This window comes from Chrysoperla carnea, chromosome 3 (assembly GCF_905475395.1).
Source record: "Chrysoperla carnea chromosome 3, inChrCarn1.1, whole genome shotgun sequence".
Lineage (NCBI taxonomy): Eukaryota > Metazoa > Arthropoda > Insecta > Neuroptera > Chrysopidae > Chrysoperla > Chrysoperla carnea.
Window position 1 is genome coordinate 22,826,721 of NC_058339.1, and position 72,089 is coordinate 22,898,809.

General features: G+C 29.0%; 1 protein-coding gene and 1 long non-coding RNA gene across 2 annotated transcripts; both read left to right on the forward strand.

Annotated features, from left to right (window-relative positions):
* Positions 1–19,421: 19,421 nt before the first annotated feature.
* On the forward strand, positions 19,422–20,537 carry LOC123296418. The gene is made up of 3 exons (XR_006535171.1): positions 19,422–19,546; positions 20,133–20,305; positions 20,456–20,537. It is a non-coding gene; the product is annotated as an uncharacterized LOC123296418 (long non-coding RNA).
* Positions 20,538–25,407: 4,870 nt separating this feature from the next.
* Positions 25,408–28,214, forward strand: LOC123295152. Its single transcript, XM_044876383.1, has one exon. It carries the CDS (start codon positions 25,463–25,465, stop codon positions 27,914–27,916), a length of 2,454 nt encoding a protein of 817 aa, XP_044732318.1. The 5' UTR covers positions 25,408–25,462; the 3' UTR covers positions 27,917–28,214.
* The last annotated feature ends 43,875 nt before the right edge of the window (positions 28,215–72,089 follow it).

Below are 72,089 nucleotides of genomic sequence, written 5' to 3' on the forward strand. Positions count from 1 at the left end.
AAACCATTTAACAAATTGTTTGCGTGTATGTGTAGTCAAATTTTTATCCCAAGAATGATATTTTTCTACCCAAAATGGTAGGAAGGAATATGATGCCTTTAAATAGACGGTAAATCGAAACGTCGCAAAAAATAGGTTTGGAAGAGGCATGCTATATTTTAAAATATGTATTAGCAGGACATAAATCAAAAAGTTCTTCTGTAATTCTAATATACGGGGTGTACAAGATATTTTTCTGAAAAAAGTTCTTAATTTTAGAAATCAAATATGTGTTTGATTCTTTAACGAATTTAATTTTATAGCTACTTTTAGTTTTTACTGTATGATTTAATTGTAATATTAGTTTAAAAAAGACATACTTCTGATTTAGTAGTCAACCCAATATTGAGGTTTCAACTGAACCTGAAAACTAAGTTCGAATTCAATACCCGTATAAGATATGTGTCTTTGAAACGAACATTTTTCGTTTCAAGACTTTTCTCGGTTACAATAATTTTAGAATTAATACAATATCTAGTTAGATTCACTCCTGTTATTGGTCTGACGTAAAGGCCATACACCTACACAAGGCTTTTTTTTTTATTTTCATGAAGAGGAAAGCCAATATCACATTTTTATCCTCCGGTTTTAAGTGAATGTAATTATACATTAGGGGAAATTCGTAAACACGATTTCGTTACATTTTCTACCTACCTAATATCATATAATATACATTACGAGATGGTTTATCCAATCAACCATGATTCAAAATTACTCGTAGAGATGTGTTTATAAGTATGCTATCGATTTTTATGTTTTAAAATGTTAAGTTGGGGGAGCCGGCCTATGTTTTGTCCAATGTGACCTCCTGTAAAACTGCTTTCCCTAAATATTTAGAAAAAAAAGGAATAAAGTCTTGTATCAGTACAATATTATAAAAATATTTTTCAGAAAACATATTCAGTTTTGTTAACGTGAAGTGAAAATTCTTCACCTGGACTGATTCAATAATCATTCCTAATTCGAAATTTATACCAATTTCCAGTGCAATACAAAAAACTATATGCTAATGTACGTTTGGATTGGCTATTAATGGTTCAGTCTCTTACAACGGCTCGAGGGACCGTTTTTAATATTTATTTCCTTGAATGGAAGGTTATGAATCCAAGTCAATACATGCAAATTCCATTTTAATATATGTAAATTTTTGCTTTTACTTTCTTTGTAATACAGATGTCTACAATCAGTATAATGGATATAACCACAAATGATTATATAACATAACTTTAATACCATATACTTATTACATTGGAGACCATACCTAGACCAAATAACTACATCTACTGTCCTTATGACATTATACTTATTAGTCCAAGAAGTTGGTAGTAAAAATATACCATGAATAAAATTAATTTGGCAATCTAGTGTTGCTCGGATTTGTTTATATTCATATTTTGAAATTCCTTTAACCCTCCTCCTATTAAAGTAATAAGTCAATTAAAGTAATAATATACACCCTTGTTTATCCAGTAGAATAATTCGTATTTCATTTTAAGTTATAGGAAAGAAAGAAATTTCATGTAGGCTATCCAACCCATTGTAATATTTTAATATATTGGTACCTCAATAATATCGAAGATGGCATTAATATGATTAATTTTTTGAAAAATGTATAAAAAACATTACTTAATCTTTAAAACGCATTAGTTTGATGATGACATATGGCAGTTCTACACAGTCACACAAATCTGACTAGGTATTTTGATATTAAACCATTGACTCTGCGACTACGTATATAATTATAGGTGGGTACGTTGCTCGTACTGGCTTGTTATACCTAGAGGTACATATTCGTAAAATATACACTAAATTGTGTATTAAGTATTCTATAAAATTTAATATACTTAGAATATTATAAACGTATACTTTCCGACGTCGAAAATGTTTATTGAAAGAATTAAAATTCTGAATAGAACAGAACAGAGAAAACCTTTGTGGATTGATTAATTATGTATCAAAGTAGACTAGAAATGCATTGATATCATTTATATTTAAACAGAGTTCAAATGTTATTTTTAAAAATAGTCTGGATATAAATGTTACTAGTATTAAATATTTTAAATTTTAATTTTACGAAAATTTGTTTAAATAATATTCGTTTTTAACACGCTTTTATGAGCTTCATACGTATGTTAGTATGTAACGGAAATTTTGAACATGATTTTGACCCCCTTTAAAACGTCGGATTAGCTCAAAATTTGGCATACTTATCAAACACCGGTGATAAAACAATAATTTAATAATATACGTTAATAAATATAATAATTTAATGATAAGTTTATTTAATTATCTTGACTAGGATTTCCAGGAATAATGATTTCCATATCTAAAAATATATACATTTATATGCGCTCCTACCATATTTGATAAATAAAACCATTTTTATTAATTTTTGATAAATAAATAATAGTTTTTAAAAACTTTTATAACTTTTGCTTAGCCAATTGCGCTAGCGATGCTTGTTACATACATATATATAAAAAATATGGTTTATATTGTAAAAGAGATCAATAAATTTATTTCAAACTCTCTGTAAGTTAGTTACAACAATCTTCATGCAGTTGACACAATTACATATGGACTAGACATGATAGATATGCAATCATAATAACCAAATCATCTATTTAAAGCAAACGCAAAGAAATTTTCTTTTAATTTAACGATTCACTTTATTTACACGATTATATATTACAACTTAGTACAATTTTATCAATAAAAAGCATGACTTTAAACTAAAAACAATCTCTTTTATATCAGTAATGATTTTGTTTATTTAACTTCAGTGATTTTGTGTCAATGAATTCTTATTTTAAATTCAATCCTATTCTATTGTAAATTCAAATATTAAGCTGTACTTGTTCCAATCATTAGAAAATTGTTAGAAATTATTTTTACTTTATTTCAAAATGAAACTGCCAACTTCGGGATGAGGTTGTCATTATTTTAATTTTTTTCAGTGTACTTTTCGGGCGATTTGCAATTTAGAAAAAAACAAAACAGCGTTATAAAGAATTTTAAAAAAAATAAATATTATTTTTATTCAATTATCCAATTGAAGTATTTAAAAGTAAATTAAATGTTTCATTACCACAAAATAAAAAAAGAACTTGTTTAATAGCCGAGATAGATTCGTTACCAAATAATATAATATAAATTAAAATTATTTTATATAATATAGATCTTGTTGAATAACAACACCTTTCTATATTATTATTACTTGGAGCACTTTGTGTTTCTATACTCAACCACTCAAAGTAAATATCATCAGACATAGGTAAATTTATGTATATGCATACCCATATTAGAATATTTACTTATTAACATAATAATGTGTTACATAATAATAGTTTCATATGAAATAGAATCCATGTTACCTAAAGCAATGACACTATGGAGATTGTGTGTATATATGTATGTATTAGGAAACTGTTGGGACACACAGTTTTAGTTAAAGTTTTAATCTGCTTGGTGTTGACTATTTAGGTCGAATGAAAAGTTTGTTTTCTAGCCCCCAAAATAATATTACTTTATACATATACATTTATATAGAGGGTTACAAAACTTAATTAGAGTTTTTTTTCCCAAGGTTTTACACTATTTTAGGATTAACTTTGTAAAAACTTCAATGTTATGAAAAACTATATAATGAAAGTTAACTTCAACAACTTGACATAAAGAAGAAAACTTTTGGAAGGAATTAAACGAACTTAATAAAAATAAAAATAAATTTTTCGTAGCATCAATATTTTTAAGCGTTACAAACTTGGGACTTAACTTAATATACTATGTATGTTTAATATATACATAGTATAAACATAAATTGCAATTATTTTGATAGTTTGCTCCTGAATAATTTTCACTGCAATGTATTCAATGTAAAAAACTGTGGTTCAAATTTGTCAAAATATGTTTCCATATGTAAATAAATGTTTCTATATGTAAATTTAATATTTTGTTAAACAATTACGAAATGTAAATTAGAATTGAGTGAAATATTTGTTGTATAATTTTTAGATTACTAGACAAAAAGTACGTATATCTCGCACTCTCGAAAAAATTGCTCTAAATTAAAAGTATTTTTCGATTTATTATCTTAGATTACAATAACACGATTGAATACCACTAACTCGTTTTCTTCTATTATTCATTTAATTTGGACAATAAAAAAACGAAATTACGTATTATAAACTTTTAAATCGGACTGTAATTTAGGGAATCATTTTTAAATGCCACATTCGATTACATTAACTTTCTAGGAATTAATGTATATTCCACACAATGTAATAGTTTAAACGGCTTTTTCAAATTTAAACACAAACCATACCAACTTGTCTTTCGTAGTGAGTACTTAATAATACCATCTATCAGATCTCTCATACAAAATTTGTGGTTTTTTTAACATACTGTTTTATCAAACCAATGCTTTTTTTTTAATGATAAGACAGTTAATTTCACAGACTACTGATTCTAGCATAAGATATTTTATCTTGTGCAGCTTGGTTATAACGAATGAATAATATATATTTTTTTTTCAAAACTTTTTCTTCATTGCTTTCATAGTTATTAATGACCAACTGTCTTTTTTTGTTTGATTTTAGTAAGTAGTAAATTTTAAAGTTTTTGTAAATTTGTAACTATATTAACACCTCAGTAGATATACGAATACAATATAAAATCAATTAAAGATAACCACTTGCGAAGTTAATGGTTTGCAAGCTCTATATATGCTGAGTTATATAAAAATGTTAGTTATTAATTAATAAAAAAAATAACTGTCGATATTGTTAATTTACATAAAAAACGCTCATACAATCGTTCCAATAACAAAGCACCCGAAATAAGTAAGCATCGACCAAAACGGGTTAACTAACTATGGCTTGGCAGATTTCTGCTCGTCGTAATTGAAATTGGCTTATCTCTAACCCAAGTAGAGTCTCTGTTAATTTTATGATTAAGCTTGCCGTTTTGCTGAAAATAACGAAAAACCCGTCTTTGTGACTTTTGGCTCCACGTAAAATTATTTCCACGCCTCGGATCGATGAAAACTTTTAGATTTCATTTAGAATGGATAATCCTCCCAAATTTCAGCCGGGTGCAAATTTTTGTACCTTCACTCATATATTTTTTTTTTTTTAATTTAACCGGATTATAACTTGACGCTCTTTAAAACTTTGTTTATATTTACACACATTACTCAAAAAATATTATTCAAAACAATATTTTTTTTATATATATATATTTTTATACTATGTGTTTAACAACTATGGTCATTTACACAGAAAACAATATTAATTTGAACTTTTCCATTATATAACTTTTATTTACATGACCATGAAATAACTAAAGGATTATTTCTTCTATTTTGTGTTCATACAGAAAGATGACAATATTGAAGTTTTGATTTATTATGCATAAATTATTTTTGCATAAAATGTTTTAGTGCTTGTTATACAAAAGTATTAGCATTTTTTATTTTAAGAATTTGATAAATTAAAAAATACATATAAGTACGTTTTCTAGTTTTCCAAAAAATAGCAATTTTTCTGTAATTCGTAGCTTCTTAGGTTACACTTCTTACGTTCCTACTCCATGATCTAAATTTTTCGTCGTATCGTATTTTTGAATTTCATAACCATATTATACTGGTAGATTGTAAACTAACTAGTAAACTTGTAAATTTAGCTTCTATAAAGGGCCCAATACCAACCGTTACCCGTGGTTTCTCAGAACAGCCGAACTAAACGCAAGGCAATGAGTTGATTATTGCAAATAGGTGTTGAGTTGGATTGGTTGAGGCGGTAGTTGGATTGGTTATTGGTAAGCCGTTTTCAATCTGACGGAAATTATAATTCGAAGTGTTAATTCGTAGTGACTGAAAAGTGAGCTAAAATATTTCCTAATCAATTGTATTCCAGTGCAACCAAAGGGAAGAAATACGTGTTCAAACATTATAATACAATTAGCTTTATTCAACTACGTAAACAAGCGTTCATTTTCGTTTAAAGGAGATGTGCAAGCATTGAATAATACTAGGGATTTCAATAAAACTTGATAAATACATTTTTGATTAGCAAAGTTTCCAAAAAATTCCTAGGTCATCGGGCTTTTTATTATTATTTTATCATTCAATGTTTGCTGAAAAAATTATGAATCATATAGGTTATCTTTTTCAATAGGATATTTCTATATCAAAAAATTCAATTTCAAAAATTCAGAGTGTGATAAAAACTATCTAAAATATTTAGACAATCTTGTAGTTTATAATAATACCATAAAAATATAAGGTGGCCGATGATATAAAAACAAAATTTTAATTTAATTAGATTTCATTGAAGATCCATCATTTGATGTACACAGAGAGACGACTATAGTTACAGTATTGAGGATTGAAAAGCGATATCCATTTTATCAAATTTATAAGCAAGCACTTGCACACAATATATTATATATTTTTGTAGTTGTGTGGTACTATTATGCTAAATATAACTCATTACTTTGACTACGAAACATGTTTTTGGTTTATATGTATGTACCGTGTAATAAACCAAAAATTTTTTACAATACTGTAGGTTTACAATCACTTTAAGTAAATGTCGCCCCAAATCATATAGTTCTTCATATGGTTTAAAAAGTAATAACTGAACCTGCTAATTGTTTAGGTTCATAATTTTGTTGTACAAATCTACTCTTCAACAGTTATTTGTACAATAAAAAATATTAGTGTATTATATATTTAAAGCACAAGTCTTTTACACATATATAGTGCACGTATGTGTAGAAGTTTTAAGCTTTTAGAGGATACATTTTATATATTTTAAGAACCAGCTTGCATCCAAAGAGATTCATTCTCTACAACTGTAGTAATTCATTGTCAGATTAATTCAGGGGTACCTACAATATTATGGTACACACACATATAAAACATATACATACAATACAATGACACTGCTTGTACCATAAAATATATTACAGTTTCGAGTTGTTTTCTGCTCTCTTTAGTTAATTAGAAACGACTTATGTGAATAATAATAATACGTTATTTACAGACTAGTGTTAGTAGTAGACGACGACGATGGCAATGTTGTTCGGGGTACTTATATCAAACTGCACTCACATATAGACAGACCGTGAGCCCGTAATGAACAAAATTTCTGAGATCTTTTTTGTGTATCTATTGGAAGATTCGTGAGGAAGTTTGTTATTATAAAAATGTAAGGATTGGAGTACCCAGAATAGAAGTGAATGGACAATAGAAGTATTATTAAATTTTAGTACTTATCCGAGCGCTATCTATGAATGGGAAACAGAACTGTTATTTAATTTTAAAATACGAGCGACACCTGTGAATAGCAGGTTTAACTAAGGTTAATATTTGACAGTGAGAAGGAGAAGGAAAAGGTAACGAGCTTTAAATTTCGTAACATTCCAATGAAATGATGCCGATCGATTCATTCTCTGTATTTGGTTCTTGATTGATGCCACGATTGATGACGTTAAGATGTTTGACACCACGTTATTTTACCGATTCATCTCTCTGTTCTTTCGTTTTTGCTAAATAATTATCCTTTAACTCTGATTCGTATTTGTGTAAATAGAGTTTTTCCTTTATTACATTTCTTTGATTGGCTTTCTTTCAACAAAAGAGTATTTTTGCGTGCTGCTCATGATAAAAAAAAAACCAAAATAAATAAAAAATCATAAAATCGAAATTCCTACAAGTTTGTAATCGTCGAAGAATTTCGAAAACTAAGAAAAAGATTTTCTTTAAACATTACCCCTAAGATACCATTACATCCTCTAAATACAAAAATGGAAACAATAAATTCTCAAAAGTCGATTTTGAGTAATGGTTAAAACCTGAAAAAAGAAATTCGATACTCGAGTAACGGTTAAAACCCGATTTTATTTATTAACAAATTCATAGTTATAATAATAGGGTTTTACCGCCGTTTTTCTGACATACGCCTTATTACAGAGGGCACCCACATCATTATTTGTTAATCTTTATTTATTATTAAATTACATTAATTTTTACAATTACATTTATGATGATGGTGGAATCGGTTACTTCGTTCGTATCCAAGCGACGACAATGTGATCAATTCCACAGACCCCATTAATTATAATTATTCACATTAGCGCTGTCTGGATTCAAACCCGTAATCCAAGTCTAAGTAGTCAAACGGTCAAAGACTAACGCCTAAGACCGCTCGGCCATTTAGGATCTCAAACTCTCTTTATAGTTATCAATTATCCAACAAATAGGAAGGGAAATTTCGACTTATTGTAGGCTCTCGGTTGAATTCTACTCGTAACATAGATCATCCATACCACTACTATGTACATGAATGTTATTTACGAACAAAAAAACCCTAACCATATGTTACAGATGACGACAAAGAATTACACCGTACAGAACCATTTTTTATTAACACATAAATTAAGCTATTAATCTCTTGGTATTCTCTAAAATTAATTATTTCATGTTAAATTTTTGAATTAAAAAATAGCTCGTATTTATAACTTAAGTATTTCGTATTTATTAATAAATAGATCACATAAATCTTTTAATGGGACCATGTAGAAAAATAAAAGCCGAACTAGTGCCAATGATACGACCTCCTACATTTTAATTACCTCATATGATGTAAGTGCAATAATAGGATCATGTTTGAAATAATAATTAATCAATTTAAATTTCAAGGAGAAAAACAAGCAATTTTGAGCTCAACTCAAATGGAAAGGCTTCAGCCAAACATCATCGTAGTACTTTTGATTAGTTATTAAAAAATTATACGTGGAACAGCAATGTTAAGCAAAATTGGTAAATCCTTTGTCTATTGTTGAAATAATTCTGTGAAATGGATGAGGAAATTTAAGGTAATTAAACTTTAACCACACTTAGTGTGGTAATGAGCTATTTTTCTCAGGCAAAATGATTGAGAAAAGTAGTTCTTATCTCACATGCGTAGACAAATACCTTAAAATACAAAAAAAAGTGGTGGTTTCCTCCACTCTTCCCAAAAATATTTTCTTTCCCTTATGAATAGGTACACAGATTTTAAGTTAACTATTTTTATAATACGTAGTTTTTTATACTTGCTAAAATTTCCAGTTACATGTAAAAAAGGATGTAAACTATAGAATCTCTCAGCTATTACATCATCTTGTCTCACATATAAAAAATTTTGAAATGACCTATGTAAATGACATTCATACCTACTAAATTTACATCTGTACTAGAAAAACAACTTGCACAAATGATGATATTACCTATAAAGAACATATTTTAGAATAAATGTGTCGCCGCTTACATTATAAAAAAGGTAAGTTATGGCTAAACCTTTGTGCGACTGGGTGTGGACATTGTTGGTCTGGATTACCAACATACAGAAACAGACAAATGTGGTAAATACTGCCCGACAATGTATGGTAAATAGGTCAATCTCTATCTCTATCTCTATATATTATAAATGCGAAAGTAAGTGTGTTTGTTTCTTTGTTTGTTTATTTGTTTGTTACACTTTCACGTTAAAACTAGCGAATGGTTTGTAATGAAACTGTAGAGCAATATAGCTCATACTTCAGAATAACACATGAGATATAATTTATACAGATATATTAATAAAAAAATTAAAATTAATTTAATTTGACATTACCATAAATTACAGATTTCTGTAAAAGTAGTCAATTGACATTACCATAAATTACAGATTTCTGTAATAATAGTCAATATACAATATTTCACGGCCATCTTTGCTGATATACTAAATGAATAATTACGACTATTATACATTTAAAAAAATAGAAAACCATACATATATTTTATCTGTGTAAAATAATCCTTACCATTATTTCGAGTATTATAGAAATGGGATAAGCGAGAGCAATCTTTATCAATTTTTACTTTTAAACCGATCGAAGCGGGTGGGTATCACTCTAGTATACATATATTTTTCATGACAACAAATAATAACGATCTTGTTTTTATATCGTCATCGATATATCGTGGTTTATTTTAATTTCCATTTATATGTGTACATATTTGTTGTTTTTTTGTTTTTATTCAAACAAAAAATACAACAAAAAACCGTTCTGTTGACTGTGACTGTGACTGTGACAATGTTTTTAGAACAAAATTTTATATTTCAAATACACTTTTGTAAAGATGATTTCATTATTCATAAATATTTTAAATGAATTCAATTTTTCATTGAAATTTTTTGTTTGCAGTACCAAATTAAAATTTTAATTAAACCACTTTATATGCATGATCAAAATTATTTTATTCTTTTATTAATTATATTCGGCTATTTGACAGTTAAGTATGAAAAATATTGTCATAATTAATGATATCTGCATAGATTTAAATATACTGGCGGTAATCTGACAAAAAAAAGAATAATTTAAAATTTTTAAGCAGCTTTCAAAGACGCGATAAAAAACGTTTTGGATTGGTTGTCATTAGGATGAAAAATTTTGAGATAAGAACTACTTTTCTCATTCATTTTGCCTGAGAAAAATAACACATTACCACACTAAGTGTGGTTAAAGTTTAATTACCTGAAGGCAGCTACATCATTTTCAACCAATTAAGTATCCAAATTTCTGTCAAAATTTAAACATATGACACATGAAAACAAACGATTGAGTTATTTAGTGAATTACCATGTATAAACAGTGTTGATATAACACGAATGTGGTGTCACACACATACAACTGATACTCCTACACAGTGCATACTACATAATGCTCTAACCTAATTTGCGCCCTCTCGGGTAAACAGTGAAATTTGCGAAAAAAATTTCAAAAGGGAATTAATTCTTTTATTTTAGAGCAATTCTTTGTTGAAAATTTTCAAAACAGATAAGAAGAATGTCAGTTATGTGATGAAATAAAAATATATTTATTTCTATTCACTTCATAACTATAAAAGGTATCATATGAAGAAAAAAAATGGCAGAAAGGTTTTATCATGGCTTCCTTCTGTAAGTAAAAATCTTAGTGTCTTTATTATAAATCAAAGACGTTATTGTGTTCTTTGTCTTTTCCAAACAATTGAGTTTGTGAAGAATCTAAAAGATTAATCACATTATAATCTGCCCTTATGAATAGAAAAGACTGAAACGATATAAGCAACAAAAAATTGTTATTACCTCTATGCAACAATTATAATACATTAGAAGAACAAAATTGCTTGGGCTAACTAGAATCTATGCCATTATTGCTAGGGCTGACTTGGTCTTTTTCAACGACATAAAAGGAATGTAGATTTTCTCACCTATGTGAGGTTTTTCAATTCCTTCCTAATCATTATAATAGGGATTCCTAGTACTATTACTTTAAACCTGAGAATTCTAAAATAAATATTTACGGGATAAACAAGAGTTAAATAATAATTCCATTTTTATTATAACCTGTTACGTTCACACTGCCGGAAACCTACTTCGGGATGTAAAATTTTCGAACGGGTGAACTCTTTTTTATATTCTTGTTCTTCTTTCAAGAAGGTTACGAATTTTCAGCCTGCTAGTCGTCACTTGAAAGATACAAAGTATGTGTTTACATAGAGGTTGTGTGGAGTCAGTCAGAATTTTTTTCCTATTTATTCTATAGAACAATTTACTTTTTATTTAATATAAAAAAGTTTTTGTTTTATTATTTTTACGAATTTCTTTTCTCTTTCAAATTGCTAATTTGTAATTTCTAAGTTCTGATTTTTTTGTATTTCATTCTGGCTCTGTTTTAATTTCTGAAAACCTCAATGACTATTAAAAATTTTTTATTTACTTATTGTAAAATTAATCGTTCACACAATGACATAATGAGTTAATTCACACTATGACAAAACTGTTTGTTTTTAATAGTGAAATAATTTAGTAATGAAAAATGGTATGAAAAAAAGCATGAGGTGTTGTGGTATACCTGGTAGGAACAAAACATAAAACCGTGAACAGTTTGAAGTTGATTTTAATGATGATAGGCGCTTATAAATTTGACGGAAGGTATACAATATAGAAAGCCCATCACAATATCCATCGAATCTCAAAAGGGCAAAAATTGTTTCTTTTAAAAGAAAATTGTGATACGATATAATCGAGCCAGCTTCTAGCCTATTATATACATAAAATGTCTATTAGAAACCAAACCAACATAATATCACATAAAAGTGTCTTATAAAAACATTTTTTTAGCGAATGTATACGTAACAAGTGAAAACAAACAATTGAATGAATTAATTGTTGAAACACCATATATAGACAGTGTTGATTGCACTGTAACATTACACATACATACATGTCAGACATATATTACTAATATTCGCATATAATACATACTATACAATTTGCGCCCTCACGGGTAAACAGTATTGTTTACGAAAAAATGTTTCAAACAAAAGTTGTTTAATTTTTTAAAACGAACATCTGTTATATTAAAACACGGTTTACAAGATGGATCCTACGTACCCAAGACCCAATTGACCTATGTTGCTCATTTTTTACGTCCTGAACACGCTATAAAAATTTCAGCTAGATATCTTTTTTCGTTTTCGACTTATCGTGTACACAGATGGACAGACAGACAACCGGAAAAGGACTAATAAGGTGATTTTATGAGCTTCTATATCAAAGTATTATTCGTAGCATCAATATTTTTAAGCGTTACAAACTTGGGACTAAACTAGGTATACCTTGATATATATTTCATATATACATGGTATAATCACCTAACATCCACCAACTTCTTGTTAGAAAGAGGACTTATTTAAGTACGATGAATATATAAATTTCCATTGTATAAGCGATATGTGAGAGAGTACACAAACTACTCAAAACTGTAACCATTACTTATTAATATGCCTATTTTGCATATCTATACCGATATATAATAAAGAATGGATAGAAAAGAAAGTGAAAAGCTTTCTTTATATGGACCCTATTGAGAAATATACCATTTAGTATGTAAAGAAAAAAAATATAGAAAGAGAAGGAAGGTGAACTTTTAAAAAAGCTTACCGTCACGTGCTTAATCAATCATGATGCAGTCCACCGATCTATAGCCGCATACTTTTTATTAAAAATAATAGTATAGTTAAAACATTCTATATTCAAATATTATTGATCTTCACAATTCATATCATTTTTATTATCTTAAAAAGTATAAAACAAGTATGATGGATTTGGTTTACAGCGCTACCAAATCAATAACTTTTTGATTATAAAGTAAAAATATATACCCTGGCAAATGTTTTTCTCCTCTTACGAATAAACGACGCAATGAGTTTCATTTGCGGCGCTGTGGTCAAGTTCGGAAGAATATTATTATTCTAATGCGAACGAAAATGACTAACCCGTATTGGGTCTACCCAATTTCAGTTCTGAGTGAAATAGAAAATGGTTGCAGTTAAATAGTCATATCGATTCAATTTAAATACTTGACCACCTGAAATATTAAAAATTCGATTGTGGTTTTATACAAATATTACGTTATTTTAGTTTTGCAGCATCAAGACCTGAAAGACCAACATTGATTGCACGATGCAATCTGGTCCTAACTACAATGTCCATGGTGTCATTATCTGACATAAAAGCAAAACTAGTTATTAATACTATAACTATTTTACGCACTTTTATCATATTTGCATATTGTATTAAGCCGATATTGAAAAATAAGTAGTCGATAGTCGCTTTTATTATTAGAATTTTACCTTCTTTAGACCCTGTATACATGTTCCGGTATTCTGGTCATATAAATTTGTACAGGCTAACCAGAGTATGTGTGCCAGCCAGTCGTCCAAACTGCACAGGTGTAGCGATCTGTACAGACGACTGGAGAAGAATCGAAAATTCACTACTTTCTACTTTCACCAGCATCTAGAGCTGAAAATGTGTGTGAATCTCTCCGACACGCTTCTGTAGTTTTAAGATATGTTATGGCTGCTTCCGTGAGTAGAGAACGTACGAATGACCCGTTGCAAGAACTCATAACTCTATTTTTCTTTTGTATTAGAGAGTAAGAACAGTTTTTGGAAGAATTATTCATTCTAAAATAATTACGGTAATTTGTAGCCTCTGAACTTACCTGTTTTAGTAATATTGTATGAGTGTATCCATTTCTTTTTGTAAACTAATCTTTACACAAAACTTTTTCGTTTCATTTTACACTTTATGGCCACTAACAGATCGACTAAGTTTTACCAGATAGGTATATCGTAACGTGTATGCGGGGCTTTCGGGCCTGAGTGTCTTCCTATGATAAGGAGCTATAAATAGAATTTTTAAATGTAAGTTAGCCAACATGGTAAGCTCTTCTTATATCGACAATTATTATCTCTAAAATATATCTATATTTACATAAATTTAGAAAATTTTAACACATGGTGTTTTCCATAGTTATCAATTTCGATGTACACATAAACCGATTAGGCTTATATGTACATCTTATGTACTGAACAACACAGTTGAAATATGAGAAGAATATATTAAACCAAAATAAAAAGTAGTAGATATAATATAAATAAACCGTTGATATAAATTTCTTATATGTATGCAGTCTGGTTTCTTAGCTAAAAAATCCATAATTGGGTAGAAAAACCCAAATATGTTACAAACATTTTTTAATAGTAAGGGTCAGGTAGTCGCCCTCTTAGCTCAGTTGGTTAAGGCGTAACCAATTCCGTCCGCGGTATGCTTACGGGTAGCGGGTTTGATTTCCGCCGTCGCAACAAAATTAATTTAATTAATAGTTGTGATAGGCTGGTGTAGTGCATGAAGGAGGTGCACTCAGCCTCTTAAATTGATAAATGAAATTATCAGCGGAAAGATGATAAAGCACCTATATGGTATCACAATGGGCTCTATAGCCTAAGTGTGTCCTTCGTGGACAGCCAATATACCCTAACCTATACCCTAAAGGTGAGGTAAATCTACTGGATTTTGATAATTAATTCGGAAAATTTTGGGAGAACACAATTGTTTTTTTTAAAAGGTTTGTTTCGTTGTAAATCACAGAGAAAAGGAGTTCCGGAACCAAAACACATACACGAAAAACTTTTCCCACCCAATATCAAGTTAAGATTACAAGAAATGTTTTATCCCGTACCTATACGAGACAAAAGTGACGTTCGCCTGATATGGACTGAAAAAATCTTATCGTCCATTCTGATTTGAATATTTTACATCTTTAAAACATGTTTTTTTCCAGATGAAGCAGTATATTTAGCCAAGGAACCGAACTAGTATATTTCGAATAGATTTTTTTTATTTCAATCATCGCATCGCCGCCAAGTGACGTACGGACAGGAGAACTGTCTAAGTTCTAGACTACATAACAAACACTATCATGTAATTCTAGTTTGATTCACTTAGTATAAATATATTATGTGCACAAAGTGTATCTGAACCAAGGGTACACAATAACAACATCATTGCTATATGATTCTTAGTAATCACGTTGTCAACATTTCTAGATTTATCCAATTCTATTAGATAGAAACTACAAAAGAAAATAAACTATATTTGTTTTTTCCTAATTTATTTGTTGTATTTCATCAGTTACAAAGTAATGTTGTTTTTTTTTCTGTCTTGTATAGAATACAGTTGTTGACATTCTTTCGTATCGTAGACATTAATTTAAAAGTTTTCTTGGAATGTTAAGAATATTTCTTATGGAATCTCAAGGTGTTAGATAACTTGCTTGTACAAGTTGTTTTGTAAAAGTTCGATTTAACGTACTTCTTGAGCCTGTTTTATGAGGAAAATCTTAATCCGAAGCCATTCTTGATTAAAATTAAAGAGTATAAGATAGAGGGCAAGGCTCCCATTGATGGCAATGTTAAAAAGAGTAAACAAGTTTCAACGCCTCTAGTGTCCAGTCATGAAAACGTAAAACGCGCGGGATAACCCATTAAATTGTATTGAAGTTTATTAAGTTTATACCATTCAATACCAAAGAAAAATATTAAATTTTATGTATATACAGATTTAAACTGTCATGACAGTATTTTAGTACTTGGACACACATATCAGATAGCATTCGCGAACTTCTCCGCTAACTGATACTCTTTGGTTAAAATTGTACTGAATTAAAGTTTCAAAAAAGTGTCTTATCAACACAAACAGCTAACAAATTTCAAAGTTAGTTCATTGTTTAATTATTGACATAAAAAATGGCGCCTCCTTGTAAATTTTATCAATTAGAATGATTCGTAAATATTATATTTATTTAGAGTAATTTAAGAGTTTTACAAATTATTTAATTTTTCATAATAACTTTATCAGTATAATATTTCTTTTACTCGACTACCTGGGAGTGGTTATGTTTCTCGCGCGTATCATGTATGTATGTATGTATATGTGTATGTATTTATATTTGTTTGAAAATGTCTGTATTTTCCCGTATCTTCCAAAGGGCTCAATCGATTTCATCATTTAAGGTATCATTATATAAGTTTTCTGATATAGGTGTTTGAAAAACACAAAACATTATGGCGAATTTTTGGAGCAAAATAATAATACGTTAATAAATAATTTAACGAAATCTATCGAGTGGGGTATCAAACAATGGGAACTTGATTAGAAATAACTTGATAGAAAGGTGATTACAAAAAATATAAATTATACGTTTAAATTTAATTCGAAATTGTATTAAACCTTTTAATATAGTATAATAAAAAGGTTTGTTTTAGTAACGGGACGCTAAAAAGTCTAAATTAAATAAATAATTATAAAAATAAAAAACTGTGTAAAACAAAATCTCAAAAAAAAAAACAAGGCCAGTAATTTGTATAGCAACAGCCGGGGCCCATTATTGGGAAGATTTGAGGCAGCCTTTGTTAATTGCTCAGCAGTACTAACAAAATGAGTTATCACAAGTACTAGTGGACAATTAATTTTGTAACACAGTACATTTCTCATTTGTTCATAAAGCCGCCAAAAGGATACTATATCTTGGAAAGTATATATGAACAAGAAGGTAGTGGGTATTATTTATGAAAAAGAAGAGAAAAGGTTCGTATAGACATCGAGTGGCCATCAATCTATGTCAGAAGCGACCACATTTATGGTATTTTTAGTCAGTCACGTAAATTATATCCTACTATACATACGTCCATTTATATCATCAGATAAATGAAAAAATGTAGAAGTGAATGTTTTACGCTTCCTTATGTATTTTTAGGATACATATAGAAAATTTTTGATCATATCTTGTTAAAGATTATTCCTTAAGATATTTTGAGAAGTAGCTGTTAACAGTAACGAACATGTCAACAACCCGAGTAGAAAGTAAGTAAGGTTCAACCAGATCATGTATCTGGGCCGGATCAGGATAGAATAAGGCTTGCCATATCCGGTAAGCCTTATCAGGACCAGATCTGGACCAGATGAGGATAGCCTGATGTTAAATATAATCAAGTCTGGTAAGGCATACTGCATCAGGACCAGGTCTGGACCAGATGAGGATAGCCTGATGTAAAGTTTAATCGAGTATCGTAAGGCATACTGCATCAGGACCAGATCTGGACCAGATGAGGAAAGCCTGATGAAAAATTTAATCAAGTATGGTAAGGCATACTGCATCAGGACCAGGTCTGGACCAGATGAGGATAGCCTGATGTAAAGTTTAATCGAGTATCGTAAGGCATACTGCATCAGGACCAGATCTGGACCAGATGAGGAAAGCCTGATGTAAAATTTAATCAAGTATGGTAAGGCATACTGCATCAGGACCAGGTCTGGACCGGATGAGGGTAGCCTGATGTAAAGTTTAATCGAGTATCGTAAGGCATACTGCATCAGGACCAGATCTGGACCAGATGAGGAAAGCCTGATGTAAAATTTAATCAAGTATGGTAAGGCATACTGCATCAGGACCAGGTCTGGACCAGATGTTGATAGCCTGATGTAAAATTTAATCAAGTATGGTAAGGCAAACTGCATCATCACCAGGTCTGGACCAGATGAGGATAGCCTGATGTAAAATTTAATCAAGTATGGTAAGGCATACTGCATCATGACCAGGTCTGGACCAGATGAGGATAGCCTGATCTAAAATTTTATCAAGTATGGTAAGGCATACTGCATCAGGACCAGGTCTGGACCAGATGAGGATAGCCTGATGTATAGTTTAATCGAGTATCGTAAGGCATACTGCATCAGGACCAGATGAGGAAAGCCTGATGTAAAATTTAATCAAGTATGGTAAGGCATACTGCATCAGGACCGAATCAGGACTAGATACAGTTATCATAATATAAAAGATTATCAAGTATATGACATGTTTCACATCATGCCATGTTGATACCATGAGTTAGGTTGTATTTGTATCAGATCAGATTAAAATTCATTTGTCTATAATGGAATAAATGATAATTTAATTCAATTCAAAATATTTTTCATATAAATTTTAATGAATCTAATCGTTCAATATAATTGGTCTGGTGAAATAATAATAATAGTAATAATAATAAATTTAATGTTTGATAAATAAACGTTTTTTTAAGTTACATCGATATCATAAACTTAGGATTACATATCATGTTCATAAATTTGAAAAATACACAAAAAAAATTTTATGCATATATTTAATTATAATGACATAACTTAATAACAAAGTATGCTATGATATTAAATGTCATAGTCAACATAATACAATATTTTTTATGCGAGTATTTCATGTATGAAGTAAAGGAATTACATACAATTTTTCTTTTTGATTTGTACTTAAGTCAATACAAATCATTTTTGTCTCAATGTTAGTTAATGAACAAGTGATAATATTGGAATCTCTTCTAGTCACTTTCCACATATTTAATGATTCTGATGAACATGGATAGTTGTAAATTGGTTTTCTCTTTTTTAGTGTTTGCCCAGTAATTGTAATATTATTATCACCTGAAGAAGTATAAATATTATCAATTTTTAATATAAGCAAAATTGAATCTTGTCCTTTTTGGATAGATTATATTTTGGAAAGGAAAGTCAAATATGTGGTCACTTCATGTGAATATATTATTTTTGTTTAGAACATTTATATATTCAAGCACAAACCTGTTTATTTGCAAGTATTCGTATGTTTACTTTAAATGTATATATTTTTTGGAATTACGTATATACTTGCAAAGCATGTTGCAAGTGTCAGGCATGAATGTATCTCAGGCATGAATATGATGATATGTAGGTGTGTAGATCAGGCATATGAATAAGATATATTAATATTATGTAGTTGTTTGAATGTAGAATGAGGTTAGGGGACATATTTACATTGAATAAAAATCATGAAATCCATGCGGTCTTTAATTAATTAAACCCGACTAATAATTAACAAATATAAGTCAACTTCTTAACACATGTGCATTAACTAGTTAACAACATAATTTTTATTAAAATTATAAGTGAAATTTGTAAGTTTGATAAAAAAACTGAGTAAATGAAACAATTAGGTTATTTATACATTTGTGTTGTGTTTAAAGCTTCGTTTTTAAGTTTAAGTACGTAAATCATACAAGGTTAGTATAAAATATTAAGTTATTAATTCACTATAATCTTTTGTGTGTTTGATTTTATCTTTTTAAATTTTTCAAGCATCATATCCCAAAAAGTATTAGACATACGGAACTGTGGGTCGGCTTAAATTGCTAAATGTGGTTTTACACTCTCCTAAAGGGTCGGAATTACATATAAAAAATGTAGCTTTACATCACGTTATGTGATTTTAGCTGTTTTTTTGGTAAGAATTTACTGGCGTAATAATCAAATCTTTCGTTTTAAATTCATCTTATAGTCGCATCAAAATATGTTTTTAGTCAGGAGTCCTCAATAACAGCTCCGATTTTGATGAATTTTTTTTCAAAATTATTCAGTATGTTCAGTATTATTTAAAATCAGAAATATTTAAGTTGGGGGAAATAATCTGGAGGAGGAATAGCCCATGTCGGAACTGATATATCGATGCCCAAGCCAAAATCGCTAATGAGAGAAGTTAGAAATTTTGAGGAGATATTGATTTTATAAATATAAGAAAGATCTATTAAAATAAGATAAAACAGATAACTAAAATAAATAATAAGCATTAAAATAAATTTTCTTTTCCAGAATAAACGTTTATACTATTGTCTTGATGGAAAAAATACCATTACTCGTAACATGGGTAATATTATTCGAGCATATATATCAAGAGACGTAGCACTGTCGTTTGTGGCGGTAAAAGCAACTCAAAACAAAAAAATTTTCAAAGATACAAATTTTTTCACTTGTATAAAAAGGATGTAAGTTATTTTATATTGCAGGATTACTCTCGTTGATAACTAATTAATTATTTCTTAATCATATGTTATTATTTTATACATAATTATAATTATTATTTTTTTATTACTTATTTAATTACGTACATAATTAATTAAAATTTTTTATTTTAGCTGCTGTAAGACAAAAATCCCAAAAAAATCAAGATATTATTCCTGACACCAAATTGCATCAAGCATTATCGTCAGTGCTAAATAATGCTACAGATTGGGATGGCCACAGAGTAGCCAGGATAAAAAAACAAGAAAATAAAAAAATAACTTTTTTTTGTTCACTTAAATTACATCATTTTTTTTTGCTGTGTAAACAATTTTTAATATATAATAAATAATATTTTTAATTACAATAATAATAATAGTGTAATAATTTTTACAAGAATAAAGATTCGTGTTTCTTAAAGGGACCGGACCGGGCATACCGGATTTGAATTAGCCAAGGTATGTAACGCAGATGATTGATTTGGACCCGATTAGGAATTCCGAATCTGGTCCCGATAAAGTTCTCCTGATTGGGTCCCGACAAGGATTTCCTGATCGGGTCCAGGTACATCATCTGCGTTACACACCTTATCTGGTCCAGATAAGGTTTTCCTGATCGGGCCCCGATAAGGTTTTCCTGATTTGGTCTTGATAAAGTTTGCCTGATCTGGTCCCGATAAGGTTTTCCTGATCGGGTCCCGACAAGGTTTTCCTGATCGGGTCCAGGTACATCATCTGCGTTACACACCTTATCTGGTCCAGATCGGGTATGCCCGGTCCGGCCCTGGTAAGGATCACGAAAAAATTTCTAGTCGGGAAGTAACTAAAGCATACAAGTCAAATTTTAGACGATTCTTTCAAGGAAAAAGTTTTTCTGCCTTCTATTACCCATTTTCAGTCTACGAAATCACATTAATCAAATCTTAACAAATGAAAACAAACAATTGACTGAATTAATTGTTCAGATACCATACATAGACAGAAAATGTTTTATACGTCATGTAAATAAAGAAAGATAGTCACTCTCCCACACAATGTAATAAGAGTACCATTCTTCTCACTTCCTGAGTGTGTAAGGTAATAAACAAACATAATCATATACACAAACATGTATAATTGATACAATACAATACATGTAAAAATTTGGGATATTCAGTCAAATATTTCTCAATAAAAACAGTATAATCTGCAATAAAAAAACCTAGCTTCTAATTTAATAGGATTTGATAGCACTTTAAATAATTGCATATATTTTTGGACGTTTCTGTATTCACCAAGTGTGTTTCTTGCTAAATATTCTAACATCATATATTCACATTTGATTTTATGGACTATTATTTTTTATTTTAACTAAACCAATGGACAATGTTTAAAAATGTTTATAGTTCCATTTTTTTTTTAAAAAAAGGCCTAGACTAATTATTTTTCCTAAATTTATTCTTTGTTTCCTAATAGGCAGGACATATCTTTGTAATTTAATTTTTATTTCTATTTAAAAAAAGGACTTATATAAATTTTATCATCCTCGAAAGAACTCAGTTAAAAAGAAAGGTTAATTTGAACAATAAAAAAAATAATACCAATTGAAATAAAAATAAAAATCTAAAGTGACAAAATGTTGATAAATCTCATTGTTGAAAAGAAAATATCCGATTAAAAGAACAATTAACTTTATAAACGAAAATGAATTGAAATACATAAAACTAATTTAAAACAAACTCGACTGTAATAGAAAGCAATAGTATAAGCAGCCAACACAAACTTACGAATGATATTAAAAGAAAAAAAAAAGGAAATAAATACTAAGAAAACCTACCTCGAAGATTCTAGTTAACAAAGTGTAGAAACAATTATATTGTAGCAACTGAAACACGTTGAAAAATGTTCCTACTCTTATTCGAAGATTTATACTTTTAGTTTTTAGCATTTTAATTTAAAGCACCTAATCTCATCGGAGGTGGAAATTTATTTTTGACCCTTTACAGTACCTAATATGAATGTACTGCCCTTTTAGGTAATTTAATAATAATTAACCAAATTATTTTACTCTTTTTGTATGTTTCGATTGCTTGCGTTATTATATATCAAATCGAATTTTGAAATATCAGGTTCTTCCGTCAATAATTAATTCTTGGCAACGATTTTTATTATTTTAATTTTTTTAATTTACTTAATTTCTTATTTTACATCAATTATTTTACATCAACTTGTGATCCCATTAGTAAATTTCGAGAACCTGTCACAGAAATCAGTGTATGATCAAGAATATTTCCAAATCATGTTTCAGACTCTTCATACTGATGTAACATAGGAAACTTCTAATGGTAGTCAATAAACTATTACCCATACGTTCAGTATTTCAACTCGTTTATTATTAGTTGTTCCTAATAATTGACTTTCTATTAAATCTTAATTTTGAATCAACTGTTTTTCAATAAACAGCTTTAAACTCAATAGAATCTTATTAATTAAAAGTTACGTTCTTAGTTACGAGAATTATCTAACCTTGGCAAAAATCGGTACAATCTCATTACTTTACTACACTACAAAATAGGTTATGAAATTGAATAAAAATAACTTTCTTCTTAATGTGTTTGCCATCAATTCAAACCTAAAATATAGAAAGCATTCAAAATTGAAGTGTTTCATCTTGGGAAAAGAGACTTACTAAAAAAATTATCTCAAAAATTTATTTGTTGAAGTTTTTTTGTAGTTTGTACAATTACGTAAGTTAGTTTGTCCGACCATAGGAAAATTATAGATATAAACAAAAACTTTTATTATTTCACATAATATATTTTATGGATAATATATATGAAACTCATGTATTCACATTTCACAAAAATTCTTTATATGTCACAATTATGAATTCATTAAAAACAAACCATGATTATGGTTCTTAAAACCAGACCAGTAACTTTCTGTGGAATCTATTAATCCAAAATTAACTATACCAGAAATTTCAAATTTCCCTGCAATACAAATATATTCTCAGTTACAATTTAGAAAACAACCATAAGAAACCATGATCAGAAGTTCAACTTTACTACTTCTACTAAATACTGTAATCATGTGATCATAAAAACATGAGTATTTCCCCCCTGGTCATAAATAGGGCGTAGCCAGAAAAAGATAGGTTAAGTTAAAGTGGCTGCACACTTTAACCATGGAGTCCGTTGTGATACCGGAAAGGGTTGGCCCATCTCCGGGCACTACTCAATGAACCACTTTGATTTGTTTTAGAATAGCACGAGTGCTTTGATGTCAATGGACTTTAGCTCAGAGAGGTCGTCAATCATCTCCTCAGGGCAAGAACTGTACAGTGACAGAGAAGATGAGACATCATCTCTTCCTCCTCCACACTGTGACAACTCCTGCAATAGCCACAACACTTTTTTAAGATATCATCTTTAAGGAACTCCCGGATGCCTATTGATGCTTGTGCTCGACAGCATTGTGCCATTTCTAGCCATTTTCTGGAATATCTTTGTGTCCCGGTACCCATACCAGGTTTACATTCTTTTATCCCATCAACTCGTTTAAGGACAAACGGCAGGCCTGTGCCACCTTTGGAATTATATAAACTGAGCTGAAGGATTTAAAAGCTGCTTGGCTGTTGGTGATGATAATAATGTCGCAGCACCTGAGGGTGTTCAGTCTTATACATTCACACATTTCCAAAGTGACACGATTTCAATAGGAATACAATGGCTTCCTATCAAGTTGTGAGTAAAAAAACGGACCGTCCGTTCGCTAGGATCATTCTGACTATAATAGCACCACTGTCTATGTAAAATGCACATAATTTTTTAAAAAAACCCAAACAAAACAAAAAGTAGGAAATAAGTAAAATTATACAAAAAAATATTTAACAAAAAAGCAAACACTGAATATAATAATATTAAAAAAGCTTTTGAATTTAATAATTTATTTATACCTACACTGTATCAACCGTAATTAATTCTTCAAATAAATAAATATTTACAAGAAAAGTATGAATAAAAATGAAAACATAAAATTTAGGTAACATCATTATGTGGGTAGCAGGTACTTCCAATAAAATATAAGAGCATCAAGCTGCTAATATGGGAGGTAAATTTTATAAATTTAGTTAAAATATACTTTTTTAAAGCGAGATTTTATTGTAATAAAAAGTAGAAATTGTAAAAGCTCGCAGCGCTCAATTTCAAACGCCTAGAATGATTCGGAGCAGCTCAAGATTTTACAAAAAAATCATGTATAAAAGTGATTTGAAGAGTTTTTTTTTTAAATTTAAAATTTAAAAGCATTTGTACTTCAAATATGGTGGAAGCGATAGGAAAACCAGGTCATGCTTACAATAAAAATCGTTGATTACTTACTAACACCGGAATAGATAAAAAAAAACGTATTTAACATAAAAAACCTAGCCAATATAGGGTCAATGAATCGCGCGGGGGCACATAGTGGTAAAGAAAACCTTTCTCGTAAATAAATTTATATTTTTTTTAACTGAAAATCTTTCAAGTTATATTATTTGTAGTTTAGTTTAATTTTACTAAAAATCGCCTTATTCACAAATTCTCTTTTCAATTAAAATTATTTTTTTTGTCACAAATTCTACATTATTATCTCAAAATATGTGTTTGCTTAGTTATGAGCAAAATACAATTGTGTTACAACACAAAGAAAGCTCCTGTTATATCCGAAGTAAACAAATACAAAAATATGAAAAAAAACACAGGAAAAACAAACACAGTAATTAAATTCATATTTCTTTTGTTACAGAAACACGTGAAGGCGATAAACACTCACGAAATACTACAACATTGGCAAGTACGCCCGGGAGGCGTCAACAAGAATGTATAAGAGCTACCACCAGCGAAAGCAACTACTCGTCCATGAAACATACAACAAATAATACTAAAAAAACAACAATAACATACAAAAACTACATACAATAAACACACACATCTAGAAGAAAAACACAAGAGAACTACCAATATAATAAAAATAAATAAAATATAGTGTAAAATGAAATTAGTATTACAAAGGTGGTGGTATTGTGATAAAATAACTATAAAACAAAAGTTATCTAAAAAGTCCTGTAACCGTAATTATTCAGAAGGTGCAATTAGTTAAAATTTAGTGCATCATAAATTAATGAGTACCATGGAGAAACAAAAGTGGATAATAAGTGCAGTTACAGCACTGTATTGTTTACTTAACTTTACACAGTTAATAATGGCATGCCCATCATCGTGTATTTGTAAATGGAAAGGTGGTAAACAAACAGTTGAATGCATCAATAAAGATTTAATTACAATTCCAGATGGAATGGATCAAGGTACCCAAGTACTTGATTTTTCTGGAAACAATCTTCAAACATTGCAAAAACATCGATTTCAACGCATGGACCTAATAAACTTACAAAGAATATATCTTGCGCGTTGTAAAATTGTAAAAATTGATGATCAAGCTTTCACAGGGTTAACGAATCTGGTTGAGCTTGATTTATCAGAGAATATGATTAGTGCAGTTCCAACAGCAACATTCGCAGATTACGCTTCACTAATGCGACTTTCTCTTAACGACAATCCCATTAAAATAGTTCGTAGTTATGCATTCCATGATTTATCATATTTAAGCACATTAGAATTAAGTAATTGCGAGATCGAAATTGTTGAAGATGAAGCATTTACGGGTCTAAATAATTTAGAATGGTTAAAATTGAATGGTAATCGATTAACACATATTCGAGGAACCGAGATATTACCTGTATCATTGCACGGCATTGATTTACATCATAATAGATGGATTTGCGATTGTCGATTGCTTGATTTGCATAATTGGTTACTAAATTTTAAAATTCCACATGCAGTTGAACCAACGTGTACACGCCCTCCGAGACTGGCCGGTCGCGTTATTAAATCTGTGAATCTTGAAGATTTAGCTTGTCTTCCTGACATATCTCCGACAACACTTTATTTAGAAATCGGTGAAGGAAAAAATGTTTCATTATTATGCAAAGTATCTGCAATACCGGAAGCTCATGTATCATGGTGGTTTCAAGGGCAGCTTTTACAAAATGATACAACTATTGCACCAGGATACCATTTACTATATTATATTGAAGAAGGTACTATAGAAAAGCGTAGCGAACTTTTTATATATAACACAAATACAGAAGATAATGGAACATTTATATGTGCGGCTGAAAATTCAGCAGGTAAATCATTATCTAACTACACGATTCGTGTTATTGTAAAGGAAGAACCCGTGGTTGTTGTAGTACCTTTTCCCATAGAGTATTTTGTTGCCATAGCCTCAGGTGCTTCTGCATTGGCGTTGTTAATTGTTATTGGTATCATAATGGCAATACTAAAATGCAGACGTAATCGTCAAGCAAAGAAAAAGAAGGACTGTGGTAAGGAAGTTGCATTACAAGGCCAACAAAATATGAATAAATGTGCCGTTTTGTGTGAAAATGCAGAACCAATGACTGAGCCTATTAAATTAAATGGTGGTGTCAGTGATCGGCAACCAGATAATAACACATTACTATATGCTTCTCTAGCCAGTGGGACGCTTATGATTGGTGATGTATCTACGGTTAGTGTGGTAAAACAATACAGAAGTCCACCATCGGTTAAAAATTTTTCCAATGAACAAAATCCAGATTTAATTAATGATACAGAAAGTGTTGGTAAAGGTAGACGCCGTGAAGGAGAAGCAGAAGAAACAGATATAGGTGATAATAGTGGTCATAATAGTTACCAAGAAGCGATGGATAATATAATCGACGAATTTGAAGCAAAGAATGCAAACAAGCCACCCTCAAGGCGAGTGCAGTGGCAAGATACCACGGTAATGTACACTGGCGGAATAGCAACACTTCCGCGTGGTGGCAGTCATGAGTTATATCAGCATTCAGCAGATGTACACTTAAATCCGGGCTGTTTTATGGACAACGAAGGTTATCCAATTGATTATGGATTGCCTAAACGAACAGTACTGCCGATACAACCAACTGCAAATCCGGCTGCAAATAATTGTTTTTATAGAACCTTACCCCACAATAGGAGTAAATTAAATACTGCAGCTTCTCCAAATGTACGTTATTCCAGAGAAGCAGAATTTTTATCAAGATCTGCACAACCAGCTCCATATGAACATTATAATCCTTCAACAGATGTCAGGTATACAGCTGAAGGATATCCTTGCTCAAAACCAATCCAAAATGTATACTCTACAAACCCTGGCGCGACACAATACTCAGAAAACGGTACGTTCATTCCATCACCACCAGAAGGATATAAATCAAATGACTTACCAACATGTCACAGTCCACCTAAAGAAAATCAACGGCCTCCACAATGGCCTCCGTGTATACCCCCAAGTGGTTTTGAACCACAAATGCAATCTGTAAGACCAGTGCCTCCAACAAGACGATGTAGTGTTGGAGCTCAAACAGAATCTGCAGAGCCTAAGAATGAAACATTGAGAACACATAAACCTGGAATCGGCATTGTAAATACACATCATGTTCATGAGGTACTAACCGAGAGTCCCGATGAAGGATATGTAGGTGATAGTAACGATGTAACAGAAATTTGACGAAGGTCTTCGTTAGTTACGAAATCTGTTGGGCCAGATGGTGATCAAAACAGTTCAACAGTGTCGTCTCCACAACATATTACAGTTCATAGTGGTGGTGAGAGCCACCCATTAAACTGAAATAAATTAATATTAAAATGACTGACCAGGGTATAGTTCTGTATGTTTGAACAATTTTTTGAAAGCAATATTAAAACTTTTATACAAATAAATACGAAAATTTACAACAAATAATTATTTATAACAAGAATAATATCAAGAAAATTATTATAGTAGTTACAACCTTGAAGAAAGTATTAAAAAGTATAAACCGCAGACATCAAAAAAATTAATTAATTTTTAATTAAATATCAGTGAATAACTATTTTTAATGTACTAAAATGTAAAAATTATTGACTTAGTAACAAAAAACAGCACGATTTCATTGTAAAAGTATGGATGTAAAAACAAAAAATTAAATAGGTAATATTAGTCTTATTAATTTAATGAAACATTTACTAAAATTGAGAAAAATAAATTGAAAAATCATTTTCAAAGGAAAAAAACACAATTTATTTATACACAAAATTACAACAAAAAAAAACCAAAATATTTTAAATTTAAGTAATTTATTATTATGGTAATAATATGTACAATGTACAATTATTATTCGATAATGAGTAAGTGTTAGATCAATATATTTATTAAATTTATAAATTACTATGGAAATTCGATTTTAATTATAAAAAGTTCAGTACTATCTCATAATAAATATTTTTGGCAATTTTCCAATCAAGTTATTTCAATTCGAATACAAATTATTTTGTTGTAAAACTTTCATTATACATTATACATAAGTTGATTTAAAAGTGGTTAGTTAATACATTCTTTACTAATTAAATTTTTATAAGGTTTTAAAATCAACTCATCAAAATTTATTTCCAAATAATAGTTGATTTGGAAAAATTAGAAATAAAAATTGAAAACATTAGGAACTTGAATTTTGTAAAATAATAATTTTCTTAAGTTTTTGTGTTTCAGATTGTATTGTTTTTGTTTTACTTTAATTGTTTATAAAAAGTATTTCAACCAAGAACAAAATACCAGGACACTGTCCACCAAATTATAATATAATATGTATCTATACAGCGTGGCTCATAAATATTAGGAAAGAAATTTAGAAAAGTATGAAAAAGTTTAAATTGATTAAGTATTTACTCTTTCGATAAAAAAGTAAAATAATATATTTTTTTAAATGTGCTGTTTCGACTTAGGGTTTTTTTTACAGAAAAAAGTTCGCATTAACATACTGTCAAAGTCGTTTTCATACAAACGACGATATAGTTTTGAAATAGTTTTTTTCATCCAATATCTCAAAAAGATTTTGGCTTATTTATTTTATCTTTTTCACTATTTTTTATCAACTTTATCCTATACCTCGAAAATGAAAACCCTTTGACCATAGGTTAATTACCTGAACTGTTTCCTTCTTTTTGAACAAGGAATGACGCCTTAAATACTTTTTGTTGCAATACAAATTGTACAACTCAGTATATGGTAAACAAGTATACATTATTTTTACTTTCAAAAATCAAAATTTTCAAACAAAGTAAACGTATATTAATCGCCGCTGTTTTTCTTAAAGACTTCATATAACAATTTTTGTGAAATTATAATACCTACTACAACTACTATTGGGAAAACACTCTTGTTTACCAAGAGTGTAATAAATTTCAGTTAGAGGCGATGCAATTAGAGTGAAAATATAATAACTACTTACATTTTGTCATTTTCATGTTATTTTTGTGTTGATCAAACACCTTCAATTATATTCTCCTGGAGCATTTTGGTTAAAAAGAAATAAAGTTTATTAATTAAGCTCATAAACTATATATTTTTTACCTTTCAAATTTTACTAAAACTAAAAACAATTCAAGGGTCGAGTCATATCGACTAGGATGGATAAAAAAATTCGTGGTTTTTTGTTTTTATTAAATTGAGATTTTATCAACTGCACTTATTTTGAGTGCATCGAAATTTAGTGATACAGAGTTAGTTAACTATACATTTTTGAAGGAAGGTTTTTAAAATTGTCTTTTACACACAAACTATTATTTAAAAATAAACTATTATTTGAAATATTGAATCTATAATTAATTTTTTTGTCAATATCTTTTAATATTTTTGATGTCATTTTATGAAAAATCGTCAACATATTTAAACTAACCTTCTTAAACCGATAGTCATAACTAACCTGCATATTATCACGATTAATATTATCGTCTATTGGAAATACTGTCAGATGAGTAATACTGAACTACTTGTTTAAGTAATAATTCTATAAATGAATTTATCTAGTGAATTTTTGTTTTTGTTATAGAAAGATATTTTTTCGTTTTGTTAACTAGATTTTAAAAATATTTTGTTTGTTTGAATAAAACACGTTTATATTTATAATTTATTGTACAGTTTTAAATAGCGTTGATATATATTTGGTAATATAATTAAAATATAAAATTTCTAAAAAAATTAATTATACTGGTTTATAATTATTTCCAAAAAACCCATCATCAATTTTCTTTCGTTTGAATCCTTGATAGATTATTAAAAAATGCATAGCGCAGGAGACCAGGGGCTACAGGACGCCAGAGGCTATATATAGATGAGAATTCTTGAAAAATTAAAAAAATCGAACATTGTGCATATTGAATATCTCAAGAAATTTTATTATAAATTAAATATAATATTACTCTCTTTACTGAAATTATCTTAGCCAAAATATATAGACTGTACCTTTTCTATCACTTTTACTTCTTCTGAGCAAAGTTTTGAAATTTGATTAGTTAATTAATATTGAAAAACTGCCGCTATTGAAATTTGAACTGAATAATCTTGCCTTTAAATTTATGTTATGTTATTTCTGTAGCCATAAACTGTATGACTAAAAAAATTTTGAAGTAGTATCAAAAATGAATATCAAATTGATAAAAATTAAAATTGGTAGAAAATATCGATGTTATTTGAGAAAAAAATAATAAAACCTTCTATTTTGTGTGTATTATATATAGAAATCGCAAAATTATATTTCTGTCTAATGAAGTCCCATAAACAAAACGATATAGTATAAAAAGCTTAATTTTATTTTTTATAAAACAATTTCCATTTTTGTTCTTGACATCATAACGTACAAATTTGCACATTTTAGAAGTGAATTCTCTAACTCGCATCGTTATTCCCTGTGTATTCCACAGACTGAGCCAATGATTGAAGCTATAATTTAAAATCCCATAATAACTTTCAAATTGATCGTATTTATTTTCTTATTCGTATGCACGTGTGATATCTATTTTATTTATTTTATTTTCAATATGAAATGAAACGAAACTTATAAACAGAAGAAAAATATAAGAAACAACACATGAGATATTCATTTCCTGCCGATGTACCCTGTGTTTTATCTTTCTTTCGAAAATACACAGCAACTGTCAGTGGTAAATAACAGGAAACCGCCTAGCCGTCATCATGCTTCGGTATATAAGCGTTCAAAAGTTATTCGATTTATTGATTCTTCCCTCCATTTTCTTATTATAACTATGTATGTATGAGTTGTGTGAAATATCTCACATTGTAAAATTTTCTTTGTTTTCATTCATGTAATACCTACCGAATGTGCTATAAAATTTAGTATATTAAGACACCCCAAAATGAAATATAAATAAGATCCTTAATAATAAGTTGAAAATATCAAATGCAGTAGTTGCATTTATAAATTAATCGATTTTCTTACAAACAGATTTTTAGCTCGAGTTCCCTAATGAATGACGGTGTTAATTTCAAGGGTCACTATTTTATTTGTTACTATGGTAAGTACCTGGATGGCCGATCTTTCTCGTTAAACGATGTTTTCTAAAAATGAAACTTTGTTAAATCGATTTATCACCCCTGAATGCTCCAGCATACTAAATTTCATGAAAATGGTTGATGCCGTTTCTAAAAATTGAAGTTATTGAAACCTAGCTGGATCGATTTACCGTCCCCGAAAACCCCTGTATACTTAATTTATTGTAAATCATTGGATCCGTTTCCGAAATCAAGATCAAACCCACCTTCCTCCGCGAACCCCCCCCCCAATAATTGGAGCCATTTCCGAGATTATACTTTCTAAGATAAAACAATGTTTTTTGAAAATATAACAAAGCTAGATCGATTTTTCGCCCCATAAACACCCGGATACCAAATATCATAAAATCGTTGAAATCGTTCCCGAGATTCCAAATATATGTATACAATTACTTGTGTAAATGTGTAAGATAAAACCAGCTACTTGGTTGTCTTATCTAAGAATACTCATTCATGGTCGAAATTTTGAAATAACATCAACGAATAAGCTATGGACCAAAAATTTGTTAAATCAACAAAAGAGATTTTAATACATGTAACGGTCGTTTACATCTCTACGAGAAGAGCCATCTTGAACAAAGGATTATTTCTAAGTATACAGATCTATTATCAAGTCAAATCCAATGTATGGCATTGTATACCATCAGTTTACACATTTCCTCTGTTACGACAGAGAAAATAGAACGGAAATTATGGTATTTGAAAATCAATAATGTAAATATTTACTCTAGTCGGCAACAACATTCTAAATATATTTTATAGTTAATTTTAAATATTTCATAGTATTTTCAAAATAGCAATTTATTTTCCGTTATTAAATTTACGATACACACATAATAACGTAAAATATCTCATTTTTGTTCCTGAAAATAGAGAGAGAAAAGAGAGATAGATGCAACATAGTTCGATCAAAATAACATGGTATACCTAAAATATCGGTGACGCCAACTTGAGTATATTTTAAGAATTAGTCTTTACAATGAGAGGAATTTCTTATCAAAAAAAAAAAACCGACGAAATAATTTACGATTCTTTACCTAATAAATTTTATAATGCACAATTTTAAGTCTTCTCATTCCTCGTTAAATGTTGCAGAAAAATTAAGTCTTAACTTTGCCTCGTGTGTCAAATTAGTTTTTTTTTTGCCTGGTGCTAAAACGACAGATACATTTATACGTAGAAATAAAAAGCAGGATGTTTGCGATCGTCCAAATGAGTGAAAAATTTTGAAAAGGCGTTGCATTCCATTGTATAACCCCTCCCGCTGTTACAAATATCATGTCCTTTGTTTATACGTATTATGTCAAAGATGTTCTTTAAACACTTGCCGGCGTTAAACATTGGAGTACGGAAGCCGAAAGTTTTAATTTCCATAAATGTGGCATTGTGAAGTCGTGTGACGTTTAAAACTCGATTTTTTCTTTATAATCAAATTTATGAATCTTCAAAATAACAGAGAAAAATTATCATAGAAATTTTACTTTTAAAGGCTTACGGTCATATATTGAATAATTCAGAATTTGCTTTAGTTGTAAGACCAATAGCAAATAAAATAGATTTTCTCATACCATAAAATTCGGCTGACATGGACTTGAGGTGTCTAGATTCATTAAAATTGAGATTGTGTTATACCAAGGTGAAAGCGATGGATATTGATCTATTGTATGACACACTCTGTTTATATAGTAGTCCTTAATTTTTGAGGGGGTACTTGCCTTATTGTAATAAGACACTAAAGGCATGATCCTAGATGTTCGTGTGAAATTGACATTTTCATTGACCAATCTAATCTGATTAACATTTTCTAAATAATGAATTACAATCCTGAAGACTGTGATTAAAAGTTCGTAATTTCTCTCTTATTCTCACTAGGGAGTAGAGTTTAATAGTTTATTAAACTATTAAAGTCTGTTATAGTCTATTAAACTATTAACAGACTATATTTTGAGCGGAAAGCTAAATACCCGCATGAAGTTTGGTAGTTGGAGGCACCAATTAATTTGCTTTCGGTTTATAATTTTCAATTGGGTCCCGTCTACAACTAAACTTAATCTGGGTATTTAACTTAGACTTTCAACTCATAATATAGACTGTTAAACCGAAGTGTAGAGTTTACTTGGTTTATATTTAATTTTAATTTTGTTTTTTATTCTCAATCTTGTTTCGAAGTAAGAAGTTGTAAGTAATTATTTAATTTCAGTCAGTTTTTTCATCAATTTTTCAATGATTTAGTATATTTCATCTGCCTTTTAATCTAGGTATACGGAAATTTATAAGTCTGCAATTGTGGTTTTTCCGTACCTCTCTTGCTATGGTATGAGATAAAATACTTACCACCTAACTTCACTTACAGAAAGTTTTTATCCGACTATATAATGCATCAATGTTTGAGTAACGTTAGACGTGATTTACATTAGAATATGGCTAATAATACAGTTCATTTAATTGAGTATAAGTTTCGGTTACCACCGTTGAAATTATTATCATAGAAGGATTTGTGGTACTATAAATAATGGTGCTAGTTAAATTGGTGTTTTGAAAACATGAATTTAATTTCAAACTACAATGTACATTTACTTGATGCATATCGTAGATAATAATATTTGTACGCAAAACAATATACATGGAGAATTATAAAGAATAGTATATGGGATTTTGAGACTACCATACTAATATTAGAAATATCGAAACTTCTAGATAAAATCCGTACTCTAACCAAAAAAGGTCGAATTTTTTGTGTGTGTATTGTCGTAAAATGAAAAGGAAAAATAAATAAACAACATCTTTACCTTCTTAAAATGTTTTTTCGAATTTTTTACTTATACAAGGGGTCTCATTTTTATCTATCACGCTGAACATTTCTCGAGATACCACTTGGAATGAAAGAGATTGAATAAAAAGTGTTAGGGGCAGAGATTCGAGCTTACACTAAATTAGCAAGTTGTTTCTTAAAACGAAGAATTTCAGATTTAAATATATTTTTCAAAAGTGAGAAGATTTCGGTTACGATAATAATAATCGGGAGGTTAGAGACATCGTTGAGATTAGGGACATTTAGAAACAATTTCAAGGATTTTTGTTTGATCTATAACCGCCAATATTGCATCCGGATTATTTTCAATGCAAAATTGACCTGCAAGTTTCTTCTGTTCCAAGTACAAAAGCGTTACATGGTGAGAAATGTATGGCGTTTACTACTATGCTGGTATCATGTAAAGACAGATACTTATATCTATGTTATCGTTAGTAATATTACAGTATTTAATAGGGCCACCCACCAGAAGTATTGTGGGTATCGCCAAACAGTATGGATCTAACGCCCATACTGCATTGACTTGTCTGCCAAAACTATTGCTAATGTTGCTATTCTTTCAATAATCAAATCAGTATGGCGTTCACACCGATACTGATACAGTGAATGAATAGTTATCGTACCTCAACATTACGGTATTACAAAAGTACGAATAATATTCACCTACGTAGAGTATCCACATCACTCTTTAGTTTCAAATATTGACCAGTTTGCTTTGTGTAACAATTCAAGTGACATAATCGTTAAGAGTAATTGAAAACTATTGTTCTAACAGTAACTATTGTTTAAATTCTGTATGTTTTGTGTGTATCACAAAACGATCAATGAAGGTATGTTTATAGCACATACATGCGACACAGGTTGTGAAACCCATCATTTTTATACCCTGCGTATCGATAGTAAATATCATGAGAGGTATAATAAATTTAGTCTTACACTAGAAAATATTGATGATATAAAAAAAATTCAGTAATGGTATTCAAGAGATCACTTCATAAGTCCAGTTCGACCTGTCCGTGTATAAAACAACTCAAAAAAAGAGAGAGAGCGAGCGACAAGAAGAGGTAAATTTGAAACAAAGAACAAAAAAGGTTGGAGAATTAAATCGAAGGTCCATAGGAAGTCAAATTTTTACAGCGAAAGAAAGAGAAGAAAAGTAAGGTAGAAATTTCCATTCCAAATCATAAAAAGCGATGTGATGCTGCTTTTTTGATATGTTACGTGCAAATATTTTGAAACTACGTTTGGCAAACAACAAAAAGTTGTGCTACCTTCGTAATAGGTGAAAAAATAGTAAAATACTTTTTTCAAGCATCAAATCTCAAAAACTATTAGACATACGGAGCTGTGGGTTGGCTTCAATTGTTTCAAATTTAATATACAAAATCTCACAGTTATTGTAAGTAAACTGCAAAAAAATGAAAAAATTTGGAATATTTTGCAGATTTTCACGGCTTCAAAGCCTGTTTAAAATATATTTATGCGGATACACGCATATTTTCTTGCATCTTGTGAAAATAACTATATTACCTATTATTGCATACAGCATGGTCCTTAAGTTGTACCTACTTGAACTCCTTTTTAAAAAATTTGAATATGAAAGTTGTATTTAGTCTTCGCAATACTTATTATTATTATTAATAATACGACTCATTTTACAACACCTAAATAATGTAATTTCATTATTTGAGCTAGTAAAAAAATGATGTAGTCCTCGCAAAAAAAATTGAGATCCCTGATGCACCCAATTTTTATGCAAACGGATCCAGATTTTTTTGTGAGGCTTTTATCATTATTATAAACCATATTACTTGCTCATCTTCAAATTTTCAAAAACAGAGTTAAATTCGATACAACTTAAAGATCATGCTGTATGCAATAAAACCCTAACACACAATATCATCACCTCCTTATTTGAGTTTAATGTTGATGTACCATAAAATAATCGCAAGTTTGTTTCAATTTTATTACTATAAATGCTAATTCATGTTGTTTATATTCATTTACAGTTTATGTTATAAAATGACAAATAAAAGCCTGTAATAAATTATTTTTGTTTTTTTACTGATAATATTTGATGATGAAGCTTTATGAACAGCTTTGCATGTATTATATATGATTTAACAAAATATCTACTCTTATTTTTTGTATAATTAAAAATTTAAGTGTCTGTTTAGTAGTTTTGGTTGTAATTTATTATTATTACAAACATTAAAATAATGATTACTCTTTCGAATTAAACTTAGGGACTTATGAGACAAAACAACCTACTTTAGAAATGTTAAATCTTCATTGAAGCTTATTTAACAATCGAAAATCTTTTTTTAAAGTGATAGTTCATTTTTTTTCTCCAATTTCGATAAAACTCAGTATATAAGGAAATTTTGACCCAAAAAGTAAAAAAATCGGGTGCGTTTGATGACTGATCGAATAGTTTTTGAGATACGGACCAAAATTGATCCAAATATTGCGATATCTCAGAAACTCTGCATCCAATCATAAATTAACCTGATTTTTATACTTTTTGGATCAAAATTACCCCATTCCAATAAAGCAATGAAAATAAAACAAGAAGTACATCTTGTCTTCATTGCGATACTGTAAAAAGTCAATTTTTATAAAAAATAGTTATTTAAATAAAACTTGAAATATTTATTACAGTGCACTGTAGCCGGTTGTTACTCAAAGTCGAATAGTTGAAGTAGATTGAAATATAAAATCTTACCGAAAACTATCATCTTACTTGATGAAAATTATTTTTAAAAACAGCAGTTTTCATAAAATATACACACACATATACGAAAACACCGTTTTCTAGTAAACAGCAGACATAAATTGTTCATTTCATTTTTACTTATACTAAAATATATAGTGTACCTGTAGGTACTATAAAGAGATTGTATGAAATGAAATTGTGTACCAAGAATATCCGTGAAAAGTTTCCAGTTTGTTAGATAAAGTAAACTACGATTCATAGCTCAATACGATAGGTATGTATAAGATATAACCATCTCGAGCTATATATTTTTTACTTGTTTGCTCCGTCTACTCACGTTTCATATTCTTAGTATATGCTCTTATGCACAATGTCATTCATAAAAAACGATACAATCGCTGAATATTTTTCAAAATAACCCAGTCTTTTATAACGCCTGTAAGTCATTACGTTCATATGATACAAAAAATTTGAAGGTTTATTTATCAATTAATCATCCGTTTATACGTCTTTTGTGATATGTTCATATTGATTTTTTGAACGATTTATTAGAAATTAACTATCAAATCAGTGCTTTTACTAAAAAAATGGAACGTTTCTCATAAACCCTACAGAGAATCCAGAGAATCGATATGCCTATATAGTCTGTGCACTTTTTGTGCCACTAAATCAAGAAGAAACGCTGCCTGAGAGTCTACTATAATTATTAATCACTTTTCGTTCTTTATCGTAGCTTTTTTTTAACCAACTTTTTTTGAGAGGAGCTTGAAACTCATAGAATTTATGATTACTCCAATAACTTTTTACAATTAGCTTTTTACCTAGTGTTGCCATCTAGCGGGTCTTTTTTTAATCTTCTGAGTAAAAAGGCTAATTAAAGCAGTATATTACTTTTTAAATAATACTAATAAAAAATTTTAACTAACTACATAAGACAAATTATAAACATTATCATATTATCATTAAAACCGGACATACAATAATTAATAATTCCAGGCCTTTTTATTCTGAAGATAAAAAAAACATCTGCTAGATGGCAACAATAGGAGGGTACAAATATATACTGCCATCTAGATGATCTTTTTTTAATCTTCAGAGGAAAAAGGGCTAATTGAAAACAATTATTTTGACGGTTAAACTTATTTTGAAAATTCTTTCAAAATTCCCTTTTTATCGACATGTTATGTGCGCGCACTCTTGAATTCACTCCTCGATTCAACAACTTTGAAACGTCATCAATGTTTTCAATTAAAATTCTATATTAAATCAATAATTTACGCTACGATAATTTCGATAATTTGTTTTGGGATTTTGATTTAATTTGTCTTGGAATAGTTTTTTTTTTTTGGAATCGGTCTTTTTTTTGTGACATTTTATTTTAGTGAATCTGAAGTACACTAACTAGTTGGTCAGTAATTGGTTATTTGTCCATTTATCGCGTATATTCTTAATGTAAATTTAAGACTTAGATGGTTGTTTCAAGGATGCCATTGTCAGAACTGACCCAAATTGAAACGTTGCCGCATGGGAATTTTTAAAGTCATTCAAAAAACTGATTTGTTAAAATAGGCCAAAATATGATGGAAAAAAAACAAAAAACAAATGGGTAGGTATTCAAACCAAAAATATTAAAAACCAAAGTCGTTAGCTGGTCATCACTTTTTTATGAATGAAACTGTATATAAATGTAAGAATGTGTGTGTGCGTGTATGTGTGTGGGTGTGTGTGTGTGTGTGTTTTATTATTTTGCTAAATTCTTGTCACATCTTCAATTGTCACAACTTTTACTACATTTGACATTTCATTTGGAAATTATATACCGTAAAATGATATCGTACGTATTGTATATGTTCAATATAATATATATAGTATATAGGCAGCACTGTATGCTGTAGAGTGTAGATTCATACAATATACGACAACGACAAGGTTATTCATAAAGGATATTGATATTTTGAGAGTGTGTAATTTTAGTGGATAAAATGTTTTGAATTTCAATAAATCTCCTTAAACTCTTCTATTATACGCTTTCATTACTTCTAGTAACTAACACGAATTTCGATTTGCAAAAAAAGTGAAAAGCCATGCATATAGTGTGTAAAATTTTCTTTTTTTAAGGTAATAATATATAGAAGGCCAAGGCCAAAAACAATTCAGATATGCGATCGAAACGGTTAAGTTTTACGTGGTACTAAAATGAATTTACTAAAGCTGAAAATTGTTATACAGATTGTATATTGCATATAAAAAAAACAGTTATTATTGTCAGTCAGTTAGGTGTTAGAACAGAGCTGGTCAGTCAGCCCTTACTTATGAACAATAAGTACATCAGATTCATTTATGATTTCTGTGGTATTTAAATGAATTTATTAAAGCTGAATATTGTTATACAGCTTGTGTATTGCATATAGATAACAGTTATGACAGTCAGTCAGTTAAATGTTAGAACAGGGCTGGTCATTCAGCCCTTATTTATGAACAATAAATATATGAGATTCATTTATGATTGCCGTGGTATTTAAATAAATGTATTAAAGCTGAAAATTGTTATACAGTAATATGTAGGTATTTAAATGAATTTATTAAAGCTGTATAACAATTTCCAGCTCTAATAAATTCATTTAAATACCAAAGAAATCATATGTGAATCTGATTTATTTAATGTCCACAAATAAGGGCTGCCCAGCCCTGTTCTAACGTTAAACCGACCGACTGTCATAACTTTTATTTATATGTTATATACCAGCTGTATAACAATTTTCAGCTTTATTAAATCCATTTAAATACCACGGTAATCGTAAATGAATCTTATTTATTTATTGTTCATAAATAAGAGCTGACCTGCTCATGGTATTTATTATTTTTTTTATTTTGTATTTTTATCTGCTAGAAAATATCTCGCCCATTTTCTAAGACATTCTGTAAATGAGCTAAAGGTATTTTCTTTATTATTCAGGCATATATATGAAGAAATGTATAATACTTCGAGAAAGGATCCTTAAACTACCAATTTTTGTTGTTGTTGTTGTTTGTTGTTGAATATACCTAAGTAAGTACAGACTATAAAAACCACAGTATCTCTCATTATTTCTTATTAAAGAAGATAAATGTATTCTAGGCAATTGTTTTTCAATAAAGGTGTTTTATTATAGACAAATCAATGCTTCGAAAAGAAAGAAAATACTAGAAAACATCCTTGCTGATATTTATAATAAGCCCTAACAAACTTGTTTTGTAAAGGTTAGAGTGAGATTATTGAATTTTTTGGAGATTATGTTTATATTTATTTTAATACATAAATTTTGTGAAGAATTCTCTGGTAGGTATTGATTCCATTTTGTTTTATATTTAGAGCAATCAGATGCTGATTAGACAATTTCCGAATTTTTCAATATCTAAACAAAATGCTCATATCAAATTCGACAATTTTATCTCTGATTACAGTGCTATTAATTTTCAAATGAATTGTTGTACATTATACCGACTTTTTAGATTTCTTTAAAGTAACGGATGCGTGGCTCCATAGTAGACTCTATCATGTATTAAATAAGAAACTTCCAAGCAAGTTCCAATCAACATAAAAAGGAAATTTCAAATAACAAGTTTCGTACGTAAGAGGAACTGCCACAGTTTGTTACTTGTATTTTCTTTTCATTGTATCTCTCTTCAAATTGTCTTAATGCACCATAGAAGAAAATTATTTGTGCAAAAATATTTGAAGCATGTTTTGGGGAAAAAACTTTTCAAATTTATCTTATTTATAAAAATAATTTAAAAACTGATATTAAACACTTTGTATGTAAGGTATTTTAACAATAGCTCAGTCAATAGTTTATTTTCACTCACTTAAGCTACCGAAATTATTTGTCGGTTTTCGAAACAATGTTTCAAATACAAATGCAAGTTTTTCTGGAGAAATTACATTCTACTTTCATTTTTCTGTTGCCTCTTATTGATCAGAAACTTGCAGTTAGTTGCGTTTCAAAATCATGCTGGCTTACTATTATCATAATATCATTTTGTGGTAAATTTTTCGCATTCTTGCAGGGATGGCACCTGTCTTAAAAAATTTCTTATTTTGTAAATTCTCAAAATAATTAGAGTAGATCCCGAGTTGATATTAGCAATGAATAATTTTTTAATACGTAAGGCAATATACACCCTATATAATATTTATTCATATGAATACAATGAACGCACTATATTTATGTAATGCTCTCCTTATCAGGAATTAGTATGTCTGAACGGATATGCTTATACACATTCCAAAATACCCTACATACCACATATTACTAGTCGACAGGTAAGCTATATACTCTCATACTTTGTAATGTGTATAGTTCTTGAAAAGCATTACTGGTTTTTTACTGGTAAGAAACGTTCAATTCAGTCTTTCACGCACACAGAAAAACACTCAACACAAAATAAAAAAAGTTTTTCATTATAAATAATTCATTTTAAAATTTTTATCATCTGTATAGGTAAAATTTACACATGTACAGAACGCTACAAAATATTAAGTAATACTTTGATATTGTAAGGTACATAGCATTTTAATTCCTACTTTTCATGTATCATCTTATCATTTAAGATGTTGTTTTATTTTGTTTCAGATTTGTTTTATTTGGTTTAAGTGTCATTAAAACTTCTCCCGATGAAAGTTAATTTGATAAAATCTGTTTGACAACTTACACACATCGTCTGCACTGATTTGTAGAGAAATGCACTCATTGGTTTTCTGCGTATGCAAACATATCGCCAAAAACTATTACTCTGTGGAAAGTGGATCTTTCTTTAGAATTTTATACCATTAGCTTATTTCTGTCCGTTGGAAATTTGAAAACCAGGACGGAATCGACCCAATTGCTAGAATATATTACAAAACATTTACTCATTTACACAATTAATACTTTGAACAAATTCTATATATCTTCATTACATGGTGCATTTATTTTTGCTACTTTGTGTATAAATAGATATTCACTTGAATTTTTTTGTTTCTTTTCATTTGAAGATTTGTTGTTAAGTAACAAAAAAAAAGTTTAAAATTTTAAAAATATATGCTTATGCCTATGCCTTTTTTTACTGTATTCTCTTGAGTATTATTAAATTTAGTTGTTTTATTCTTCTTTGTGTTACACATACAAAAAAAATTATAATGAATTACAAGAATTCATTTGAATTTATGTGTAAGCTAGCCTATTTGTTATGGGTCCCTATTGTGGTTAATGTGGGTATTACCCACAATGCTCGGGCAGAATATATATCGAAAATCTGAATTGGGTAAAAAAAATACTTTTCTTTTATTTCAGTGTACAGTTATTTGATAAAGCCGATATACGGGGGTCTTTACGGTCCAAGGTGGTAGAAAATATAATCTGATAGGCAAGTAGACGATTTTTAAGAAAAAACGATGTAAATTTAATTCTTAGATAAAAGAAACCGGTCATATTTAATATTAGGTTTATAAACGCCCGTTTCGCTTAAAAATAAAAACCGGTAAATACTACCGTGTAACAGCCTTTACCTCTCTTGCCAACACTTATCCCCCTTCCATAACACTCGAAATAAAGACAGGAATTGTTGTATACAAAATATATATACAGTTTTCATTTTTTTTATTAAATGTTAAATAATCATAATTCATTGAGTATATCAGAACAGATGGCAATGAATTGTCTTTTAACATTTTAATGTTTACCATTTTTACAGAAATCTTTAATTCATGGTTCAAAATGATGTACAAAGATGGCGCACTGAAATGTCAAACTTAATTCAATTAATTAATACTTTTTCTTTTTTAAATATATATTATATTTATAAATTATAGTGTCTGCCTATCTTTTTGAAGATTGATATAGGTAAATTTTTAATAAAGATATTGAAATTTTTATCATATGTGGCTCGAGTGGTGAGGTTTCATTCAATAAACAGTTGACTGGGGTAGTTATTATGTTACTAACATTTTTATCGATACTATTTTATATAAATATTTCATCAGTCATTTGAACTTATGGAATAATGTCACTAGTGGTATGTATTTAAATATTTTCGGCTTGAATTGTAACTCAGTGAGCATTCTTTATATTTTCCATTTTATAGTTTTGACAAAAATATGTTGACCTACTTGTCTTGAATATTAAAACATAAATGTCATGATTTCAACAAATAATAAATTCAACTATTTATCTGAAAAATGAACACAAGGTGAAAATTGAATATATTTTATAAGTGTGAAAATGACTTTATCTTCAAGATATGTAGACTTTAACCTGATAGAAATACTGTTCTAAAATTGTGAATTGTTTCGTGCATAAAGTTTCAATTGAAGTTCTTTTTGATAAAGCAGCTTATTTTTGAACAAGAAATAATAACATGATTTAAACCGCTTTAGTGGGAAAACCGATTTCTCACCAGAATCGTGACTAAAATTAAGTCATCATTCTTCAAATTATAGAGGAAGCGCTGAATTTTTTTTAAATCTACCAAACATTTCGAATTAAGTAATATTTTGTAACTAAATTATATTACTAACTCTAAAAAACAAAAGGCTATCTAATTTGTTTCCGCAAAATCAATTCAGCTTCTTTCAAGCAAAATTGTTTGATACATTTCTGTTCGTTGTTTTTCGGGAAACTCAACAAAAAAAACTTTATTTAATTTGTGTAAAAATGACGTTGAAATTAATTTTCATGATTTTTTTTTAGTCATTTAAATAAAATTGTCAAAATTGAAGAAAAAAAAATTGGTACGTAACATTCTTCCATACTTTGTATTGTAGAATAGTACAAAAATTTATATAATTTAAATATTTTCTGATTTCTCATCAAATATGTATATTTTATAACAAATTTTACATTTCGAATTGAAGAATATCAATCATAATATATACAATACTACACTAAACATATAACACAATACCAACACAAAAATGAAAGATACATACAAAGGCCTCTATTATGTGACGACATCGTATGGATGAATAACCTACTCCTGCCTGAATCAACTAGGTATATAATCGAGGAAATAAGGCATTTGATCCAGGAATCAACACCGCACCTGTAAATTTTTTTGTGAAGTCGGTGGAAAATGTTTGGGTGAGTGAGCTCAACAGAATTATATTGTTGCGAACTTTTGTTTTTTCGATTTACGCTTATAAAGTGGTACAAAAGTATCCTACCTCCGGGCACCACATTCTCTCTATTTAACATTTCTAAATATATTTTGGACGATTCCTAGCAATTTCCTGAAATGTATCAGCGTTTGAATAATAGTACAGGTTTTGCCGAAAGTTTTTATTTAAAAACCGTACGATACTATATTTTGAACCATTCTTAGTAATTTTTGGATTTTGACATCTACATCTTGCCACACTATTTTCGCTACTTAAGCGTTTGCAAAAAAAACCTGTATCTTTGGTTCAATTTCAGCAGTACATAAAAAATTATTTTTGAGCTTTTTTTGCATGATTTATGACTTTTTTTGCGTTATTTATGAATTTTTACATTTAAATTATCAAATGTTTGTATATTAGGCTTTTCTAAGAGGCTTTTTTGACTTTTATTCTTACCTAATCTTGCTTGCTTTGAAAAATAAGACTTTTTTTGACGCTTATATATAGAAAACGGGGATTAACTAAGAAATGTCACGAGTTAAGTTTCCAATGCAACTATCTCTTAAACGGCGAGGGTAGGTAAAAAATGCCATAGATCAAATCCAATAGTTATTTTTTTAAATTTTAAATTAATAGAATGAAGGAGGGTACTTCTAAACCACTTTATGGGCGTAAATTGAAAAAAACACAAGTTCGCATGCATTGGATTTTATTGAGTACACTCAGGCAAACAGTTTCCATTGATTCGCATAAAAATTGCCATTCCAGAGTCAGACTGTTTTTTCGGTTTAATCTCCTCGATTAATAGGTACTTCAACAATATTCAGAATTCAGATTCAAAATATTTTTAGGGTTCAATTTATATAAATGCAAATGAAGGATATATGAATATAATTTACATATTATAATAAAAATTCAATTTCAGGTACAAAATATTTTATGTTTAGAAATTTTCTGTAAATTTAAAAATAGAATAACCTTCTACCTCTTATTACTTTTTTTTAAAGCTTTATAGGGTAAGGGAGTGAAAAAAAAAATGTTAACACTTATCTAAACCTGATTCGAATTTATATGCAATAAATTTTTGTATTGACGTGATTGAAGCGCTTATTTTTGAACAAGAATGATTAATGTATTTAATCGCTCTAGTAAGAAAAATGATTTTTATCATAATCGTGACTGATCGACTCTAGATATATTATTTGGCAGACATAATTTAGATCTGATAATGTTCTCTAAGACAATTTGCAATTTAATTATATATTCTTAAAACGCGCGCTGAAATAGAGGCTCGTGTAATCGTAACTATAAATGCTTATACGCATAAATTCGAAAACTGACCCATTACAAATTATCATAGAATTTTTAAGCTCGAAAAAACATAGCATAAATTTGTTGTTCGTTTAATGCTTTATCGTCTAAAGGCCACCATATTTAATTTTAGCAAACAATCAAGACGCTTTAAACGATTCCTCATGTGTCAAATTATGATAAGTAGTTTAGAAGCGCGGAGGGAACAGACGAAAATACATGCATTTATGATAAAGTATAATATTATATATATTTTTGATAAGTGCTAATTACGCTCTATCATTTGATACCTAACACGCCATAATTAAATCGAAATTGGTTTTTCGATCATAACTTTATGTCCTGTAGAGATTCAATTTAATAAGACGTAATGTAGTCCATAACCAGCGAGCCATCAAGACACTTTTAATGGTGCCACATATGTCAAATTATGATATGTAGTTTAGAAGGTACGAGGAAACAGATGAACATACATACCGGTCAAACGTATAACCCTCACCATAGTATAGTCGGGGTAACAAGAGATGAAACAGATTTTTATCTGTTATTTGTATCTATCGATATCGATAGTGTTGGGATGTTTGTTATCATTATTTTACGCGAGTAAAAATTCAAATGAACTTAAACACCTCACGAATGAAATTTAACGTAAAAATCCAATTAACAATATTTTAATTTAATACATTAAATGTATTAATTAATTAAATTTTCAAAGGATACAACAAATTTAACTGTATCAAAGTAAAATAAAAATTCTTATGATGCTAAATAGGTGTCTCTGAAATACAAATTGAAAATCAAGTAAAAAATAAATTGAAGACATTTTCTAATTTATATTTCATATCAGAAACTGTATCGAAAACATTTATAGAAGACAACATTTTTTAATTTATTCAATGTGTTGTAATATTCAAATTAACTGAAGCAATGCTGGTTCTTTGGTGCTTTATAGTGCTTTTAAAATTCTTGCTTATGAACAAAAGCATATATAAATTCAAGCAAACACCTCACTAGAGCAATCGTTTATAATTAAGGTAGTACGAGCGCTAAGGTCAGTTTAGACTAGACCAACTGCATATAAAAAAAATTCAGCCGTTTATTCAACATTGCCCTGGCGCTCGTACATCTTTAAGTGGGGTTCAGAGATCAACAATTTTTATTTTGAAGTGACAAGCCTATCTGTGTTTTTCAAAAAGTTATACGTTTTGATTAGATAAAAGACGACTTCTTACACTTTGCTCTTACTGTTGTTATAAATTAACGGTTTGTAAAAATTAATCTTGCTTGAAAGTTCCACCAGTATCTTAATATGCTTGTGGGGCATCTTGACAGTTTCATTATTTCTATTAGTTGGGTCAAACTGTGTGTGTTAAATGCGTATTTTTTTTTCTACGTCTTCAGTTTCAGTTTCTCTGTGAGGAGTCTTCATCAATCCATATAATATCAAATTGTTGATATTTCTAACGAATATTATGAGCAAATTGATAAAAACAATTATTATTTTATTTAAAAAAAATTAATTAAATATTGATAAAAATAGTATGAGGAAAAACCATTTTCCTTGTATGCTAAATCAAAGAATTGTAGTAAACAAAATAATTGTGTGTATTTAAAATGAAACAGAAAATAGGAGACATTTTATACACTTCAATGTTGACTGAGAAGAAAAAAAACTACTCTTATAGAACAGGAAAATACATAAAAATAAAAATAGCAATGTGAAAAATTCTGTTTAAAATTCTATCCAAGTAATTGTAGTACTGAATCTATTAAAACATGCTTCTTGAAAAATATTTACTATCTTTATACAGATCATAGAAACTACTGTTGCGAACAGAATTCAAGGGAAAAAGTACAAAAAAATTGAAGGTAACAGCTTAACTTGTTTGAATAATTTAAACATTTGTCTCAAACTTTAAACAGTGTTTATATTTTTAGTACGATCTGAATATTTCTTTTTACAATTCGTGATAAAATTTTCAAATCTTTAACAAACACACATGTATAACAAACTTAGATGCAAACATGCATGCAACAAATAGAAGAAAAGTTTTATTAATTCTGAATGGAATGATCTTCAGTGTTTGAACATCATTTCTTGATTATTTCATAAATAATTACCATACTTGCAAAGAGTGCGATGTCTGAAGAAATGAAAAATACAAAGAAAGTATTCTGTAAATAACTACCAGTTACCTACTACCTTAAAGCCCAATGCACATTTACTTGGCTATTTGACTTGTACAGGAAAACACGCACGAAGAGAAAAATAATTCTGCAATATTTTTCATTCGAGTTATAAAAAATGTCAACTCCGCTACTGAAAATAGCTAGAAAAGAAAAGAAAAATAGTTTCATCTTGTCACCAACTTTTTAGGATGTCACAAATTTTAAAAGGAATAATTATGAGTTTAATTTACTATCAAAAGTTTGCTATCGAAATACAGTACATCCATGAAAAAGGGCCTGAAACTTTATTTAACTTTTCGAGTGTTTGATGGGGATTATTGAAAACCAAAGAAAAAAGATTCATAGATTTAACAAGGAATTGTGTTTTTTCCATAAAACCAAAACTGTTTATAATGCAGTCAATTTTATACCTTGAATTTACTCGGTTTATCGTTTTTTTTTTCTTCTTTTTTTTTTATATATAAAATTATCATATTTTACGAATTGATTGATCGCTATTGAGTAGTAATATAGTTTGAAGGGTAGTAAGTTCTATCAACATAATATTTACAACATAAACTAGAAACTTTAACGTTGCTCATTGTAAATTAGCAGGAAAAGCAAGGAAAAATAATAAAAATCCTCAAATAAAAGGATCTTAGAAAAGTTTACAATACGAACACCTGAATTGACTCGAAGTAAACTTGTAGTAAGTATAAAATGTATATAGTAAATAACATTTCAATTTAATTTAATTTGAATTAATATGTCCACCACATTTCAAATGAAAATTTTGTTAAAGAAACTTGTATACGAATGGAAATCGTTATGGGTTTAGTGGTAGATACATTATGCTTTATAAATATTGGAAAATGTTTGTTGCCAATAATTTACTTCACGGTGAGTGTAGTAAAAGAGTTTGACTAGCTGTAGAATGTATGGCGTGTCTAGTTTTAAATGGAAAAGTTGATTATTCGAAAAAGTATTTTATGTCTTATTTGACAGTATCGTTCAAGTTTTACTTGAAAAAACCCTCTTCAAATATTAACGATGTTAGCGATCCTTTAAAATCAATTATCTAATGGTAGATGTAATTTATTCCAAATAGAAATTTGACTGGAACTGTTCGTAAATGAAACTGAACTATAGTGAGCTAGAATGGATTGTCTTAAAAAGAATCCCTCATTTAAAGAACATAAAAACTGCAAATACTTATTGGCTTAAGAATTGGGATTATAATCAAACCAGGAGGTTGAAAACCACGATAGATTATAAAAGAACCTAATGGGCGAAATATGAAGTTTCGCTATATATATGATTTAAATGCTTCTCTCAAGAGAATTTTTTTTCGAACATTTACAATTTGGAACTTACTGATTTCTCCAATCAATGGACGGTAGCAAAAAATAAAACATATGAAGTGATTGTCTTTCTTGAACGATGTTTAGAGACGACAAAATACTAACTCAACTGTTAAACGAAATTCAATCGCTAAGAGGTTATATTAAGTAACCATTTTGGAATAAACTTGAGTAAAAGAGAGAAGTTGCTTAAAAGCTTACTCTTGAATCTTTTACCGTCTTATCTAGTCGCATCTAATATTAATAATTTTCAAATATCAGAATGCATATTTTAGACAGTATAAAAATACTTTATTGCGTTGAATCGAACTTTAAAATTAACGTTGATTGATAAACCCTCTTAAATGTGAATTATTTTCCTTAAAACTTATTTTCTAATGAAAGTATAAAATCTTTCAACTCATTTGAATTGAGTCACCCTATATTTTCGTACGTATATATGTATCGAACTAAACCCGTCTGGTATTATACATTGATAGATAGGAGATGCTTTAGATAAATTCTAAAAGACACCCAACGTCGCCGCGTGGCCCATGCCATGCCATGCCATGTGAACGAACAAGGTTGGATTATCGGAGTCTCATGGGAAGTGGAAATAATGTTAGCAATCGAACTCCACTGTATAGATATATATATATATTAGTCCAACGTAAGGGGATTCTTTTATTCATCTATAAGAAATTCATTTCAGTATATAGTAGAATCAATGTTATATAACCACTGTTATTCAGACCAAAGTGAACTAAATTAATATTGAATCATTTAAAATGGAAATGTAAAATGTTTTTTAAAGAACGTAAGAAGCATCAATTGATAAAATTAATATAATATTTTTTTCTACTTTATTATTGACGATTTTAATGAAATGATAACTTAAATCAGTGAATTACAAGTGAAATTTACAAAATTTAAAAACTCCTGACTAATTTTTAGTGTACGGAACCCTAAATTATCATTTGAAACACATCTAAGAATACTCTCGATTAAATTACCTTTTTCCTTAAAGCTTCTTCCAAATTGAGTCGATTTTGAAGAATATCGCCAATTTTTTATTTTTTTCGGGTACGTAACCCTAAACTCGCACTTTAATCATAGCTTAGAACACGCTCCATTAAATTGCCTGTCAAACGAACAGACAGACACACAGGGAGACACAATCATAGCGGTCAAACTTATAACACCCCTTTGTTTAGTTCGGGAGTTAAAAATCAATAAATTGCAACACATAATTTCTGTAAATTATTTGAAAAAATTATTTGATTTAAAACCCTGCTTGCAACTAAAGTATTCTCAATATTAATATCTTGCTGCGCAATTTTCAATTGCAATATCTTGCTGCGCAGCGAAGCTGCGGACTACATTTGCTTGGTATCATATATCAAAGAAATTATCATAAAAAAAATATCCATATTAAACATTTTGCTTCTTGTTATTTTTTCTGCTTTTTAGAGTTATGTGAATCCATTGTCATTCAATTCTGAGCTGTGGTCCAAATTTCAAGTTTCTAACTCATCAAAAAGCGAGTTAATAAAAACGTGTTTAAATATGCCTAGCCCGCGTTACCTGGTGATATAAGATAAGGACGGCCCTGCTTAATATTTTGTTTTACTTAGTTGTTAAACTATAAGAGTATATAAGTAATAAGTATTATAAGAAATGTAAATACAGAACAGAGATAAACAAATAATTTGAATTTTTGATTGATACAAGAGTATTGAATTTGATTAACATATTGTAATAAATAATAGAAAATTTAATAAAAGGAAAAAGGAAGATATACGAAACTGCAAATGAACACAATTCAATTTTCTTTTATTATATTTAAGACATGTTGTTTATGTATAAACCATCCCAAACCCAAATAACATCGATACATTTTAGTTACTATCAGATATAAGATTATTTCAAACAAGTATTTTTTCACACAAACTACAGACAAAAAACTACAAATAACAATTTTTACACACGTGAAAAAGCTCATGCAGAGAGACAGTAGTTTGAATTTGAAAAATAAGAATTTTCCTGAACAAATAGTACATTACGGCCCACATCAGAAAGCTAAAGTTCACGTGGGTTGTCTACCATTTTCTTTATCTCCTAGCCGAATGAAAGGGTCTGACAAGGGTCTTGATGTTAAAATAAATAGTTAAAATAAAAAATCAATCACCCGACTGCGTTAAATAAAATCTAAAAAGAAAAAAAACAAGTCCAGTAGACTACATAGCGGCTTTAACAGTCATTAATTCTTTCTTTTTCGATTTTATTTAACGCGGGTTTTTCGCGGTCGAAATTAATCGATACGTTTGCAAGATACGAAATAATAATATACATACATACCATACATACATACAAAATACCCGCCATAAAAGTAACCGCTCCTTAACAGTCGAGTAAAAAATATCCAAATCCAAGTAGTCGTTTGTGATAGGTTGTGACTATTTTACTTAAATGGAGAGAGTTAAATATTTAAAAAATGAGTAAATCGTTAAAGCATTTTTATTTAGTTCACAGAAGAATTAATAGAGGTAGCTGTAAAGCCTATTTTTGCCAATACTTAAAAAAATTAAGCATGCCAAATGATTTTATGATGTTTACAAGCATACCAAATGATTTTGAGGACGAATGGTATGTAATACAAAGAATAAAAATGAGTGTAAATGACCGGCGGCATTGAGCACATTTTATTTGCCGCTGGAGACATTTGTTGCGACATATGTGTAGTTGAGAAATGTAAAGGTACTTTAATTCTCGAGAGGTTATGGGGTGATTTTCCTTTATATTTACTCTACACAGCTCTTGATACTCATTTATGTGTTGTAGATATCTCAAGCTATAGACCAACAAAACTACCTCAGTATGTAGAGTTAGCTTGCTTATATACTTACTTTCTTACTTTTAACACTATACAACGTATACAACAAACATATCCTTCCCCAAGATTGTGGTTAGAATATGGTGGCTTTTGCACTATTATCCTGCAGCCATAATAATATTGACTTGAATGTACAGAGAGTTTTGAACATATTGAAAGCTATCTTATACGTACTAGAAAATATTATTAATGCGAAAGAGAGGCTGGATCTACGCATGATTTGGATATAGAATTCGTTGAGGAATATTATTTTAGGCACATAGAACAAATTTTAATTACACACATTCATAATCATACTCATAAGCCTTCCCTAAATCAGAAGTTTTTGTAACGGAATTACATTTGGAAAAATATTTCTTAAACAAAAATGGCTGCATTAAAAGCGGGGTACCTTAAAAGACGCTGATATGACTTTAATATCATATTTTTCAACAAACTCTATGACATTTGATGCTATTTTTAAGTTTATCGAGACACGATACTTTATCAGTTTCCAATAGTCGCATGCATGCATATAAAAAAAAGGTATTTTATCATTTTGTTATTGTTTTTTGTTTATATCATTTATTGTTTTGGATTGATTACACCTGAAATAAATATTAACAAATCGTAACAACAAATAACAATCTTCATACAAAACCAACTTTTTATTTACACAAAAAATCTTAAAATATTACTTTACGTGTACAAAGTGGCACTAAGAAGTGTAAAAACCCCTTTCTTTTTTCGAAAATTACATTAACCATATTTTCAAGTGTTTTCAAGTATTTTCTTACTTTTCTGTCCCACCTTTTATTTATTCATTATTTTGACTTTATTAACAAAAATTCGAATAACAGATTATAAACAATTAGCATTTTATTTTTCACATTTAATATTAGAAAAAACGATTATAGTTACCTTACTAAGATTCTACCATCAATATTTTGCGTATACTCATTATATCTGAGCATATAAGTATATACACATCCTTGGTGGCAAGTAGACGTTTTTGTGTATTTTTAAACAAACATAACTTTTGTGATTTCCCTTGATATTGTTAATAAGACTCAAACATAATAAACCAAATTTAAAAGGGCAATAGAATTTTTTAGTATCTCAGCTTGCTATTATGCTCGTATATTGGCAACTATACAAATAATTCGTTTATCATATCCGAGACAGAAATTCTTTTGAAATACCAACTATAGTGTGTTTGTTTAAAACAAATTTTCTATTTTTCTTTTTTCGATATTTTTTTCTTTCATCGGTATAGAATTATTCAGTTTTTGAGGTGGTTTTTTTTTTTTAACTCAATTGGAATTATATATTAGTAAACAATTTGATCTGGATGCCTTTGGAAAAGTTTCAACCACATCTCTACCTCTCTCGGATCGAATGGCATTTAGTTTAAGAGAAATATTTCTATTAACGAACCAGTCTTAGGTTAATAATAAAGGGAAAATTACAAAAAGCTAGAAATATTGTTACATTGGTAAGCATTTGGCACATTGGTAAGAAATATATAAAATACATATTCATATCACGTTCCACTGTCAACCACATTTGTTGGAAATCTTATTTTAAAAAGAAAAATTTTATCTTCATCATTTTCATGTAATATAATATATATTTTATGAGTAAACCATAGTTTTTCTGTTTTATTAATACGTATAAATAAATTTTGATAGACTTTCAATCTATAAGTATTTCAACTTAATATTTTACTTCATAAATAAATAGTTCATAAATATTTTATTAAATATCGAAAAGTTATACAAAAATCATTCAATAGCTCCGTGAAAATAGCACCCCAAAATGCGAATTTTCATAACTTGCTGATTTGAATCGTTGGTCCATCATTTGTCTACATTTGACCACCCAAAACCGTTGCTTAACGAATAGCATTTGCACATTGTGTAAATTCGCATGTGGGTATTCTGAACTAAATTTTAATTTCCTCGTAGCTTAAAATTGGTGGGTGGACAAACGAGGACAAATAATTTTCAAATAAATGATGCCTACATTTTATGAAAATTTATATTTGTTGGTGCTGATGTAAATTTTTCTAATTGTACTAAAACTTTTAATTAGAGGGAGGACAAATGAATATTTTGGATGGACAAATCAGCATTTTGTAAAAATTGAATTTGGGGGTGCAATTTCCACAGGGGTTCATTCACTGCTTTATTTGATAGTTATGAAAATGCTAAAGGTCGGTCATTTAATCCATTGAAATAATTGTCTTTATTTGAATCGACTTAAGGCACTCTATCTATCAGGTGGCCCTAAATCAGTATAACTAAAATAAAAAACCATTAAATTTGCAATAACTTAACTTTAAAATTGAATAATTTAAGAATTTATCTCAATGAAAAAAGCTTTGAAAGTAATTTAATGCTTAGCTAGTATATTTCTTTTATCTTGGTGTTTAGGTTACTAAATGTAAAAAAGTTGTAATTGGAGTCCTTCCTTGATAATGATTTTTGAACATCAAATTGACAATACTTTTTCTAGTTGGAGTAAATTTGACACCTACTCATGATTTGTGCTCTTTGTGTTATGATATTTCATCGTAAATACACCGTCTCAAACATCTTGGAGAGATGGTTCTCACTCTGAAAGATATTACTAACGAATCCTTTTCATATTTCAAAGTATAGTATGTCGTCGAAACGCCTATTTTATTGCTTTATTGTATATTATCATCCGAAGTCCATAATCTAATTCATCTATCGTTTGACTGATTTATTATATTGATTTTGATAATATCGAACTATTGAATAGAAAAAGCCTTTCTTTATATATAGTCTACGAAATACTATCTATCTAATGGTTTCTGTTTCTTAGTTAGATAATGAAGGAAATAAAGTCCATACGTTTACAATTTGAAACACATTATATCCCATGCACATTACAGCATTGACGAATAGGAACTGTAAATAAAAATATAGACAAAATAGTATAATAGAAACGTCTTCTCGTGTTTCTTTTTGTTAGTAATAGTAACTCTTTTCATGGCTTGTAAACCACAATTACGAACCCTAAACAAATCATGAATATTTCTTTAAAAATAGCTATTTTTTAGTTGAGAGATCCTATTCATTTAAATAAAGTAAATATTTCTTAGCAATGAATTCAAAATGTTGCGAAATTATATATGAATGAGATATGAAAAAATTATAAAAAAATTATTGTCCCATTTTTAAAATGAGACTTACAACCGCCATATTGAATTGTTTTCTTTTATTTAACTGTATCACTTTGAGTGATGTAATAATTCTAATAATCATTACTAGTATTATGAATGCGAAAATAACTCTGTCTGTTTGTCTGCCTGTGTGTTACGCAATCATGCCTAAACTACTGAACCAATTTGAATGAAAATAATACAGAGATAGTTTTACAACCTTAGAAAACACATAGGAAAAAAAAGGCTGTAAAATGTTGAAATACGGGAAGCATGTTTGAATGTAAATATCGTCATTTTTAATTCAAGGTTTGTGAAAATTTTATCCTACAGGGGAGTAACAATAGGGGATGAATGTTTTTGTGTGATGGCGTCGGCAAGAAAGCTTATGGCCCAGAAAATACAAATATAAAAGAAATACAGAAAATTACGGAGTCCTTATAAAATGTGAAACTGAAATTAGTGCAATAACCCAAAATAGGTGTTAATTTAGAAAGATGAGAGAAGCAACAGAGGATATCAGACCACAGCTTTCAAGATGTAGGTACTAGATACTTAACCGATTGAAAAATTATTTCACTTAGAGAAAGTTTCATTATCAACGAATCCCATGGGATATTTTCCAAAAAAATTAGGGCGCTGAACCAAAATAAAACATTCGACGAAATTGTGAACAGAAGGAGTGAAGTAAAGGTTATATATAACACAATAATCTTGGTATTTAGAATTGAAGTTGCCCAACGATGCGGGTAGTTCACCGGTACACCTATACATTCACATAAGATCAGACATATTCAGATTACGTTGGAATAAAGAAAGTGGACGAATTTTCCAATCTTGTGGACCACTTTTCCAACTGTTTTTTTTCCGAAAACTTTATGAACGAATAGTAAATGATTGGTAGTTATATAGAAATTTTCTGTTATTTAAGTTGTAACTATTTCAATAATTGCAAACTGTTCAAATAATTATATCCAAGTACATGCGGAGTATTTAAACATACAACTGTTAACTTCATTTGTTTTACTGTGCTTGTATTGAAGTACAAAACTAACATTAACGATTTGTTTCGTTTCTAATAAATACGATAATCTCATTTTTAGTACAAATAATTGATGGATACTACAGACTCAAGATGTAAACGTATATCTCATTCTTCACAGAACATTCGTCTGTCGATTTACTTTGTTATGCCTTAGAAACATACAATATCTTTACTAGACTATTATTCAACCAATACAAAATATATATACATGATGTTACAAAATTATACACTTTATTTTACCAAGACATAGAAATTAACCAAATGAAAGACACTTCGAATGTGAATATTCACTTAGAAATGGTTTGTTTATGTCACAACGCTATGAAAAAAGTATCAATTGAAAAAATCACAAAGATTGTTTTTGGATTTTATGGAATAATTTTGATCGGTTGATGTATTATGTAAAAAATACTTATATCCAATCGTAAAATGAGTGCCTTTTTTACAATTTTTCTGGTCCTTACATTCCAAAATAATTTAAAGAAATAAAATCTGGTTTATTTGACGATTAAATCATAAATTTCTAACAGATATATTAGATAATATGCATCCCCTGCCAGGCGGCCTCAGGGTTCTGCGCCTGTTAACGTTTCGGTCCTGCTCAGATTCATCTTATCGCAATATAAAAATATTACTTCAATTATTGTTAAGGAATATCAATGCATATTTCATTCATGAAATTAATTTTCGAGTGAAAAGAATAAAAAATGGATTTAAATGTGTTTCACACAATAAAAAAAGTACTATTTACAAGAAAATTCGTTTTTAAAATAATAGCAAATGAATATTTTCTTGGTTTAAGAAGATATTCGCTATTCAATTTTTATTTGCTTGAATTAAGTACAGAGATCATTGAATGAATAAATTACTTCTTATAAAGATATCCAAATAAACGAGTTTACTTGAATCCAGTACTTTCTTTACTGCGCATGCTGATTTTAATAATCTCGATTTAACGAAATGAGGGCTAGTGTGGATTCTAATTTACCATTTTATAATTTCTTCTAAAAAATAATGGAAATAAATTTTGTTTTCTTTTTCTAATCAAAGCTACTCATAATTTTACGACATTCTGTAAATACACTATAATACTATCAGAAAACTTCGCTTTACTAGTTAACAAACTCGACAGAATTAAGACGTAAAGAGATTTATGGTATTGGTGTCAATTTAGACATTTTGATGAATGAAGGTATTACTCTTTTCTAAAACAGTTAGCAATTCACCTGTCGTTATAATAGTGTCTTTAAAAAATTTTCCTGTTCTAATTTTTTTGTTATTATCAACTTTCTTACACATTCTTTACTCTACATTTCTTGGATGTACTACAGTTTCAATTATTTTTCGTTTACCCTCGAACTTTAATATCATTTTAATTCACTAAGTTAATTAGTTAATTAACTTTAAACAGGAGGAACAAAAGAATATTATTTTTCAAATGTTTGGCTTTTTGTTTCCCAATACCATCTAAATAGAAATATTTTATCATTTATGCTTCTTTCTACTTTACTAATTGACATATAATTAAGTAAGTTAGAATTTTTCTGTGACATAACTACCAGTGATATGAGGGACGTCCGTATCCGTATTCGCGGATATTTACCTTGAATAAAGGATCGGTGTCCGCATTCGTTTCTTTTTAGCGGATCTTGTGCGGATGTTTAGTACGAATTTTTGTTTTGTTCTAGAGGAAACATAAGGAATTTAAAACTGAATTTACAAAAAAACAACACAATAATTAGTAAATTTTAAATTGCGCGTGTCCATTAATCAATGAAAAAGACTCGACGAATCGCAGTTTGACTTCCAATATCTTCGGATAAATTTTTCCTCGAACCCCATTTCATCTCAGGTAAGTTACAATTGTGTTCTTAAAAATAACAATTAATAAATTTTTAATAGTCTAGTGTAAAATTAGCGTAACTTGTTTTTTTAGCGATTTTTCCTTATAATTTTGAGATATTCGATGAGGTGTCTTTTTTATGGGCTCTTATTGTATTTGAGAGTAAATAAATTAGTTAAAAAGTGTGAAACCCTTATGATTCTATTACACTTGTAACTGTAGCTGCAAATAAAAGCATACAAGAGTATTACTTTTTTTTTTAAATAATGGTGATTTGAAAAGGTTGAATAATTGATTCAGAATAATTAATTGTATTTGCGCCTTTTTCTTGTTTTGAATTATTCAAATGATAATAAATATATGATTATCTTCTTTTATAAAGCAATCAAATGAAGTTGGGTACAAAAAAAATTCAAACCTTTATAACTATATTTATAAGGGTAATAATCTGCTACTAGGAGGTTGTGCGAGGTTATGTATAAATGTGTATAAAAGAAAATATCGACAGTAGGTAGCAAAATAAAATTGCCTTAATCTTAAAAATACAGCACCTGTGACTATACAATGTCGTACAACACACAATATTAATATAATATCTATGTTCATATACTTGGTGTGACAGAACAAATGGTCAAAAATCTAGCAAATGATAAGGTACATCAATGCAATTATTTTGATGTGAAGTACTTGTGTCTGGAAACGCTCCTCATTGAAGCTACAAATGTTAGAAATTTTGCATGTCGTATTGAATTTCTTCCTAAGCCGTTGAGTTTTCGAAAAGTTGTATCCAACAAAACTTGTATTATTTATGACAAACATTTACCCTTTTCAAAGTTTTACTCTATCTCCAACGTTTTTGTTATATTAAGAGCTAATTTTTCTCTTTCTTCAACAGTTCTTTCACAGTTTTACGGTATCTATCAAAATTTATTATAAGATAAAGCAAAAATGTTTTCTTCAACAACTTATTTCTGAAACAATGTCTTTTAAACTGATCGGTTTCGAAAGAAATTTGACACATTATAAAAAGTTTCTAACAAATGTATCTGTTTCAGTGTACAAATTTTTTTTCAGTGTACAATATTACCCCCAGATTAATGACCAATTGTTCTGATACACCCGATATTTATCAACGAACTGTAATAAAAACGCTGGGAAAGCTACCACTTACACAATTTATTTATTTCATATTTAAAAGTAGTTATTCATACAACTTGATACCCACCTTTGGATGATAGAGATACATTATAATTGGTTGTGTTTACAATCAGACACGTACGAGGTAGAAAAAATTATATTTTAAAACCACTACATTTCAATTTCGAAAAAGTATCTGCAAATGTGAATCTACTTTGAAGATTTCTAAAATCTCAAAACACATTGTAGGGGAAAGTTGGTTGAATCGTAATTTGTTTTTCATTGGCAACAGTAAACTGTGATTTAGTGATGAGTGATACTATCTCAAATTAAATATCGTACTGTGTAAACTGTTTTATGTAGAATTCGAACCAAAATTGGGTATTGTTTTGAAAAGGCATAGCTTGTTCATAAAATATGAAATTTTCTACACAATTCCACTAGTTCATAGATGATTTGTGGAATGTTTTAAAGTTTTACAGCTTCGTACATTTTATGGATTCATCAAAAAAGTATCTTACTTTCTAAATCGTATTTCCTGCTTGATTTAGAGCATTCAGGGCAAAGTTGTAAATGGAAATGATAACTTTCTGAGACATCAGCAGTTTACAGAATGATGATACCATATCTTACTTATATTGATATTGAGCTATTTAGGAAAAACTAACTTTTATCTATGTCAACTGATTCCTTAAAAACTTATTTCCCTTTTAAAGTAGCCAACATAATAAAATTCGACAGGTTTACATATTCACTCATATTTGTAAATCACTTTATACAATTAATATTCATTTATTTTATCTAAAAACTGACTGGTTCGATACAACCGAGTTTCTCCTATATATAATATCGTCTAAAAATATACCTTCCTCTTAACATTTTATTATTAATATTTTAGTAAACAAAATGTAAACAACAGTATACAAGTTTAAAGTGCTTTATCTAGTCAGGTATACATTAATTGGCAGCTGTCTTCAGTTAAGCTTAACCTGAATATCTTTGAATGTCAAACAAATTATTTCTTTAAATAGAATAAACTTTATTATATTGCTATCCCTCAAAATTTAAAACTGGCTTAAAATTGATTCAATAGCAATATTGATTTTGAAGGTGTTATATTAATCCCACCCACTTGAGCAATTTTTAATATTTTCTAAGGATGTTCAAAAGAATATTTTGTGCGATCACAGAATATTTTAAAGTGTTATACTTCTGTGTTGAATTTTTCATTTGGTTATGAGAAGAACTTCTATCGCGATGAAACCAATCTATGCCAAAATTCTGGATGAGGCCCACACTTCAAAACTACCGCTGAATACACTTTTAGGTATTATAACAAAAAATTAGGTTATTATATGAAAACAACATTATTATAGTGCCATTTAACTTGCAATTAAAAGTTGGAGAGATTGTTTAGCGACTAGAGATTAACGACGCAGATAATTGCGGAATTTTGGCTATATTCAGTCGACCGCATTCACCTGAAATAATTTAATTAAATTTTTTTTTCGGGGAACTTTGATTGATTTGCATCGAGTTTACTAAATTGAGTGAGATGTATATTTTCGAACAATATTAATAATATTTTGTAGTGAGAGAGCTTTTATATAAAAAAAAAAAAAAAAAAAAAAAAAACATAAAATAAATAGTTTTTTTCTTCCAGTTGCTTGAAAAGACTAAAATCATCTTTGAATATCGTGTAGACGGCAAATAGAAGAGAGTTTAGATTCTGTAAGATGGGTGATATTGTGGTGATTGGTGTTATCTCCCGTGGGCGTCTTCTCATATATCCACGTACACAGTACTCAGTCAATTTACGTGATATGCGTGATATACATTGTGCGTGTAAATATACGATTGTATGTGTGTATATGCAATCCTGTATCATGTTGAATGTTTCTATCGAAACCATTTCTCGCATATATACGCATTAAATGGATCTCTAAAATAATAGAATACACATAGAAAATAATAGAAAGAAGACACTTATATCACGATACGATACTTCTACTCTTCAGCATCAACTTCAACGTCATTCACTGAATTGAAAAATTTATGTTGAATTGTTTTACAGTCGACGCATAGTGTGCTGTGTTGAAAGTATTATTCTTTGTTTAGCATTCACAAATTTGCTACAGCATGATTAATCTTTTTATATATTTATAAAGTAGTATTGATATGACCTGTTGGATGTAATATTCAAATGTTTATTCAAGTGTTATCAAAAAAATCGAATTTTTGAACTTTATGACGTCATCAGAATCCAAAACAATTAATTTTGCTCTATCACATCCAAATTTTATCCGATTTTAATAAACCAAGTATGTAATCCCACCAAATTTGGCCATACTTTTCAAGTTTGTGATCAAAGATAACCCAGCTCTAATAGGTTTCCAGAATGTTGTGCCCTAGTCCCGGAATTAAGCAAATACGTGATAACTAGCGAAAAACTGACATCACAGCTGAAGAGAATGACTCAAAATTGGTAGTTCCAAAAAAAATTCCAATAAAATCGGATCAACTTTGCCTGTGTTATCAAAAAAATGAATTTTTGAACTTTATGACGTCATCAGAATCCAAAAAAATTAATTTTGCTCTATCACATTCAAATTTTATCCAATTTTAATAAATTGTAATCCTACTAAATTTGAGCCATTCTTTTCATATTTGTAATCAAAATTAACCTAGCCCTAATAGGTTTTCAGAATGTGGTGTCCTGGTCTCGGAATTAAGCATTTAAATGATAGCTAACGAAAGACTGACATCACAGATGAAAAGAATGACCCAAAATTAGTGGGTAAAAAAAAATTCCAATCAGATCGGATCAAATTTGTCTGTGTTATCATAAAAATCGAATTTTTGAACTTTATGACGTCATCAGAATCTTAAAATTTAATTTTGCTCTATCACATCCAATTTTTATCCAATTTGGATCAACCAAGTATGTAATCCTACTAACTTTGGGCCATTCTTTTCAAATTTGGTATCAAAAACAACCAAGCTCTAATATGTTTCCAGAATGTGATGTCCCGGTCCCGGAATTGAGCAAATAAGTAATAGCAAGCGTAAAATTGACATCACCGCTGAAAAGAATGATCGAAAATTAGTAGGTTTCAAAAAAAATTCCAATGAGTTCGGATAAAATTTGCCTGTGTTATCAAAAAAATCAAATTTTTTAACATTATGACGTCTTCAGAATCCAAAATTATTAATTTTTCCCTATCACATCCAAGTTTTATCCAATTTTGATAAACCAAGTATGTAATCCTATTAAATAGAGGCCATACTTTTCCATAATTTTACATACCGTGTAAAATTATGCAAAAGTATGCTAAAGTAGCGTTTTCGACATTCTTGTGCGACCAGAATGTGTCCCTTGTTTCAAAAATTTTCTAAAACTAAAAATTCACCATGTATTCCTGCAAACTATACAGAAAAAATATATATAAGTATAATGGAAAGAAAATATAATTTCCACTATTATTGTAACAATCGTATTCGTAATGTTAAGAACATTTCGGTCCATTTAGCATTATTGTATTTTCTTATTTCAAGATATAAAAACTGCACTGTATAAAAATATTTGTGCTTGATTTTTTTGAACTAAAGTTTTTTGTTTACTTTTTAAAATTTTTAACTACAAAGAACTATTCACAAATTGGAAAGAGAAGTTTGACATGGAGACGGTATGTCTCTAGAAGTGAAAATACTTCGTTAATCCAGTCTTAGTATTACCTTTTAACTTTTTACTATTTACAAACACATCTTTTAAACAATTACCAATCTACAACACTGTTCATTTTCTCCCTAAATAATTTCGAAGAATATTGACGTACGGAATCGTTGTATTAATAAAATTGAAATTATCCTTGAATAATACTTCATTACGAAACAAGTTAAAAAAAATTATTTTACATATAAAAATAGAAAAAAAAAACGTTTATTATTTCTTTCGCATTCGCGCTTATAATAATTTAATAAATTGTAAATGTAACTTCTGGTAAAGAATAATTCAATTAGAAAATCTGAAAAACAGTATTATATTATATTTTTATAAAAAAATTTTTTATAATTTTATTCAGATGTCTAAAAGTTTTCAACGCTATAATTAAATATCCCATAGGCATTACTCGAAATAATAAAAAGTACCGTTATGTGTATTATCTTAAAATTTGTAGGAAAAAGGAATTGTAATCATTTGAACTAAATGCTTGTAATATAATATCAAAATTACTTTTCCCTGAATCATAATTCACTCGAATTTTTAGCTGCTAAGCATATTGTAACGTCCTTCCTTTTAGGGTGGTATAAAGGAAATAATTTTTTTATTAGCACAAAAAAATAAAAATAAAGGTCACGATAAAAGAAAAAACTCATCTTTGCGTCTTTGCAATTTTCCACAGTTATTTATGAGGTTGTGAAAACTTCGTATCAAAAAATCAACCTCTCAGAAGGCATAGCCTCCTTTTTTGATCGGTAGTTAGGGGTTTTATCAGTTTTTTTTTTACAAATTAAAAAAAGCATGCATCAAATAAAAAAAAATCAAATAAAAGTTTTAGCAGATTTAATTGTGTGTATTTTTATACCATGTATATATGAAATATACATAGTATATTAAGTTTCGTCCCAAGTTTGTAACGCTTAAAAATATTGATGCTACGAAAAAAATTTTGGTATAGGTGTTCATAGAATCACCTAATTAATCCATTTCCGGTTGTCCGTCCGTCCGTCCGTCTGTGGACACGATAACTCAAAAACGAAAAAAGATATCGAGCTGAAATTTTTACAGCGTACTCAGGACGTAAAAAGTGAGGTCAAGTTCGTAAATGAGCATCATAGGTCAATTGGGTCTTGGGTCCGTAGGATTCAAGTAGGATGTATTTTTTGTTTTTTTAGGTTAATGATTAAATTTGTATTAAAGTGAATCTGTTTTTAAGATTTATGTTAATTATTTAATATTGCGTGAAGTATTTACTTTTTTAATTTATAAATTTATAACGTTTTATATAATTTATTTTAATTTATATACACTAATTAACTGTATACATTGATCGAATCGAAGTATTTTTAAATACCCACTAATTAATGTTTATTATTTAATTCGTAGTGTAGGTATGTAATCTGGAGAAAGTCATCCTTTTTAAGGAAGTGCACAAATAATTGGTTTACTTTCTAATTGTATCAAGAAAAAAAAAATTGAATGAAGGAAAAGTTTTTAACGAACTGTGTATTTAAAATAAGAAAAATACTTTGGAATATGAATAAATAAAAATACATAGGTAAATAATACATTAATATCGATTTAGAAAATATTTCAAACGATTTGGGATTTTCCTTGACCTAAGAGAGTCCGGTTCCTAAAATGGCCCATAGTAATATCAAGTTGAGATTCGTGGTTGAAATTATTTGTTCTTTATTTTCAACTTTCATCATGAAAATACGAAATTTTTCGTTATTTGTCTTGGTTATCGAAATATCGAAAGCTAAATAATTAAACAAAATTTTCAATTTTCGATATTTTAAAAATTACTCCACATATCGAAAAATTTTAATGATAATCATTATGTTAATCATTTACAGTGGAAAAAAAAGCATTAATCATGTGAAATCTGTAAAAAAAACTTTTCGTATAAGAGATTAACTACAACATAAATGTAGTAAAAAAACCGAGGAAAAACCTGATATTTGTAATAGAACATTTTATAATAGAAGCCAAAAATTCTTAATAAATAGGGTCTATGAATAGTTATTACTACACTGTATCCGAATGACTTAATGTGTTTCGGTTTAGAAGCATGTGTTTTCGGTTTATACTTATTCGGTTTTCTCACTCAAATCTCGGATAAGTATAAACTTTAATTATTTTTTTAATGAATTTATTAATATGATTTTTTGCAAATCAATTAAATTAATTTGAATACGCATTTATTTTGGAATAAGTTAAATTTATTTATTCATTAGGTTAATATAATTTTCTCACTGATATTGCCTGTTTAAATTATATGTATATATGTTGGGTCATATGGCGATGTGGTGAGCGAGTCCGACTCTTAGTACTAAGATCGTGGGTTCGAAACCCACTAAGGTAAAAAATTTTTTTTTCCCTACGTTATTAATTTAAGTTTGTGTAACAATCCCACAGGTGTTTTAGTCACTCAAAGTTTTTCATTAGGTTTGTACAGCTTTATCACCCATAATGTCTCTTGATATTGTTTCATCATATAAGAGGTGTCGCAGCTCGGTGTTAAGCGGGTGCGACTCGTAGATCGAAGGTCTCTGGTTCAAAGCTCGGGCAAATAAAAATTTTAAATTTTTTCTCTACATTTCATGTTCTGATTTATTCAAATTAATTTCATTAATTTAAATGCGTGTTAAATTTCCGCGCTTTTTTCGGGTGTGGTCAATCAAAATTATTCATTAGGTCAGTAGTGTTTCATCGTTCATAGTGGACAGTTGGTTACATTTGTGCTTTGTGTTTCACCTTCATTTGACTTCCAAACGTCAAATTTCATTTTCGAATTTGTTTCTGAGTAAGTTTTTGTTTTAATTTACATTTTTCTAATTCTTTTTTTGTACATTGTAAAATTCTATATTATATTTAATTTGTTTCACATTTTGTCCAAATACTTTTTTACACAAAACTTTTAATATTAATTAAAAAAAATTATGTTTGAATCATTTGTTTATTTTTTCCAATTGAAATCACATTCTAGAATTAGTTGTTTTATTATTAGTGATTGACTACAAGTATTTTTATTTGATTTCAAAATTTTTCGAGCTTGCGTTTATTCCCAAGAGATTCAATCTCATTTATACAAAATTTATTTATAATAAATATAACAAAATGAATATGTACTATGGTTCGATAAAATTTTTTGACGTTAGTGTTATTTTAGATGTAGAGTTTACTAATAAACACACAGTTTTAATATTAATAATTATAATTTTTATTTAAAGACGTTCATTCATCAACCTGTTTTGCTATGTGCGTTTATATGGAAACAGTATTTAAATTTGAAATAATTTTGAAATTTTTTTTGAAATTTTATTAAAATTTTTAATAATTACTAACTCATAAAAGTTTCAAGTATAGTTATCGATATAATTTTTGAGAAATATCGATTTATATTTTCCATTTAAACCTATGTTAAAGATTAATTTTTGTCACTTTTTGAATTTAAAATTTAACATTAATTACGTTTCGATTAATTTATATAATTGTATATTTTTTCTTCCTTAAATCATTCAAACTTTTTTATCATCATAATTATTTTTATTTGTCTACTTACAAGTCTCATGAATGTACGTCCTTAAATGAATAACTAAATAACTCTACAATCACTTTAACAATATTAATGAAATGTTTTAATATTATTGTTTTAATCAACAACTCCGTTACTAAATATCGAAAAAAATTCTATCAAAATAATAAAAAAAACTAAATTTGTATTCAATTGATTTCAACACTCCGCTCAATTCAAACAAAACAGATTCCTATGGACTTAGCAAATTTGTGAAATTTTTGATTTGATAAACCTTTGGTACAAATATCAGCCAGTTCATTTTTTGTAGGTATATAATCAATTTTTTTTGAAATTCTGATCGAATGAAATGTTATTTAAGTTCACGTACATGCGTGAACCTGTTTTGCTACGTGCGTTCATAGGGAAACAGTATGTAAATTTTAAAGAATTTTAAATTAATAGAAATTTTTTTGAAATTCTATTAAAAGTTTAAATAATTATTACCTGGTAAAAGCTTGTAAAAAAAAGTATTGGTATCGATATAATTTTAGAAAAATATCGTATTTATATTTTCCATTTAGTCCCATATTAAATCTTACTTTTAGTCAATTTTTTAAACTTAAAATTCAATGAAAATAATTCGATAACAGGTTATTTTTCTTGTCTTAAATCATAGAAAATCATTTAAACTATCGCATTACCATATTGTTTTTTATTTCTCTACTATTATCGTTGACGCATGTACGCCCTTCAATTATTTGGAAATAATATATTTTGAAAATCTAAAAAACAGAATATTGTTGCATTAGCTAGCTGCGGTTTGTAAAATGAATGTTTTAATATGATCGTTAAACCAGTAATTTTTGAGGATAATCAATCAAGTATTCAATAAGTTAAGAATTGGGAAAGTAAAAGAAGTAAATATAGTGGCATTAAATACCATTTCATTCGATCAGAATTAAAAAAAGATAATTTAAAAATTGAACATATACCTACAGAGAATCAATTGGCTGATATTTGTACATACACTAATAATAAAATTATTTTTAATTATTTTAATTATTTATCACTAAAATATATTTATTCATTAGGTTGGTCCAGTTTTATCACCGATTATGGCCGTTTAAATTGTAACAAGCATCAAGTCGTGTGGCAGAGAGTATAGCGAGTCCTACTCCTCTTACACAGGTATGGAGTTCAAAATCCAGGTAAGTAAAATTTTTATTTTTATTTTCTAAATCTCATGTGATAATTTATTCTTAGTAATATAATTAATTTGAGTGTGTGTTTTACTATTCACTATGAATAGCTTATTTATTTGACATTTATCTATATCCTTCATTTGAATTCCAAATCTTAAATTTCATTTTCGGGTTTGTTTCTAAGTAAGTTTATGTTAATAAAGGTAAATTAAGATTAAATGAGCCATCTTTAATTGTTTATGCATAAATATTATTGCAAATTAAGCAATTTTTAACTTTTATGCCCAGAGATATTTTTGGTTTTTTTCAATTTATTTTACTCTAAATATCAGTTCATTAATTTAAAATTGTAAAATCGGTCTGCCCTATATCCTGAGAAGCGACGTTGACTAACTAAGGTTAGTATGATGTTTCTCAGGAAAAACTCGTTCGATTTGTTGCATGTGTTATAACACTATGAGAAATTGTGTAGTCAAAAATCAATTTTTTCTCGTTATGTCTGTCTGAAGCTAAGCGCCTCGATAGGGGATTGTATCAACTCATGATGACGTTGAGACGGAACTTGCAACGTGCGCAGTCATCACTTAAAGTGAGTTAGGTATATCTAGACAGATAATGTACGGAAAAAATGATCTTGATTACATGGATTTTTCGCCTGTTTTATAGCCTGTGATATTTTGGATTGGTTTCATTCTGGGGTAAGTCTACTTATAACTGGGTTGAAAAATTGCCTAATTTTTCTTTTTAAATTTTTTTAATTTTCTTTTTTAAATATATTATTTTAAATTTGTAAATTCGGTCTGCCCTAAATTCTGAGAAGCGACGTTGACTAACTAAGGTTAGTATGATGTTTCTCAGGAAAAACTCGTTCGATTTGTTGCATGTGTTATAACACTATGAGAAATTGTGTAGTCAAAAATCAATTTTTTCTCGTTATGTCTGTCTATAAGCCAAGCGCCTCGATAGGGGATTGTATCAACTCATGATGACGTTGAGACGGAACTTGCAACGTGCGCAGTCATCACTTAAAGTGAGTTAGGTATATCTAGACAGATAATGTACGGAAAAAATGATCTTGATTACATGGATTTTTCGCCTGTGTTATAGCCTGTGATATTTTGGATTGGTTTCATTCTGGGGTAAGTCTACTTATAACTAGGTTGATATGGTTAGTTCAAATGGACCTTCAGAAATATTTATGCATAAAGGTTATTGTAAATTAAGCAATTTTTATTTATTCCTTTTCTTTTTAAAATAATTGAATTTTTTTCCACAGATATTTATGCTTTTTCATCTCCGACATTCTCATTTGTATAATTCTGTGTTTGTGACTTGTAAAATTCATATCCTATCCTAGAATTATCTTTTTTTATCATATCCTATCCTAGAACTTTCTTTAATTGTTTATGCATAAATATTATTGCAAATTAAGCAATTTTAACTTTTATGCCCAGAGATATTTTTGGTTTTTTTCAATTTATTTTACTCTAAATATCAGTTCATTAATTTAAATTTGTAAAATCGGTCTGCCCTATATCCTGAGAAGCGACGTTGACTAACTAAGGTTAGTATGATGTTTCTCAGGAAAAACTCGTTCGATTTGTTGCATGTGTTATAACACTATGAGAAATTGTGTAGTCAAAAATCAATTTTTTCTCGTTATGTCTGTCTGAAGCTAAGCACCTCGATAGGGGATTGTATCAACTCATGATGACGTTGAGACGGAACTTGCAACGTGCGCAGTCATCACTTAAAGTGAGTTAGGTATATCTAGACAGATAATGTACGGAAAAAATGATCTTGATTACATGGATTTTTCGCCTGTTTTATAGCCTGTGATATTTTGGATTGGTTTCATTCTGGGGTAAGTCTACTTATAACTAGGTTGATATGGTTAGTTCAAATGGACCTTCAGAAATATTTATGCATAAAGGTTATTGTAAATTAAGCAATTTTTATTTATTCCTTTTCTTTTTAAAATAATTGAATTTTTTTCCAGAGATATTTATGCTTTTTCATCTCCGACATTCTCATTTGTATAATTCTGTGTTTGTGACTTGTAAAATTCATATCCTATCCTAGAATTATCTTTTTTTATCATATCCTATCCTAGAACTTTCTTTAATTGTTTATGCATAAATATTATTGCAAATTAAGCAATTTTAACTTTTATGCCCAGAGATATTTTTGGTTTTTTTCAATTTATTTTACTCTAAATATCAGTTCATTAATTTAAATTTGTAAAATCGGTCTGCCCTATATCCTGAGAAGCGACGTTGACTAACTAAGGTTAGTATGATGTTTCTCAGGAAAAACTCGTTCGATTTGTTGCATGTGTTATAACATTATGAGAAATTGTGTAGTCAAAAATCAATTTTTTCTCGTTATGTCTGTCTGAAGCTAAGCACCTCGATAGGGGATTGTATCAACTCATGATGACGTTGAGATGGAACTTGCAACGTGCGCAGTCATCACTTAAAGTGAGTTAGGTATATCTAGACAGATAATGTACGGAAAAAATGATCTTGATTACATGGATTTTTCGCCTGTTTTATAGCCTGTGATATTTTGGATTGGTTTCATTCTGGGGTAAGTCTACTTATAACTGGGTTGAAAAATTGCCTAATTTTTCTTTTTAAATTTTTTTAATTTTCTTTTTTAAATATATTATTTTAAATTTGTAAATTCGGTCTGCCCTAAATTCTGAGAAGCGACGTTGACTAACTAAGGTTAGTATGATGTTTCTCAGGAAAAACTCGTTCGATTTGTTGCATGTGTTATAACACTATGAGAAATTGTGTAGTCAAAAATCAATTTTTTCTCGTTATGTCTGTCTATAAGCCAAGCGCCTCGATAGGGGATTGTATCAACTCATGATGACGTTGAGACGGAACTTGCAACGTGCGCAGTCATCACTTAAAGTGAGTTAGGTATATCTAGACAGATAATGTACGGAAAAAATGATCTTGATTACATGGATTTTTCGCCTGTGTTATAGCCTGTGATATTTTGGATTGGTTTCATTCTGGGGTAAGTCTACTTATAACTAGGTTGATATGGTTAGTTCAAATGGACCTTCAGAAATATTTATGCATAAAGGTTATTGTAAATTAAGCAATTTTTATTTATTCCTTTTCTTTTTAAAATAATTGAATTTTTTTCCACAGATATTTATGCTTTTTCATCTCCGACATTCTCATTTGTATAATTCTGTATTTGTGACTTGTAAAATTCATATCCTATCCTAGAATTATCTTTTTTTATCATATCCTATCCTAGAACTTTCTTTAATTGTTTATGCATAAATATTATTGCAAATTAAGCAATTTTTAACTTTTATGCCCAGAGATATTTTTGGTTTTTTTCAATTTATTTTACTCTAAATATCAGTTCATTAATTTAAATTTGTAAAATCGGTCTGCCCTATATCCTGAGAAGCGACGTTGACTAACTAAGGTTAGTATGATGTTTCTCAGGAAAAACTCGTTCGATTTGTTGCATGTGTTATAACACTATGAGAAATTGTGTAGTCAAAAATCAATTTTTTCTCGTTATGTCTGTCTATAAGCCAAGCGCCTCGATAGGGGATTGTATCAACTCATGATGACGTTGAGACGGAACTTGCAACGTGCGCAGTCATCACTTAAAGTGAGTTAGGTATATCTAGACAGATAATGTACGGAAAAAATGATCTTGATTACATGGATTTTTCGCCTGTGTTATAGCCTGTGATATTTTGGATTGGTTTCATTCTGGGGTAAGTCTACTTATAACTGGGTTGAAAAATTGCCTAATTTTTCTTTTTAAATTTTTTTTATTTTCTTTTTTAAATATATTATTTTAAATTTGTAAATTCGGTCTGCCCTAAATTCTGAGAATCGACGTTGACTAACTAAGGTTAGTATGATGTTTCTCAGGAAAAACTCGTTCGATTTGTTGCATGTGTTATAACACTATGAGAAATTGTGTAGTCAAAAATCAATTTTTTCTCGTTATGTCTGTCTGAAGCTAAGCGCCTCGATAGGGGATTGTATCAACTCATGATGACGTTGAGACGGAACTTGCAACGTGCGCAGTCATCACTTAAAGTGAGTTAGGTATATCTAGACAGATAATGTACGGAAAAAAATGATCTTGATTACATGGATTTTTCACCTGTGTTATAGCCTGTGATATTTTGGATTGGTTTCATTCTGGGGTAAGTCTACTTATAACTAGGTTGATATGGTTAATTCAAATGGACCTTCAGAAATATTTATGCATAAAGATTATTGTAAATTAAGCAATTTTTATTTATCC

What these genes read in the sequence shown, in the direction of transcription:
- LOC123295152 (XM_044876383.1), top strand. Translation starts at nt 25,463, where the DNA reads ATGAGTACCATGGAGAAACAAAAGTGGATAATAAGTGCAGTTACAGCA.